Source organism: Martes martes (assembly GCF_963455335.1).
Source record: "Martes martes genome assembly, chromosome: 1".
Taxonomy (NCBI): Eukaryota; Metazoa; Chordata; class Mammalia; order Carnivora; family Mustelidae; genus Martes; species Martes martes.
This window is the reverse complement of record NC_137888.1, coordinates 58,503,995-58,561,482: the sequence shown is the minus strand read 5'-3', so window position 1 is coordinate 58,561,482 and position 57,488 is coordinate 58,503,995. Positions and strand designations below refer to the sequence as shown.

Below are 57,488 nucleotides of genomic sequence, written 5' to 3'. Positions count from 1 at the left end.
CATGCCATTTGTTTCCTTCAGTCCTCTTTTTTATCTTTAGCTTACTTCTTTGTGATGAGCACTCTTTAGAGAGCCAAAGTAGCATAGGGTAGGCAGAGGCTGGCATACTCCCAAATTTGGCAAGACCTGATCCCCAACAGCTGAAAGCCTTGACGTATGCAAAGAACAATCTGGTGGTTCTGGTTCTTAATCCAAGACACTAGCTTGTAGATTAGACTCAAGTTATATAATGACTCAAACATTCATTGTATTTATACTATTTTCTGTGTAGTCTGCTAGAAACCAGGAATATAAAACCAAAAAAAAATTTTTTTTTTTTCCCTGCACAGAAGCTCATAGACTGGTAGAGAACAGTCATATAGACCATTCTGAAATACTGTGCATGAATAACCAATACTGGGTCCTCATGTGGCGGGTAAGGGGTGCAGAGGGAACCAAGGAGAGATGAGTGGTGATAGTTCTTCAGTCTTTTGGAGCCTAGATTTATAAATTGTTCTTCCTCTCAAGCTCCACATGATGTGAGCAAGTGCCTTATATTGACTCCATGTCACCATGGTCAAGGGCTTTGGACACTCATAGTGCAAGCACTGCTTCTCCTGGGAACTTCTTCCCTCTTCTGCATTTTAGAAGTTGTCTAGATATCCATGGGAAGAGGGCAGCATTAATTCATTTGTAAACATCACACATTCCCTGAGATAACCAAAATGAATAAAAAGTAGTGAATTTATAGGAGAAAGCTTCATCAAAATTGAAACTAGAGAATGGCTTTACTCTTACAGCATGAACTTTGAGTTATGCATACCTATTTACTATACCCAACTTGGGGAAACATGGCAGGAGGAAAGATAAGGAATGCACTTGTAGTCCATTGCCCATGCAAGGGTCAGCTAGCTGTCTGAGAGGCCAAAGATAGGCGACATGGCTGTGTCCTCCTAATGTCCCCCTTCTGACTCACCTAGCTTCCTAATTGGTGGAAGGAGGTTTGGAGGTGAGGGTGTATAAATGGAGAACAGAGCTGGTTTACAGAGAGGCTTAGAAATGCTTCATCTTTATCTCTGGGGAGATAAGGATGTCTGGTTTTTGACCCGCGGCCAAGATTACAGGAGTGGGATTTATGATGTGCTGTTTAAAGTCTGGAACTACTCTGGTAATCCCTAGGGTCAGTTTCTTTAATGATGGTTTCCAACTGGCCTAAGGATTAAGTAAATCCAGCTGATTACATGGCCAGCGAGGCATAAAAATCCTGGAAAATCCTGCTTTGAGCTTCCCAAAGTCAAGATTCCTCACACAGATCTTGGCAGTTCAGGCAGGAGACAGTGGAGACAGAGTGGGCTGTATGAACAGATGAGAACCCTGCAGCCGTAGTCATGAGCTCTCTCTTAGACCACCAATGTCTACGCTCTCCTTTTCTCGCTGCACTGTATCCTTGGCCTTTAAATAAAAGTGAGTGTACTCTGTGGAGTCTGGTGAGTCCTTTCAAATACAGGAACTTGGGAAATCTTTGCAGGGTGGTGTGCGTATGTGTATACGTAAGTATGCGTGTGTCTATAGATATTTAAGTATGGGTTTGTATACATATATGTGTATATATAAAAATTTACAAAATATAGCATTTTATATAGCATATTAGATGTACATAGGGTATTAAATATAATATATAAAATATTGAGATATATATATGATATATAAGTATATGATATAAAAATTCTAGCAGTAAATTTCACACCTGTAGGGAAAATTTATGTGCTACTTTCAAGGCACTTTGCTTAACCTGACTTCTTAACCAGAGTAGGATGTACCACCTACGACAGAGGAATAAGCCAGAACTCAAATGACACCTCCTTCTCACAGACAGGAGACTGTTTGCCCCCATATTTGTGGAACTAGCCCTAAAAGCAGAAGTTTCAACCAATATAGAAGGAAAGTATCATCTACAAAATTCCTTCATTGTAATTTTCTATAGTCCCGGCTTCCTAGAATCCAGGTAAAGAGCAATCAGGTAAAGGAGATTCTACCTATGCCATTTTGTGGCAAATATTTGACTCAGAGTGTTAAACTTTGTTTAAAAATGAGTACACAGAAACCTTAAAGAAAGGACCCATACAACAGGCATTCAATCACCTAGGCTTAGAAAACAGCTCACCTATAAAAGGAAGAAAAAATACACAAACACACATCCACACACAATAAAATAGCAGGGAAACATTTAACTTCTTGCAACACTAAATGATAAAAAAGAGATTTCTGATAGTAAAAAAGGGTGACTCAAATATTTTCCAGACAAGATGCTATTTATGTTAAATGAGCATAGAAAGTAATAAAAAAAAAATGTAATGCCTGTTTGAGCAATGTGACTAGAAAAAGGGCTGTTAGTAAATAATTGTTAGATGCTAAAAGAAATAAACAACCCAAAACCTCAGGAAGTGTATCCGTCAAAAGGCCTTTCAGAAGAGAAAAATCTATTTCGTGGCAGCTTCCAGCTGAGAGATAACTTAGCATTAAAAAGTTATGAATGAGGAAATTATGTCATGAACAAATTAAGCTTAATTAGCTGTGATAATTAGGAATACTATTAATTGTTGGAAGAAAAGGTACAAAACAACAACAAAAAAATTGAATGAACTTCCAAATTTCACCATGCCTATGACCTTAATTTCAAAAGGAATCAATCACTATTTTATGCCCCACAAGAGAACACACTGTCAATGAAACATATTACTTTTCATGACTTAGAATTTTTATTTTACATTTCTTTAAAGAGCTCTTAAAGACGTATGTACCATTTTCTGGTTACATAGAAAGGGAAACTGTAACTTAAATGAATAAACTAAGCTATTTCTAAAACATCTTCCCATTTTGAGCCTAAAATCTTTTAAGTCACTTTCTGACGGAGAGCTACAGATGTTTGAGGTTTTCCAGAGTTCTCTGGGCCCTTGAAAGAACTGATGATGATGTAGGATCTCTTCAGTTTCTCTGTCTCCAGGGTTTTCAAAAACTTTCAAGCTATTGACACCCATTTTGTAAAATGTAATCCTGGCATGTTCCTGATCTTACCAGGAGATCTCATTGGAAGATTTTTCAGATAACAACCAGGACTCTTACCCTCTCCTCAAATGGTTTGGCTTTTTTTTTTTGGAGAGGGGGTTGCAGAGGGAGAGAGAGACTCTTAATGAGCTCCAAGCCCAGCACAGAGCCCTACACCAGGCTTGCTCTCACAACACTGAGATCATGACCTTAGTCAAAATCAAGTGTTGATACTAAACCGACTGAGCCACCCAGGCACCCCTCTCTTCAAGTGGTTTTAGAGTGGCTTGTTGACTGAAACTTTGTCCAGTTACACCAAATGCCTGCACATGCAAGCAAAGACAACTTCATCATTAGGCCACAAAACAGTAGCTATTTTAATCTGCCATTGCTTAAGGCATTCCAGTTATAGAGATGGTAATGTGAAAACATAGAGGAGTCTTAGAGTAGATAAAATACCATATAGCAGACCGGGATAAAATTCTCAAGTTTATTAGGAAAAACTGGGTGAAAGGAGTCAATGACTGTATTTTAATTTTTTAAATTGATAAATTTATAAATAAGGTTCTAAATTTGCTTTTTTAAATGTAAAAGTAATTACTGGTGATGAAACAGATTAGAAAGTTAAGTAGAATAAGTGTCAAATATCACAAGGAACTTTCAGACTGGTTCAAAATATCAAACCAATACCAATTTTCTCAAAAAAGTTGTTGCATATTAAAGGACCAGCCAAACGACAAATTATGCAATAAAAATATGCAAACAACAGAAAGAATAAGATCTCATTTTCTAATCAGGTGTATGAAAAGCAGAAATTAACAAAAGTATGAATAAAAGCCTCAATATCACAGCCCTTGACTCAAAACAGATTAGTTAGAAAATAATGATACCATCATATTTTAAGTCTTTGGGGATTGGCTTGACTCCAGGAAACATTTCTACTGGTTACAAAAATGTTCATTAACAAACAAGAAAGAAATGTATTTCAAGTACATAAGATGGAAAAACATAAGACAAATCTTAGAAAAATGGAACACAAAAGGCCAATATAATAAAAATCAGAAACTGCTTATTAACTTATTTAAACAAAACAATAGAGAAACCGTTCATACACAGCATTAAGAAAATAGAATTATAGCAACAGAAGAAATTAAAAGAACTTTGAGAATGATTCAAAAATTCCTGTGCAAATAAATTTGAATATCTGGATGATTTTTTAGCAAAATAGAAGTGACAGAGAGGACCCAGAGGAGGATGAGGAATAAGTAGAGAATGTTCTAGGGGGAAAAGGGGACTCAAAAAGTACCAAGCCTTGGTAATTTTATTGCAGAGTTCTTTCAGAACTTTAGGGAACACATAAAGCTGACGTTTTAAAAATCTTCCCCGGGCACCAAGGCCAATGGGAGTTGGCAGCTTGACCCACACCACATCCGTATGGGATCGTCAGGGACGTGGGATGATAAATCCCAGCAGGATTAAATGCATTACTAGCAATGTCAGCAAGTTTCAGTTATCTTGGCAGAGACAGGATGGTGCTTAAAGCACATAAAATAGCAAGTGAGGGCAAATGTTCTGCAGGTCTGTTAAGGGATTTATGGTGATTTTATTTGAGCAAAACAACACATGCTCACTATATTCATATTTGAATCAGAAGTTAATTGCTTTTATAGCTATATTTCTAGGTGGGAAAAATCAGGACTTACATGAAAGGGAAAGGAGCCGAGGAGGACCTGGGTTTTGTCATGTCAAGCCTGTTGGGCTGTTCGCAAAAGTGCAGGGATTCCCTGCAGCTCCACAGTCAAGTCCAGCTAGATTAGACTGCAATGGGACTAACAAGCAACAGAACTTCCACATGGGGATGAAGAGGCGAGCCTTAGAGCTGTAAACAAAGGAATCTGGCTGGGAGTCTCCTCTGCTTGTGGACCATGAAAACCTACGGCAGCAGGACACAGTTGGCCAAGGATTTGGGATCCTGGGTCTAGCCCATCTTTCCCTCGACAGGCAGCATCTACATCCTGCTACCCCTCAGGATTAGGCACACTGCGAGACCTAAGGTTGGTCCCGGGGCCAGTGACAGAGCTGGAACCAGGTCACTGGAGGGCACACTTGTGGTTCAACCAAAGGCTATTCAGAAATTATGAAGCTAGCAGATTCAGCACATCAGTTGTAGGTCATAACTGCTTAGAAGAGCATTGAAAAACAGGAAGGGACTTCAGAAATCATTTAGGTCAGCTTCGATACCAATGAAAGAACATCTTCTAAAACATCCTGATGGTACAATCTCTCCCTGAAAACTTCAGCGATTGAGAACTCATTACTACTCCCCACCACTCTTCAGGACCTTTTCTACTGTTGAAAAGGATCATTTGTTAGGAGCATCTTGCTTTTAAGGAAAGAATAACCGTCACCCTATTACTTTCACTGTAATTTGGTTCCTTAGAGTAGGAAAGGCTACTTTTTCCACGTGACAATTACTCTTCTCCCCAGGTTATACACTTGGCGCCAAGAGTACTTGGGACGATAAGCTATGGTTTCTGGACCTCTCACCTTCCAGTGATTCTCCTTTTAAACCATTAGTGCCCACAAAGTACTACAGTGCACCCACACTGGAACTTCACATCTTAGTTCCACCCTTCTTTAGCCTATTAATCGGTCAGTTAATGCAAGTAAAGCTGTAATTACAAATAAAGTTGTTGTAAGTAAGAAAATCAAGCTCTGTGAACTGGTGAAATCTCCTATTTAATGTAATGTATTTAACGTAGGCAATACCTTTGCCAATGATATTGTTGTAATTTTTTCTGTTCCACAAGATAGGTATATTTATGTATTTTCTAAAAGTGAGGTCTTTATTTTTTTTAAGATTTTATTTGTTTATTTGACAGAGAGAGAGAGATCACAAGTAGATGGAGAGGCAGGCGGTGGGGGGGGGGGGAAGCAGACTCCCCGCTGAGCAGAGAGCTCCTTGTGGGGCTCGATCCCAGGACCCTGAGACATGACCTGAGTCAAATGCAGAGGCTTAACCCACGGAGCCATCCAGATGCCCCAAAGTGAGGTCTTTCTATACCTGATTTCCTTACCTTTAAAATGAATAGCCATAATGACATAATCTCCCTCGTTCACAACATGGAGAGGTATACCTATGATAAGATGATTTCTCAGTTTTGCTATTCTCAGAAGTCAAGATCTATTGAAAAAAAAAGTTTTACAAGTTGTCTGGATTTCTTGCCTCACTCCATTTCTGAGATGAAAAGGAAAAGAACTCCATGTCCCACCTCACATGACAGTGAAAACTCAAGGTACAGGTTTAATAATTAATTTATTTATACATTTCCACCAATTCTTGCCTGCCATATTATTCCAGATATCACAGATGGATTATTCACAGTATTATCACATGTTCATTGCATGAAAATTAGGAGAAAGAAGAGATGTACAGACTGCATGAAAATGACACCCAAAGTTCACATCTACAGTGTAGTGCTCTGTAAACATGCAGGCCTATGAGCTAGGCTTGTCCTATCACCATCCAGCTGCATGACCTTGGGCAAGTCACTTCCGTTTCCTCACTTTTAAATTATCTATCACCTGACTTCTCTACCCCACATTTAATTAGCTGCATGCAAAAATACCTCAAAAAATATCATGCACTTGTACTGTCAATATTATTACTGTAGTGTGTAATAATGTACTTTATTTATTAAGATGTTTCCTTGTTTCAGAGTAATACCATTCACATTTCAGTGAAAGTCATTTGTTTGCAAAGTAACCCTTTTAAAAGGAACTCTCAGGCATCAGTCTTACTGATAGTCTGTTATGATTCTGAAGTCAATGTCTCAATTCCTATGTATAGGGTATGACAGTAATAAATATAACAAGTTATATAAGTTATAATTAATAACTAATACAATGAAATGGCTCACTGGTTCTCTAAAATCTAATAATCCAAGAGTAATGAGGCCAAACTAAGGAGGAAAAAAATCCACCGTGGCTTCTTTAAAATGATTTAAAATCCAAGTGAGAATTGTGATAATTGGGAACTTTTATGTAAACTGAAGCTTATTTGTGTAGAAAAACATCAAAAGATAATCACTAAATTCAAATTCCCTACAAATTTCTAAAAATAAAAATTCTAACATTTTGTTTCTGAAAAATTGCTTCTTTCGAAAAACATTTGGTACAAACTACAAACTCAAATCAGTGTTGGTCCAGATGGTAAAGTCCTTCCACCAAACTTTTTAGAAAGAGTCACATTGCTTTTTAACTGCAAAGTGAGTATTTCCAGGGCTTCAAAATTCAAGGGACAACCCAGGTGATATTTATAATAATACATACAGGAAGACTTTAGCATGCAGAATGGAATTACATAATTATTAATATATGGCAAACTGATCACTATTTGTGTATTTATACGGTATAGCCAACATGATTATTAAGTTTTTTGGAACCCTGCAAGACAAGGAAAACAACTTGGGAATGTGTCTTGTCGACTTACCAAGTTCCATTAATGCAGTCTCCATACTAATACTCCCATGTCAGTTCCTTAGAACATTTTAGCCTTTGGGTACTCTAAGCCTTGGATGGAACTGTTTAGGGAGTGGTTAGATATATGCAAAGAGTATTATGCTTTAGAAATGTTCTTGTTTATCAAAGTGAAAAGATAAATATGACACATGCTGAAAATGCAAAAATAAGGTTTTTGAGAGCTGCCAGTCATTTGGATACCAATTAGAAAGTATCTTCATCTGACTCAATATCACTTTTCGGTTTGGTAAGTCTTTCCAGTTCTTCTCCATCCTAAAAGGAAATACGAAATCAGTAATTTCTTAAAATACTAGAAATGTAGCATTTGTAATGATTACTAAGGAGTTTATTTCATTAAACTATGACTATAATCTAGTCAAATGAAATTAGATAAATACTTATGTTCTTAGAAAGCTAATTTTAGACACATAATGAGATCACAAAAAATCTACCAGCATCTCAGTACTTGAATTTCAAAACTAACAACCGGGACGCAGTATGGAGCACCCTCTGCTGGTCTTGAAGGGAAATAACTAGTGGTTGGAGAAATAAGTATGAACTAAGCCCTTACCTAAAATCGGTAATTTTTTTACCTAAAAAGTAAGGCAAGCAGTGTTATCAGACCATTGGAAAAGAATACAGGACTTTTGAAACTGTACTCTGGCTGAGGTCAGGGCATTTGGGACCCACCCTTCTAATTTTTTCATCTTAAGAGTCTGTTATGTCACTACTTCAGAGACATTATACTGATGAAAGCTCCACCACAAACTAATAGGCAAGAGATTATTTTCCCAGAGAGTAAAATGTTCATTTTGTGAAGTATTTAATATTTTGTGTGTTCATGAAAACTGTAAATTTAAAGCTAGTAGGAGTTTATTTCATCTTTTAAACATATACTTAACTCCTGACTTGAATCTCCAAAAGACCATTATTAATCTGCTAATACCATGACTGACAGATCTTCCTAGAGGAATTATAAGCAACTGGCAGAATACTAGAAGATATTTTTCTCTTACTTATGAAGATCCTTTTGAAAATCACCGTAACAAGATAAGGCCTGCCCTTCTGGCACATTGAGGTTCATGAGTAATGCAGGGAAAATCAAGGAGCCAGGACTTCTACTTAGATTTAACAAGATGTAACTCATGTCAAACACCAACTTTTCTTATGGACTAGGAGTCACACCTCATGGGTTTAGTATAGTTTTTTTTTATGTACTATCTATAATCCACTTAGTCTGAGTCTGTTTATTCATTTGCCAACCTAGAAAGACTGGAGAAGATAACCTGTGGCACATCTCCCAGCTCTGTGGCACTAGAACATTCTAAGATACAACTAACACATGAAGTCCTCAAGACTGTGATTTATGCTTTTTCTTGACCCCTACAGCATTCTCACGAGCCCTTGCACACTTAAGTCCAGTGAACGTTTATTGAATAATTTTTAAAAGTCACAGAAATCCAAAACATCCCCTTGAAAAATGAGCAGTGACCAATTTCTTTTCTTGTATAACCATGTGCTGAATTTGGGAAGAACAGGCAAAAGGCAGCATCCTGACAAACTTACCCCACTGGAGCGCTCCCAGAGACTGCCGCTTAGATCCCGGACTCTTTCTTGCCTAGATGTGTACTCCAGACCTGGAGGCTTGCTGGCTTTGTAAATAAATATGGAGAGAAGAACTGAGGGTGCTTCTAAGAAAAACTGCAGGGAGGGCCTGAAGTCAAAGACCAGGACAGACACTGTTGTGATGATGACAGTGGTGACCTGGGCCATCAAGACGTGGAACATGTTATCCAGGAACTTGAGAATAAAAGCCACCGAGAGACCCTGGAATGCAGTCACAAAAATAAGAGCAACTGAAAACACATTGTGGCCATAGAAGACCCCGCAGTTCTTAATCTGATCACGGTTACTGCTCTGAAGGCCCAGCGTCAGTCCGTTAAAAAGAATGCCAAAGAAATAGAGTTTGCTGTTCTGTATGAAGATGCTTTCAGACAGCTGGTTCCCTTCCTTCAGTATCTTTTCATTATAGATATTGGCCATTGAAGAAATAAAACACTGGACTATAATAAGCACATGGCCCAGGCCGAGATGGATGTGACTGAAAACCATGGCTGTGGTGTTCCACTTAGCTTCAGGGAAAGTCCAAGCCTTTGCTGTGCAGTTGCCTGTGCTGAGGCACTCGCTTCCGAAAAGGAGGCAGGCATTGGATGGGCTGAAGAAGGCATCGTGATGAAATCCATGTCCCGGCAGGTTACGCTGTGAAGTTTCAGTCCCAGCAGTGAGGGCCACAATAGACAAGAACAGAATCAGGAGGGAAGCCCATTGTATCCAGTTTAGATGCCTCCTGTTCAGAGGAAAAATGAGATTTTACTACTGCTCCCCCCCAACTCCTTTCCCATAGTGACTGTTCCTACTGAAAACGCAGACACTTAAGTACTGGGTAGAATAAACTGTGCCCAGTTTTTGCAATCATTCCCAATTCAAGTTCAAAGGAAACCTGTTGGTGTCTCTGCATCTTAAGTGTGGTATTTTTATTCACTTTGTAATAGATTGTCCCTTAATGCCAGTCATTTCTCATTGTTAAGTTTCCTTTTAACTTTATATTTAACTAAATCTTTTTACCTCCAGAACTGATCAGACCTTTGTAACAATGATTTTTTTACTTTGCTATGAAGTATGGCAGAGAGTCTCAACCTGATTTCCACACACCTCAATTTGGAGCGTTAGAAATCCGTGAATCCTTGCAGTAGGAATCTTCTATATAGGTGAATTCTCGGCCCTGCCCACACCAATCACACGAGACCCTTCAAAACTGTTAAATTTCAAAGGTGTTCATGACCCAAAAAAGATTTAAGGAGGGAGCCTGCTCCTAGATCTGTGGCCTAATCATAAAAAATTTTATAGTAAACTACTGTTTGGGACAGTAAGGAAAAAAAAATTTAGTAGTCTCAGTTTACAAAGTCTTAACAATGCTTTATTTCTTTACTTATTTTGCCTAACCACAAACTTGTATGAAAATAGAGCTACTCTATGACCCAGCAATTGCACTAGAGGGTATTTACCCCAAAGATACAAATGTAGTGATCTGAAGGGGCACATGTTCCCCAATGTTTATAACAGCAATGCCAAACTATGGAAAGAGCCCAGATGTCCATCAACAGATGAATGGATAAAGAAGATGTGGTGTTTATGTAGGTGTACACACACACACACACACACACACACACACACACACGCACGCACACAATGGAATACTATGCAGCCATCAAAACCCACAAAATCTTCCCATTTGCAATGATGTAGATGGAACTAGAGGGTATTATACTAAGTGAAGTAAGTCAATCAGAGAAAGACAGTATCACATGATCTCACTGACATGAGGAATTTGAGAAACAAGACAGAGGAATCATAGGGGAAGGGAAACAAAATGAAACAAGATGAAACCAGAGAAGGAGACAAACCATGAGACTCCTCAACTCAGGAAATAAACTGAGGTTGCTGGAGTGGAGGGGAGTCGGAGGATGGGATGGCTGGGTGATGGACATTGGGAAGAGTATGTGCTATGGTGAGCACTGTGAATTAAGACTGGAATCACGGGGCGCCTGGGTGGCCTAGTGGGTTAAGCTTCTGCCTTCGGCTCAGGTCATGATCTCAGGGTCCTGGGATCGAGCCCCACGTCGGGCTCTCTGCTCAACGGAGAGCTTGCTTCTTCCTCTCTCTCTCTGCCTGCCTCTCTGCCTACTTGTGATCTCTGTCAAATAAATAAATAAAATCTTTTAAAAAAAAAGACTGAAATCACAAACGTGTACCCCTGAAACAAATAATACATTACATGTTAATTAAAAAAAAAAGAGAGAACATTAAAAAGGAAAGAAGACATGCTTTATTGTCAATCTATTTTGTGGATTCTTTCAGTTCAACATTTAAATAAGCAGCTACTGTGTGCCAGGCTACTATGAGCCTGGGAGATACAACTTGATCTCCATTTCCAAGGAATTTACACTTTAATAAGGGAAGAGCCTTGAAACTAGACAATGCAAAACATAATGTGTGACAAGTGATACACAGAACTGGGGCACAATAAGGAAGGAAACCTTGAGTCTGTAAGTGGAGTCAGATATTGTTTCAAAGAAAAAATGACACTCGAGGTGAAAGATGAAAAATAAACTGACATTTGCCATGTCAAATGGCATTTGCAGATATATCCAGGGAGAGGGAGGAGACTATACAAAGGCAATAAGAATGTACAATGTTGGGGAGCCTGGGTGGCTCAGTGGGTTGGAGCCTCTGCCTTTGGCTCGGGTCGTGGTCCCGGGGTCCTGGGATCGAGTCCCGCATCGGGCTCTCTGCTCAGTGGCGAGCCTGCTTCCCTTCCTCTCTCTCTGCCTGCCTCTCTGCCTACTTGTGATCTCTGTCTGTCAAATTAAATAAAAAAGCTTTAAAAAAAAAAAAAAAAGAATGTACAATGTTGACTAAGGCGAGGGGCAGCTGATTCAGGTTGGGGTAGATACGGAGATCTGAAGGGGAACAAAATCTTCAAATTTAAAGATCAATTAGTTAGATGAAGAGGGAACACACATGCACACATGCACACACACAGACATATAAGCAAATGAAGAAGTGTAAAGCAACAGGTAAGAAATGGAATTTATAAGAACTTTGGAGCATTTACGGGACACCTACTATGGGTCAGTTTCTCTTGTAAGGAAGGAAACAGTGCTCTAAGAGGTTAACAGACTTCCCTAAGGTCATATATTTATGAAAGAGCAAGGAAGGTGGAGAGCCTGTGTGACTCAGTCAGTTAAATGGCTGCCTTAGGCTCAGGTTGTGATCTGGTCCTGGGGTCCTGGAATCTGGTCCTGCATCCGGCTCTCTATGCAGCAGGAGCCTGCTTCTCCCTCTCACTGTGTGCTCTCCCTTTCTCTCTCTCTCAAATAAATAAAATCTTGAAAGAAAGAAAGAAAGGGAGGGAGGGAGTGGAGGGGAAGGGAGGAGAAGAAGAAGGAAAGGAAAGAAGGGAGAGGAAGGGATCTGAGCCCCCGTTTGAATGTCTTCCTTTTGGACCTATGAGCCTCTTAAGTACAATGTTCAAGTATAATGAATTCCCAAGGTGCATATATAGGAAGAGGTGTCTGATTTCACCAATGCTTCCTTAGAGCTTCATGAATTGAAACTGACAGGTGCACAGACCAGCCTAGATAGCAGCACACATGTGCACACTATCATGTCTTCTCATGTATGTACTTTTAAATATCCAGATCTAGCACTCAGTTATGACTCTAGCATAGCCCTAAACCACAAAGTCAGAAACTGTGTACTAATCACATAAATTTCTAAAGGTGTAGATGGTACACAGTAAGTGGTAGAAAGTAAATTGATTGGACACAGAAAAGACAGATGAAAAGTATATGTCCAATTTATAAAAATCATTATGTAACCGATTATTAAACATCAAGGCAAATATATATTTTAATTCTATATAATATAATCTATAATTCCTTTACAAGTTTTCAATTCCAACAGCTATAGATTTTCCACTGACACTGAGAAAAAAAGAACCTAATTAAACAAACCCTTAAACAAGTTAATCGGTACCACTGCAAAATTGCTCATTCAAGGTAATGTTCTAGAAGGTAAATGTTATTAAGGGGTTAGGCTGGAAATGGTAGATTTTCAGCAAAGAAAATAAAGCTAAATAAATTATCCCATAAAGTCAGCTGAGGATAGGTGCTCTTATAAATGACTGTGCACGAGTTTGCTTCTCACAGTTTCATGAATACAACAGTAGAAACTCACCTAACTGATCTCTCCACTGCCCCAGTAAACAAATCATTCGGATTGCTGATCAGAGCTGAACGCTTACCGCTAGAAGGACACTCTACCTGAGGGCTTCTGCTTCCAAATGAACTCTTGCTCACAAAGAGTCTCTGTTCCTAACTGTGTTTTTGCCAGGTGACTTCATTATTGTAATTAGATATTTTATGATTACATAAATGACAAATTATGAGCAAAAGAAAAGGGTTGCTGTTTTTATGAAAAGTTGAAAGCTATGGAAGATTAATTAAAGGCAAATTACTCAAACTGGGTACAGAGGAGCTAATTATAAGATTAGGAAAGAAATAACAAAAATCTACAAAAATCTACTTTAAAGGTATTTTTAAGAACTCTAAGAAACTAAAATCAGAAAGCAAGCATGGGGGCACCTGGGTGGCTCAGTGGGTTAAGCTGCTGCCTTCGGCTCAGGTCATGATCTCAGGGTCCTGGGATCGAGTCCCGCGTCGGGCTCTCTGCTCAGCAGGGAGCCTGCCTCCCTCTCTCTCTCTCTGCCTGCCTCTCTGTCTACTTGTGATCTCTCTCTGTCAAATAAATAAATAAAATCTTAAAAAAAAAAAAAGAAAAGAAAAAAAAATGAGGCAGCAGCTACAGTCTATGCTAACTAACAATTTGAAAAAAAAAAAAAAAAAAAAGAAAGCAAGCATGATGCATAATGAATGTAGCTTCAAGAACAAAGCCAAAAAAAACCTCTCATCAGCAAATCCCACACATTTCAAAGGAAAGGCCTGAGCTCTTCAAAACACTGGTGAATGGACATTTACATGTCTTAAGCTGTTTAAAGTATGGGTTTTTTAAAATGATTCACCACTTTGAGTTTTCCTAATAACAATGAAGTCCAAATTGGGTCAGATAAGAGTGTTTCTACCATACTTTATGGTAGTAAAACAGAGCAGAACATGAAAATAAAATTAAGTGGAAAGACTCACAGGACTTTAAAAAAAATTGTACGTAAAACATTTCTTAGTTACACAGAAAGTGACCAGTGGCATATTTATAACAGGAAATTATAAAAAAGAAATTATCAAGTGAATGATTTTGAAGAAATGCTTGTACCAGTGAGGGGCACTTTTTTTCTTCTAAGACACCCTCATGTGTCAAAATGTTTTTCACTGATTGTTTTTTTCTCAACAGCTTCCTTTTGAAGATATCAGAGAAATTTATACACATTTTTTAGATAAAAGTGCTTGTTTGGTTATCTTTTGTCCCCAGATCTCTATGTTCAAGTTGAAACTACTATTTCCTAAAATCTAATTAAACAAGATAATACAAATTTGCCAAGCCTTAAGAGCAAACCAGTAAGGCTCTGAGGCATAATGTCTGCCACCAGTTTCCACTGTGGACCAGTGGCTACACTTCGAAAAACCAATCTACACATTCACATGGGGTTTCTCTAGAACATCCAGTAAGGTATTTGATTGGTGGTATTTTTCTTTCTACCACTTTCAAATACTTCCAACTAATTCTTGCATTAGTCACTGGACTTCTTTTTTTCCTACCTGTGTAGCTTTATACTCTTTATCTGTATGAGAAAGGTATTTGATGGCTCTGCTAGAGTCAAGTATAAGACAACAGTTTTAATATTCTAAATGTAGGGGGCTGGGGGGATGGCTTAACAGGGTAATGGACATTAAGAAGAGTACGGGATATAATGAGCACTGGGTGTTATATACAACTTGAACTCTACCTCCGAAACTAATAATGCACTATATGTTAATTAACTGAATTTAAATTTTAAAAATTCTAAATGTAAAATGAGCTATTTATGGCAAACACATTAAGAATATGTAGTAAGACTCAAGCTGCTACTCCTGGGTCAAAATTTTATTGCTAACGAATGGCAAAAGAACATTAAATGGTTCACAAAGAGTAGACTGGATACGGAAAACCAAATGACATATGCCACCAATGACAAAAAGATCAAAATAGAACAAAATTGACTTAAAATGTAATAAATAATACACAATTTTAAAAAAGAAAAATGTAATAAATAATACAGTACTTGGAAGACATTCTCATAAAGACAGTAGTGGATATATTCTTTTAGCAATATTAAGAGTAGCTTCAGTGCTGATTTGTGAATCAGTCAAATTAAAACCCCCTCCAGGAGCTAAGTTAGTGCCTGCAAAAATAATACAAACACAGTGATTTCATTGTCTGCTTAATTAACCTTGAAGGATTCAAAACAGAGGGATACTAACAACAAAGCAAATACATGTCTAAGAATATTACTGCTCTGAATATTAAGAGGTAAAATTAGTGAAAAAGTTTTTTGGAACTTTAGTTCATAACATTAGTTATTATTAAAACTAGCAACAGCATAATGTTATAATTAATAGTATTAAAAGCAGACATTTTATGTTTACAGTGTAATTGAGTTAGATTTGGTTACACTAAGAGTTAACTTTCTTAATACAAATAGTTAAGTGCTTAAAACTTTAAGAGGGCCATCTCTGCCCATGTGCTAGCTCTCTCTCCACCCCTGACAGGGGCAGTTCACCTTGGGTTGGTCTCTCTGCCTCTAACCCTGCCGTCCCCATGCTCCCTCCCCTCTGGTCAAAGCCACCTAAATGCTATAAAATGCCTTGTAGCTCTGTGCTGTGGGCTCAGACTCAGCTTGGGATGACTCTACTGATGAGGAGGGACAGTAACCCCTCCTGGGATTGTTGTGGGGGTAAGCCTAGATAGGGGAAAGGCCCTCAGCTTGGCCCTTGGACCAGCCCTCGGCCCTAAGGAGTCCTTACTGGGTTATCTTCTCACTGTCTAGCTAAAAGCCTACCCTGCCCTGTTGCCTACAAACCAGTCAGGCCAGCCCTGGATATGGCCTTTCTGAGTGGTCCCTCAGCTCGACCTCTGCACCACAGCTCATGCTTTGGAGTAAATTAAAAAAGATGAACAAACAAAAATTTAAAAAATACTATACACATTTAAGGGCACAACTAGAGCTATGGGCCAATTCCAAGCCTGGCAATATATATTTTATATATTTTTGTGTTGGCAAATTCAATTTTAACTTGATGTAATTTTGACACAATACCTATGTATTGTATTATGTAAGTATAATACCATGTGTACCCATAAATGTCATTTCACAGGAAAAAAAATTTTCACTTAAAAAAAAAATGTGTTTTTGAGACCCTTTGTGAGACTCCCTTACCAAATAATGAACCTTTATTATGTAGCAGAAACAATTTATTCCTCTGTGGACATGCACCTCCAATTTTACTCCAGAAATCAATATGAAGATATTACTGTTTATATATAATTTCTCAGAAGTCAACTTTTTATCCTAGAAGTCAACTTTTATAAAGTAACTTTTATGTTGATTTTAAAGACTTCAAAACATTTTTGGAATTAGCATTCTTTAACTTGCTAGTTAAATTATTGTCAAAATTCATAAACAAAATGAAGAACCTGATGCAAAAGCAAATTTCAGTGCACTCTAACTTTTAACCTGGACGAAATGTAATGTTCATGTTCTTTTTCCTTATCTCTTACATGAACTGTTAAATTGAATGTTTTCCTCAGGGTAATAGAAAGTCTTTCAAGAACTCCATATAATTAATGTACTGAACCCACCACGGATTCAACAAATATTTACTGAGTGCCTATGTACTAAGCCACTCACCCTGTTGTACACGTAAATTATGAAAGCACATACTATGACATGGCACATTGAGAAATAAGAAATTAAAAGGGGAAGTGAATGCAAAATAAAAAAGAAAATCACGACAAATATAACAAGAAGTTAATTTTATTTTTATCATCATCAAGTAACAAACTGGAGTTAATACCCAGATCCCATTATACCTTAGAACAGTCTGGCCTTTGCTCGGCAGCAGAGCCTGTTTACTTACAAATGTTTATTTTATTCAAAGGTCTTCCTGGAGAAAGGAAACACTGGTGACAGCATTTTTCAAAGTTTAAAAATCTATCATTAATTGTAATTTTGACTAGATTCCTCATGCAAATCCTCTGCCAATTAGAGCTTAAATCATGTACTTGTTTCAAGCAGTTTAATAAGGAATTTGCCACTCTTCATCCTCTTGAAACTACAAATAACAAATGCATTAACAATATTTAGGAACTTCTTGGTTCCCTAGTAAAGTACAGAGATTCTGGGGGGAAAAAAAAAACTCATGAATTCTTTAATTTGGCATTAAAAATTAAAATAAGCTGGTCAATTATCTTTTTTTTTTTTTTTTGAGATGCTAAGAAAAAACTTTTCATATATCTAGTTGCAAAGATTTAGATGGGCCAGCAGCACTGGAGCTGCTTTTTGGATGGCTAAACAATTTGTCCAAAACACAAAGCCAGTTAGGAATAAAATCCCGGCCCTGGGATTCAGAGGGCTCAGTGCTCTGGGTGTATCATCTGAAATAAGGCCATGCCATTTAAAGTATGATATATGCTTTCAGAGCAAGTTACTTACTTCAGCACTATCCTGAATAGAAGAGCTGTTGTTATAATGCTAAAATTTGAGAAGATAACAGCCATGGCCTAGAAAGAAGGAGAAGATAGAGTTACAATCCAAACAAAGTAGTGACCTCAGAAATCTCCCAGCTTGCTGGTTCACCTGACAAAAAAAGCTTTTTGGTTAAAAACCTGAGGGGTTATTAGGGCAGCTATTTCACTAGAGGATTAAATTCCATTTTTATTGGTTGTTAAATGTATGCAGATATGACCAAATTATTGCATAGGCTTTGAAAACATGCTTAAATTCAGCAAATGCCTCTGTAAACAATCTGTATATGCAGATCTGGAAATGCTTAGAAACTCTGAATGTTCAGGTCTAGAAATAACAGCTACCTTGCCTATGAAGCACAGTTTTTCAAGCTCTTCAAATTCTTTAGAGACTTTTTACACTATTTCCAAGGGTAGAGGTAAGGCATGTACTGTTAGGCCCCTTTATACAGTAAGAAAATTGAAGTATAGGTTTTTAAGCATCTTTACTATTCTAAGAATTCAGTCAGTTCTCCTGGCTGAACTGCAGTGACTCAGGACTAGTGATTCAATACCAAACTCATATTTGACAGTCCTTTCATTTATTCACATTGTTCTCAACACTTAGAAATGCGTTAGCCAGATTTCATAAAAGTCTCTTCTCATGAATTCAGTCATATTTCACAGACAAGAATATTAATCTGAACATGTATATATTTTGGTTCAGAAAGTATGAAATTTCATCATTGCTCCCCATGACTGGATCTGACAATATTAACGACTTTTAAAAACAAATCTTACTTGTTTACTTCACTCTGCTTTTTTCCTTGCTGTCAGTTTAGGATGACTGAACTCCAAGGAGTATTTTTCAGTAGTCTTATATAACCAGCTAACACAGCTAACATGTAGGTGAATTAAAGAAATAAGAATAAATCCAATAAAAACCAATAAAAAATTAATTAAAAAAATCTAATAAAATAAATGCAAAAATACAATATTGTTGTTTTTCTACTGAATTTTTTATGGGAAGCGCTGTTTTAAGGATTTCTCAGTGTCCTCTGGAGACGATGTTTATGAACCCCTGGTAGGAGAAGAGTAAGAGCTGCTGAGGAAAGTAAGTGGCTGGTAAGAGGGAATAGGCAGTGGCTCTGATTTATTACAGTTATGGTGCAGATCCCTAACCAAGCACCTGGCTGCCCTGATGAATTCTGAAACTGCTTTCCATGCAAGAGCACAGAATAAACAAAACACCAGAGCTCTTTGCCCCAAAACTTCCATGCATCTCTATTTAATTCTTTCCAACTAGACTTGGGGCACAGCAATATACAGAATATGCCATGTGACTGATTTTGTAGTATCTGTGGTTGTGCACAATCAGGAAGGAAGAGCAAAGCAATAAACTAGAAGAACAAGGAAGCTGCAATCTTGCTTTCATATTGAGGACAGAGAAAAGGGATATAAGTTTAAAGCTAAGCTCAATAAAATACAATACTATGTACTCATTGATGCAAATAATTATGTTGTTGGGTACGAGAATTCTTAGATCTGAAAAACAAACTGGAAGAATATAAGACAGAACACATTCTAGCATTCAAAACAGTTGCTAATGACACGGATGACGCAGCTGAAAGGAATTTCAGGGGATCACCTGGCCCAGGTTCCTGCCAACCTTAGAGTTGGTATGGTAACGTTACTCTATTTCACAGATGCGCAACTGACACAGTAGTTGGGGGTTGCCTAACTAAACAGCTTCTAAATTGTGCAAAAGAATCAAATTCTTGTTTTCTACTTAGTGCTCTACTGATCTCTCCTTGTCCCACTCTCAAACTGATTTGGCTATATTTAAGAGGCTTTACATAGAGAACGAGTGCCAATAAAAATCCTATTTATCATCAAAATGCCTGAATATTTTATTTAAGAAACTTAAAACACATTTTAGCAACAATGGCAATAGAAATCTTCATTTTATAAAATATTATGGGAAAATATACACATGCCCCAAACTTAGTTTGTAAAAGTAAAAGCAGAAGACCAAATTATAATCCCAATTACAAATGGATTTCTCAGTTGGCAAGGAGGATGCCAAGAGAGATGAGAAACATTCCTAGTATGATTAGTTGTAGATAGCATTTATAGCTGGGAGAATGTATTTTCTACCCTTAAAGAACTTGTTGGTTAAATGATAGGACTAATAGGAAAAAAAAAAAAAGATCATAAAAACAATGCATATAGTACAATAAAGCAGATATAGGAAAGAATAGGGCTCTGAGCACATGATTTTCTGAGTCAGTCATGGAAATCTGTTTGGAGAGAGTGAATGCTGAAGTTAACAGAGGTTGGTGACCACAGGATGGCTCAGCAAACAGGCAGACTAAGGTTACACACAGAGAGATGGCTACACATTCACTGGCCAGGGAGCAACTCCTGCTAGTCAGCACAGCTTTCTACAGCAATCTTTAAGAGTGAGAGAATGTGGCAGGCAGATTGGTAATTCCATATTCAGATGATTCAGGTCCAATCTCAGGAAAACCACTGGGGGCAAAGAGAAACTAACACTGACAATGAAAATGATAAAAAAAAAATATATTAGTTCTGGGATTCATTTCTCTGTATTTTTCCAACGCTATTTTCTATCATATTTACTTACAGGCTGAAGGTAGGAAATAACATAGAAGACGATCAAATTATCCAGGAAATAAAGAAAGGCAGGAATGGACCACTTCATGAAATTAGAGAATTCCTTCCAGGGAGCACATCTCAAGTTTCTACTTTGATGATCTTCAAAAGAAAGAAAGACAGTAATAAACAAAGGATCTTGATGAGAATGCCTATATTTTTAGACAAAGTAAGTTGTATTTGATTACTGATACAATTCTTTGAAAGAGGCTTTATGAACTTGCTTTCATCAGTGACTATTAGCCTTAAGAAATCAAAGGCAATATAGGATTTCAGAATTATCTCTCTTTCTTCAACCCACCAACCACCATCACTGACAATCAGCAACACCCTTAGGAATACCTAATTCCTGTTAACTTGAAACATCTCAGGATACTTAAGGTTTCTCTTGCTATTATGAGAGCCTAAAGTCGAGAGAGAGCAAGATGTGAGAATATAGAAAAAAAAAATCTGGCATTTATGCTGGGATTATTTTTCCCCCAGGGGGGATCAGAAAAAAAAGATACCAGGTGAAAATTTATAATAGAGGAGTAGAGAAAATTAAATTTTACTAATCCTCATATGAGTAATGATCCCATCGCCAGATCTCCAAAAACTTAGGAAGGCACCATAACAAAAGAATGTAAAATAACATGCAAAAATAGAAAACAATTTAAGTATAAGCCCTGTAAATAACGCATAAATTTCATGAGAATAAGAAATGTATTCCAACAACTAGAAACTTTGCACAAATTGAAACTTTTAAGAATAAAAAGAAATCTTCCTGGAAAAGATCTTTAATACTTTAAATTCTACGTTTACCTCACATGTCATGGCAGATCAAAGAACAGAGTCATAAGGCTCAAGAACTGGGGAACTAAGGTGGAGAATTAATACCTAATACATACAAAGAGCCACAGAGCCACAGAAGGCCAGCTGCTTCAGATGTGAGGAAGGAATGAGTATCTCTGCTCGATAATTCATGAAACTGGAAGTCAGAGAAGTTAAAATAATCTGACCCAGAATACAGTCTCTCTGACTCAATCCACTATACCACCTCCCCTGTAGAAAATGGGGACTGTTTTGGCAATATACTATGTACCAAATCAGACAGCAGTGATTTAGAAAACCCTGAATTTGAATAAAAACTGACTCACTGTGTGACCCAACGAAGGAACAAGTAACAAGGCAGAGTGATGGCCAAGACATGAGGCAAACATGGGCTGGAGTCCTGGCCCTGCCCCCTCCTACTCACCACACATAACGTTTTCTCCTTGAGCCTGTTTCTTCACTTGCAAAACATGGGTAATCATACTTAAGTTTGTATATTAGTGTCCTCATATACAAAATTAGTGGGCTAGACTAAATGACATCAAATGTTCCTTCTGGTTCTGAAGTGTTTTGACTCTGTGATTTTTAACACGTATAGAGTACCACTTCAAGACTCACCTTTCTTTACAACCCAGAATGACACAAGCACGCAGAAAACCAGCTTCACCAACTCTGAGCACACGTTCACGGTAGTTGGAAGATAATCATACTTGTTTTCTGAAATGTAACAGACATTTTTTTAACTACAAATTTTGTTCTACATAATGGTTATATACAGTTAATAATGTATAGCTATTTTTAAACTTAAAAGTTGGATTTTAATACTGGTTATATTAAACTTCATCCAGTTGGCTTTGTTCTCTCTTGGATTTTTCAATCCATTCATCTAATGTATTAGCTATCCCTACTGCACTCAGTGTTTTATTATTCTTGAGTCTGATAAACAGCCTTCTGATGTTTTCATCCAAGTTGCTGATAAATATGTGGAGGAGGTTAAGGCTGTCGGCAAAGGTGGCTTCGGGATACGGCATTAAAGATGGGCTTCTAAACTGACCACTAATTAGCATTCAGGGCTTGACTCATCGAAAGCTATAGATTGACCTGTGAATTAGGACCCAGCTCATGGTTCCTCTTGTGTAATTTGTCTGCCTTGCTAGAATCAAGGTACACTGTCTGTGATATTCCCTTACAGCATTCCCCTCTGTTTAGCATCATGGCACGTATAGAAAACAGTATTTGTTTGGCACTCTGGGATAAACAGTACATTGGGGTAAAAGAAGGAAGCTATTAGAGCCAAGAGGCAACTGCCCAGGGCTCTGGCTACCTCTAGGGCTGGAAGGAAATATCTGACATAATCCAAACCCACTGATGAATTGGGAAGATGTATCTTAACTTCTAAGTCAATTTAATTAGGTAATGAGGTTAGGTTAGTATGCCTTGGTCTTAGCTGTTACCTCTGTCTATTCTAAATGCTGACAAACAACTTGCTGTACAATTTTGCCAAGGACAAACATAAACCTTATTAGGTACTATTTTAAGGATTGAATTTTCTCCCCTTTTGAAACATTTGCTTGTTTCCCTTGGTCATTATATGAAAAACCAAAACTGGCCAAGTACAGAAGAAAAATGCCAGCTCAACATTCTTTCTATCCAAAACATCTTTTTGCTTTTTTCTGTGGTTTCCCTTGACCTTCTCAACCTAACCATAGTCAATTCTTTATTCATCTCGGATCCTGCTGCACTACCTATAAACCTTCATAACAGTACTTGTTTCATGGTATTAGTTACTTCTGTGTATGTCTTACCTTAGAATGTAAACTTCTTATTGGAAAGGGCCCACATTAGTCATCTTCATGTAACTGGCAGGTAACAGTATTCTGCACTTAATAAATGTTCACCTGAATTTAGTACTTGCCTGTTAAACTTTCTTAATCCTTCAAAGCCTAATTAAAACTTCGCCTCCCTTTTCTGAGCGTAAAGTTTGAAATCACACTCTACTATCTGCTAGCGATACTTTGCACTGATCACTATGATACACACAAGCAAACATGCACACACAAGAACTGGGGAGAGGCCTTTAGATTACAACACTCAAATTCTTGCCACTGCTCTAGAACTCACTTTGGCTTTTATTTATTTTTAAATTATATTTCTGTCATGGTAAATCCACAACTGTGACTCAGCATCACATTTGGCCTCCTTGCACTTGCCTTCTGCCCTCACTCATACACCTTATTTACACTACATCCAACCTTACTGGACTCCTTTTAGTACAAAGAAAGGGGCCATGATCCCAGTATGACCTGTTCTCTCCTTTAAAACTTTCCTTTCTCTTCAGGAACTTTGCTCCAATAAGTATTTTCCTATGTCTTCTATTAACTGGCCTCCTCCCTTTGGCCTGTAAGTATGCTCAAACTGTCCCATCCAAAAAAAAAACAAAATGTAAGATCCTACCCCTGCACCATACTTTCTCCTCTTTCCCTAAAATAGCATCAATATTCATTATCTCCATTTTAGCCACTTTCCATTCAGGTCTTATTCCCAAGCAATCTGGTTTCTGATCCTATCACATTATTCAAACTACCTAGTCTCTCAGATTATCAAACATCTTCTAACTGCTAATTCCAAAGGGCATGCTTTAATCCCTATCTTATTATAGTGATACCATTTCCTTCATCTCCAAATCATTTCCTTCCCTTCTGTAAGTCATGTGCATTCAATTTCCTTATTTCTCTAATGATTCTTTCTTAACAACTGAGCGTCAACATGGCTCTTAAATGTTGGCATTCCTTGTAATTCTAGCCTTAGCTCTGATTTTCTCCTTCTGCATGCTCACCCTGAAAAGCCCTCTGCTCCTATGGTTTTGAATGTCAATTTAATATTAATGTCTCCAAATCTGTATTCTGGAACATTTAATGCTCACTAAACATATCCACATAAATAACTACCTCCTATTTATAAATTTAATTGGTATTTCCTTCACATATGTGATGTGCTATGTCCTTGTTCACTGCAGAATATTGCAATATTCTGCAGTGAACAAGGACATAGCTCCTGGCCTCATGGAACTGAAACTAAAACTCCATAATCTTTCTGAATTCTGTCCAGTCTGCTTCTTCCTACTAATAGCTTCCATCTGAGCTGAGAACACCATCAACCTATTTAGCACCCCAAACCAGAAACATCTGGGCTATACAGTATTTCATGTTCTTTAGTCTCCACATTCAGTATTCTCTGAGCCCTGTCTTTTCTATGTTTAGAATATTTTATGAATCTCTCCTCTCTTTATTATTACCTCCAAAATCTTGGTTAGACTTCATCTGTGGTTTGAATTTGCAATAACCCCAACTGGCTACTCTGCTTCCAGTCTCTTCCCAAGTCCATTCTCTATCCAGCTACCATAACAGTCTCTCTCCTTTTGTTTATAATCCCTCAGGCATTCCCTATCCTCCAGACTCTAGGACCTAGAGAATAAAGTCAAAGTCCCAGCTCCTTAGCATGGCATATGAAGTCCTTAAGTATCAGATCATAACATTCCCCTCTGGTTAAGTACCCCTTGCCCCCTCCTCCAAGTCTTTAAACTTTTTGCTCAGTAATTCTGAAGTACGTGTTCTCACAATTCATCCTGCTTTTTTTTTTTTTAATGTGTCTATTCATTTTTATGGATTGGTGCTTCTGTTTTAAACACCCATGTCCACCAGTCCTCTTATGGATTAAGTTTACCTTATCAGGGAGTGTTCCCTGATCCCTCTGCACTCTGTATGATCCTCTCCCAGAGAGAATATATCACTTCCTAATCTAAACTATCCCTGCATCTTTGGTATAGAACTGCACGTATCCTACCGTACTTTCATGATCTTGCACATGGAAAGCTCTCCTAATAAACCCAGTTTTTGAGAATGTCTATGTTTTACACACTTTGAACACTGCTACTTAATACTTGGCCTAAGTGCCCAAGAGATAAATGTTAACCAAAGCAAAGATTTATATACACACTGGACTCCACAAGCAAACCATTAAGGGTCGTGATGTCATGACTTTATGCGTCCTCAATAACTAGTGAAAGGTTGTCAATATAGCTTTGTAGAATTAAATTGTGTATATAAATACAAATTACTAGGGGCGCCTGGGTGGCTCAGTGGGTTAAGCCTCTGCCTTGGGCTCAGGTCATGATCTCAGGGTCCTTGGATCGAGTCCTGCATCGGGCTCTCTGCTCGGCAGGGAACCTGCTTCCCTCCTCTCTCTGCCTGCCTCTCTGTCTACTTGTGATCCCTCTCTCTCTGTCAAATAAATAAATAAAATCTTTAAATAAATAAATAAATACAAATTACTACATTAAAACAAACAGAAGGGGCACCTGGGCAGTTCAGTTGGTTAAGTGTCTGACTCTTCATTTCAGCTCAGCTCATGATCTCAGGGTCTTGAGATCAAGCCCTGCATTGGGCTCTGCACCACACATGGAGACCACTTAAGAGTCTCTTTCCCCCTCTCTCTGCCTCCTCCCCCACACTGTGCACATACAAGCTCTCTCTCAAAAAAAAAAACACCAAACAAACAAAAAACCCTGCAAAAAAACAAAACAAAACAAAAAAACCCAGAAGACTTCTTGAGCTAAAAATTTCAAAGCTAATAATCTCTACTACCACACTGGTATAGTAATTAAGACAGTACCTCACAAATGCGAAGTGACCAAATATATGCTCCTATTTCGAACTAAGTTATAATTACACATACCACTACAGACTCAGATAACTGTTGATTAAAGCAACAGTCAGATGTTATGATCTGTTCTCTAAAGGGTTCAACACTATACTTGATTAATCCAAATTTCACCCAACATCAAACATTTTTCTTGCTAAGGAATGAAAGGTTACAGAATCAAATTTAAACATACTTTATTGTTTACATGAAGCAGAGTACTTGAAAGTATATGATCTCTATTTTACACACAAGGAGACCAAAAACAGGAGATGTAATGTGTAATTAGCTACAAGTGCTCCATATATTCTTAACTTACCTTCATTGGCTGAATATTTTACCAGCAGGATTCGACTTGAGCTTAAAGCAATGAATATGGTGCCTAGCAGGAATGTATACATGGTTGACAAGGAGCAGAACATGGGATGACCACAGCACTTGCTTTCCATTCCACTGTTTTTTAATTGTCTTAAAGAAAAGAACATATTCGTGAGCAACGCTGCACGCAGATAAAGCATAGCAGAAATACCACTGATTAGTGAATAACAGAAAGTAGGTAAATGTCTGGCTACAGTTATATCAAAACCAAGAAAATTGAGAAGAGAAACTATGGGGAAAAAAATGAAAGAGTCAGAATTTGATAGGACAGGAAATTCTAGAAGACAGAAAAGGCAGGGGTGCCTGGGTGCAGTCCTTAAGCATCTGCCTTCGGCTCAGGTCATGATCCCAGGGTCCTGGAATCCAGTTCTGCATCAGGCTCCCCGCTGTGCGGGAAGCCTGCTTCTCCCTCTCCCACTCCCACTCCTCACTGTCTTTCTCCCCCCCCCCCCGCCATTAATAAGTAAAATCTCTAAAAAAAAAAAAAAAGAAAGAAAGAAAAGGTAGTGCCGGATTATAAATGCCAGATTATAAATTACTATAAATGCTGCCAAAAGCAACTGACATTTTGGGACTGGAGAATTTTGCAAAAAGCAATTTAACTTCCATTCCTATTAGCAACTTTGCTCTAGAAGAAGATAATTTCAGATTTCTATTGTTCTCCTCAGTAAGCAGCTCTTCTCTAGAAAGTGGGAAAAGGGCTTGCTGGGAAATATTTCGTTACAATAATGAGCCAAATGGAAATATTCGAAACAGTGCTGTGAATTTGTACTTGGACCAGTGCTAAAAAGGTAAAAGAACTTAGAAATCAATGCCTGTAAGGTCGTCTTTGGGTTTGTCGAGGAAACTGAACTCTAGGCTCGGTAACTTCTTCAAAGCCTCCTACCGCAGGGATGGTGCACAGGGCCTGGGACGTTGGGGACAAGCAGGCTTGAGACATCAACACGAACAGCCCACCTGCGCGCAAGCGTAGAGGTCAAAGAGGTACCTCCCCTACACGAGGAAAGCAGGTTTCCCTCTACAGTCAGGGAATAGGGGTGGCGGGGTGGGGTGGGGTTGGGGGGGAGAAGCCTCCTTGTAACACATGCGCAGTAGGAATCTCGAGCGGCGCGCGCCCTCCCCTCAAACGCACGCGCACTTGTTTGCCAGCTAGGCGAGGTTACCTCTGTCGGTTCGAAGGGCTTTTAGTGGGGGAGCGCACATCCTAGAGCTGAGGCAGTAAATGTGTAGCTCCGCAGAAGCAGCAGCTTTTAGGGTCCATAGTTGGGGAAGCTATAGGAAGGAAAGAGAGGAGAAAAAGCCTCTGCCCCCGAGCCTCCTATTCCGGAACAAAAAGCCCAATAACGTCCCGACTGGGAAAGAGCGGACCTGATACCCATTGCGCAGGCGCGGTCAGTGTTACGCTTCCGGAAGGAGGGAAGAAGCGGCCTAAGCCCGCCCCAGCGCGCCCTTTCTCGCGTCACGTGTCGGGAGAGTCCTGAGTCACGTGAGGCCCAGGTGGCGGCGGTGCTACGGCGAGAGAGAGAAGGGGAAGCCGGAAGGGGCGCGAGTGAAGCCTGGGGGAGAAGACAGCTCCCGAGAAGGAGAAGGGTGCGCGTGCGCCCGCCTCTCCCCCTAACTCTCGCCTGGTCCCTGCTGTCCTTTCTTGCGGCCAGGTGACACCTAGGCCCGGTCCGCCGCCCACTGCCTGGGTGGCGAGCAGCGCGCGCCCTGCCCTCGCGATTGGCGCCGGCCGCCCCTCCCCCTCGTCCAGTCCGTCCCGTCGCGTCCCGTCTTGTCCCGTCCCTTCGGGTGCCGCCGGCCGGGTGCCGATGCGGGTCGGCTGCAGCGGGGCTTTTTTCTGACTCCTGGTCCCTTCCCCGGCCGCCCTTCCCGCCCCGTCGCGGGGCCGGCCGCTTCTCCGGCCCCAGGATGCAGAATGTGATTAACACGGTGAAGGGAAAAGCACTGGAAGTGGCTGAGTACCTGACCCCGGTCCTCAAGGTAAGCCAGGCCGGGCTTGCCAGGGGCTGTCAGGTACACGCTCAACTCCGCAGGGATTGAGGACCCGGCACCGGAAGGGACACCGTGTTTTCCGGCGGGGAAAAGTGTAGGAAGGTAGTAAGGGAGGGACACAGAAAAGGGTGCAGCCCCACTGAGGTCTTACCCAGCTGTTCTCTAGGTTTTCGGGCTCCTCAGGTAAACTTGGAGCGACGTTGTGTGCGCATTGCTGTCGCCACCCGTCAGAACCCGGCGCATCTGGGTACGTCAAGTTGGAAGGTGGTCGGCCGCTAAGTGGATTTCAGAACGTTAAATCTTAACATTGGAAAGCCTTTTAAACTTTTTAAACAAGGGTTTTGCTTACCTTTTTAAAAACGAAATCAGAATTTGGTACTAAAATGACATGTCACTGTTTGCTCTCAAATTTCATAGAAAGTCTCATAATATAATAATTGTAATATTATAATAATTAGGAGCTTGAAAAAGTAAGTTGTGACTGAGGTCCCCTCTTAGATTTCAGAGGAACAAGGTGAATGGCAACATTATCTCTGTCAGCTAACCCAGCTAACAGGCAAAGCTTCCCTTTCCGAGTTTTTAAAATAGCCGAAAAACTATTTGTAAATCCTGGACTTGATTGATAATAAGCAGTATTATCCTAGATATATTTACTCGGTTTTTTTGGTTTCTTTTGTCAATCATACAGCGTTTTTAAAGTAAAAGTTGTAATAGATTAGCTGTTTTAACAGTGACTTTAATTTTCAGAGATAAACTTCTAGAAGTACATTCAAGTTTTTAGTCATTGTAACTTTTTCCTTTCTGATAAGTGAGCAATGAGAATACATGAATAAGGAGTTCTTGCTTAAGTGCTTTTATTTGTTTTTTCAGCTTTCAATGAAAATTTTACAGATCTTAACTGTGGGGATGAAATATCCTTGGATGTGGTTGGTCCTATTTATAAAAAGTTATTTTAGTATGCTAAGAAGAATAGTGGATAGTTTTACTTTGCTCCCTTTCCATGACAAAGGGAAATAATTAGTCGTGTATTTTTTTATATTTATTTCTAAGACTGATTTTAAAATGATACCTTGTTGGGCCAAGTTTAAAACAAAAAAAGGGAAAGTTTATAAATGAAAATTCCAGTTCTTGCTATGCTTATATATTTTTTTACTGTGAAATTCGTTGTGTTTAATATTAGTCAACTTTGAAATTGAAAATAATTTTGATGTTTGAATCAAATGATTCTTTTGCATGTCACTTTTCAGAAACATGTCTTCCTAGATATTCAGCATTCAAATAATACACGATTGTTAAACTCTTTAGTTTCAGAGAGAAGAGTAAAAAAAAAATTCCCAAATTAAATATTACGCTAATGTTTTAGGTGCGCATGGGTGGCTCAATCGGTTAAGTGTCTGCCTTCCCCTCAGGTCATGATCCCAGGGTCCTGGGATGGAGCCCCAAGTCTGTCTGTCTGCTCAGCAGGGAGTCTGCTTCTTCCTCTCCCTCTGCCTGCAGCTCCCCCTGCTTTTGCGCGTGCGCCCATGCTCTGTGTGTGTGTGTGTGTGTGTGTCTCACTCTCTGTCAAATAAATAAATGAATAAAATCTTTAAAAACAAACAAACTTGTTTTACTAGCCAGTTGTATTTTATTGAACTTATAACAGGATTATGTTTTGAGTAATCATTTTACTTACTCTCCAAACTGAAAAGTGTTAGCTTGTCAGTATATACTTATCAGTATGTATTTTCAGTAATAAGGAAAGCAGAATTATTGACCATTTCCTTTCCCGTCCCTGTTTAGAGAGAGAATCCTTGTATTTTCCTACTAGACATAAGAAGCAAGGAGGAAAAACTAAATCCTTTGGAAAGAAACAATGACTTAGCAAGTAGAAATTTAAGAAAAGTCATGGCACAGTAAAAACCAAAGTCCTTACATGATATTCAAGCCTCTACTTAATTGGTAGAGGTCCTTATCTCAACTGCTACTTCATTCCTTGCTCACTTTTGCTTGAGCCAGTCTGACCTCTTTTTTACTCCATTAAATACTCTCTTGCCTCAGGTTTTTGTATTCGCTGCACTATCTGCCTAAAATGCTCTTTTACAGCCTTCTGGCTTGTTCATTTTAAGGTCACTGCTCAGTAGTCACCTATCAGTGAAACCTTTGTTTTCTCAACCAACCTATTTATTTATTTGTTTTAGTTTTTGTTTTTGTTTTGTTTTTTTTTTAGTTTTAGAGAGGTGGGAGGAGGGAGGGAGAAAGAAACTCAAGCAGATTCCACACCCAACATGAAGCCCAATGCAGGGCTTGATTTCATGATCCTGAGATCAGACCTGAGCTGAAACCAAGAGTTAGATGCTTAACCGACTGAGCCACCCAGGCACCCCTATTTTTTTTTTAAAGATTATTTATTTTAGAGAGAGAGTGCCTGTATGTGTGAAGAAGGGGAGCAGAAGGAGAGGAATACAGAGAATCCTTAAGCAGACTCCCCCCTGAGCATGGAGCCTGCCATGCCTTGGGGCTCCATCCCAGGACCCTGAGATCATGACCTGAGCAGAAAGCAAGAGCTGACCACCTAACCAACTGAGCTACCCAGGCGCCCCACCGTCCTAATTTAAATAGCCATCTCTCTCCTCCACCCCTGGCTAGTTTCCTTGCTGCCTCATTTTTTTCCTTGCAGTTTTCATTTGGATTTCCTCACTCCACTAGAGTTTAAACTCCTTATGAGGACAAGGAAGAGTTTGGTCTATTTTATCCACTCCTATATCCCCATTACTTCAAATAGTCCCTGGCATATAATGGTTATTTGGTAAATACTTGTTGAATGAATAATCATCAATGAATCCTTCCATTTTTGTAGCCTGTACTACAAAATCTTACATTTAATTTAAAAATTAGAAACATCTGGTAAATAGCATCTTTGCTTTAGACGAGAAAATATTGTATCAATATCCTGGAGATAATAATGGGAAAGGATTAAATGATTTATGACTCTTAGATTTGGTTTCCAATGTTACTCAATTGAAATGAGATGTTGAAGATGTTGGCTGAATAGTAAGATGTCCCTAAACATTTTTAAAACATTTTTACTGTTCTGTAAAATAAAGGTATTTGGTCATTTCACAAAATCATTGTATGGCTTAATGTTTTTCCAAAGAGCTTTGCTCTGTTAAAGCGATGATCAAATTGTAATTATTTTAATGTCAGTTTCTTTCATTAGACTTGTATATTCTTTGGGATTAAGGTACCAGTGATAGATTCTTTTTTTGTATGTGCTCTTTTGCCTGGAAGGGTGCCAGGCAAATACTTGCCCACAAACATTTTTAATTTGAAAGTGAAAGAGTATAATACATTGTTCTTTTTGTTTTCTTTAGGAATCAAAGTTTAAGGAAACAGGTGTTATCACCCCAGAAGAGGTGAGTGTTAAAGATATTCTGAAGCTATTATATTTTATAATAATATTTTTCTGGGAGGTTTTTCTTATTTATAAGAAAACATCTTAAACTTTAATCTTGATTCTTTTGGCTATATTAGAAATTTAAAAGGGATTTCTACTTCCCATAAGAGGATGTAACTTCCCTCTCAGTTTGCCACTTCTCATATTTCTTTGTAGTTCCTCTTTATTTAGAAATGGAGGTGGGAGAGGGAATGGAAAAGATTCTGATGGTCATTTACCCTTCACTCATATTTGTGTTATATTGAGGCTATACAATGGGCTCTGTGGTGTTTGCTGTTGTCTTGCCTCTGTTTACATCAAACATGAGTTTTTGTGGTTTTCATTCGTAAACTTTGTCTCATTGCTTGGGTATTAAATTTTCTTTCAGTATTTAGCTAAAATATTTTATTGCTACATACTTAATGCTGATTTTTTTTTCTCACAATTCTTTTACTGTTTCTGCTAACCAAGTAATGTTGAATCTGCTTAGTGCTGAAACTGATGTCTATTTTATAGGCGAGTTGTGTTTTATTGAACTTTTAACATAGAACTTTGTTTTGAGGAATCATTTTACTTGTTCACCAAATCTATATAATAAAAGCTTTTTTTTTCCTTTAGGTAGTTCATTCTGTTATCCTTTGAGAAATAAATACTGTTCTAAACATCTTCTTACATTCTAGTTTCCTCTATAGTTATGGTTGCATCAGACTTATTTTTTAGTCTTAATAAATAGCAAAGAATTTATTTAAGTATCACCTTTAACTTATACCACTCATTGGCAATAGAACTTTACTTACTGTTTTGAAAGAAACATTTTGAATTGGGGCACATTTTATGATCTGGCTGTTGCTGTAAATTCTAAGACCTCAAGCCTAAAAATTAATGGATCCTTCAGTTTTCAACTGTGATGGAATCTCTTGAGTCCCAAATCTTTGTGAATTCTGAGAATGGTGTGCTGAATTAATCTGTTATCTAAAAATATCTTTATTTTTAGTGAAGACACATGGTGGTATAGAAAGAACATCGGAGATCTGCCTTCTAGACCTATTTCTCTTAATTTCTTCTTTTCTGATTTGTGCAAAGCTAAGCTGTGACACAGGCCTCATGTTTCCTTGTCTGTAAAATGAGGGGTTTTGTCTAGACATTGTCTAAAGGACCTATTCTGTCTTAGGCACAAAGAGTTTAATACCTGGAATGCCACATAAAACTAAGTTTTTTGTTTTTTTTTTTCCTTTAAAGATTTTATTTATTTATTTGACAGAGAGAGATTACAAGTAGGCAGAGAGGCAGGCAGAAAGAGAGGAGGAAGCAGGTTCCCCAGCGAGCAGAGAGCCCGATGCGGGGCTCGATCCCAGAACCCTGGGATCATGACCTGAGCTGAAGGCAGAGGCTTTAACCCACTGAGCCACCCAGGCGCCCCTAAAACCAAGTTTTGATATTGTTAACTTTTCTTGCCAAACAGAGGTGTAATTTAGATTTGGTTCTTAAAACTATCTGTAATCAGGAGCAGGGATGGAAGTATGCTTTTCTTCTTGCACTCTTTGGCTTTATCTATGGGAGGATGACTAATTGGTAAATAGATGGTTGACGTTAGAGATGCAAGTCTGTGGTCATTGGATAGATTTATGCTGTTTTAAAACAGCTACTAACCATAGAATGAATAACACTTTTAAGTAGTTTATGAATTTCCTTCTTTTTTTAAAAAATGCAAGGCAAAACTAGGTCAGTTGGGTACCCACCCCATATGCTGGATTAAGATAGAGTACAGTTACTGGATTGAGTTAGAATGAGTCCAGAGGACAGAAAACAAGAGATAATTTGCTTTTGATAATAGATAGAGTTGATCTATTTATTTGTTTTCTCTTACTGTTTCTGGGCTTCTGACCATTATCTTCCAGCTCTCTCTGTTTTCTTTGGAAGTACTGTGTTTAAAAGAGGTGTAGGCATTATCGAATACAGAATTGCCTGACTAAAATTACTTTAATATACATACATAGGACTTAGGTAGAGTATTAGTAGTAGAATAGCTTGAAGGGTAAAGTTGCTGCCCAAAATGTTAATAACTGGTTTTATCTTGGAGTTACTCAGTATTGTATGATATTTAATCACCAAGAGAAAGCTGCTGCAAGTGATACTGAGAATTGAGAAATTTGAGTCTGCCTCATGTTTTGTTTCATTTGAGCATATGAAGCCTGCAATAATGACCATTGCTAATGAGGGCAGATGTACACATGTACTAATTATCTGCGCAATTCTTTGTTCTTTAGAGTTTTTCTTACCTTCTGGTGTTTTGTTATTTTTAAGGAATTTTAATTTATTTTTTAAATAATCTCTACACCCAGTGTGGGGCTGAAACTCACAACCCCAAGATATGAGTTAGATGCTCTGCCATCTAAGCTAGCCAGGTGCCCCTATTATTTTTTTAATAGTTGCTCCTGGAGGTATCAGGGAATAAAATATTAGAGTGTTGTGACAAGGCAGTATCATTAAAGAATTTTTAAATTTTTAACTCTTTGTTTTGTTTACATTTTGTTGAATTAAATTCTACTTTCTTGGTAACCACGGAGTTGAAGGTAGCATCTGGTTACAGTGACCTAAAATGCTTAAAACTTGGGGAGGGAGTATTGTTTTCACTTGGGTTTTTGTCTTTACCTAACTAGTTTAAATAATAATAAGATTCTTTGAAATAAAAGAACAGAAACATTTGAAAAGTTGCTGTTGAGAATATGCTGCTAAATCTTGTTAATGTATCTTCTTGAAAGAAATTACTCTTAGAAAACTTACTTTATAAAATTTTACTCTCATATGAAAGTAGAGTATTATATATAGACATTCTTTTCTGAGACAACATTGGAAGATTAAAGATACTGTATTTTTTTTTTTGCTGTGTAATTAACCATGAACAATACATGAATTTAAGTTAGAGCTATTATGAAATAGAAGTAATTGGGAAAGTATGTGTGGGTATTGCCTGAATTGGGACACTGCAGTTACACTTAAGAGACTTTCTTTCATTTTCCGCTCTCAAGAATAAGCAGGATTTCTGTCTTACAGAAATATCAGGTCATGCTCATGTATAATGGAAATTCTCAGAAGGTTAAACTCTTTCTTCCTGAGTCTGTTTTTGATTCCTGAAGAAAAACAAAAACTTGTGCAGTGTTCAACCTGCCCAGAAAGTCTATAAGGTGTAAGAGGATTCAGTTTGCTTCTAACTTTTCCCATTGTTTGGCATTACATTTGTCACTCTTGTTAATGTGAAAAAGCTTACAAAATGGGCTGTTACCTGAACTTAAAAAAAAAAGAGAAATGTGCACTATGATGTCATAAACTTCTTACATCATAGGCCTGTATCATTTTCTCAAAGATCTCCATTGAGTTTTCAGCCCCTAGCAGGAATCTGTCTTCATCTTATTTATCCATAAAATGGTTTTTTTGAAATTTTAAGTCTGGCAGTGTTACTTTTATTCATTTCATGATGTTGTATCCTTTTGGCATTATTTAATCCAATTTAAAAATTGAATTTAGGGGCGCCTGGGTGGCTCAGTCCTTAAGGGTGTGCCTTTGGCTCAGGTCATGGTCTCAGGGTCCTGGGATCGAGTCCTACATCGGGCTCTCTGCTCAGCAGGGAGCCTGCCTCTCCCTCTGCCCTTCCCCCTGCTTGTGTTCATTCTCTCTCTCTCTCAAATAAATTAATTAAATCTTTTAAAAATAAATAAATAAATAAATAAAAATTGAATTTAAAATCAATAGCACTCAATGTTTTTTTTCTTCCAAAATTGAAATTTTGTAGATGTAAAAAATTTTGCAGTTTTAATAATAATCAAGAGCCATCAAAGTGGTAGAACAGGTTTGGTGCTGTTTGCATTTATATGATTATTGGGTATCAAGCTTACATGCGACAATCACTTCAGTATTTTATCATCTTATATTCAGTGATGTTCAGTTTTTCTTTTTCCTTTTTCTTTTATATTCCTTTTAAATCCTGAACAGTTTGTGGCAGCTGGAGATCACTTAGTCCACCACTGTCCAACATGGCAATGGTAAGTAATCTTGAGTCAGGAATATAAATTAGTAAAATGTATGACTTTATAATTGCAGCAGTTTGCAAAATGGATTAGGGCATGAACTTTAGAATGACCAATTTAACTCTGTTCTAGTAGATTTTTCTGTTAAGCAGTGTGACTGTGATACTTAAAATAAAATAAAGGCATACTTAAAATAAAATAAAGGCATACTTAAAATAAAATAAAGGCTGACTGAAAAATTGGCTGTTACACCTATTTTGGTTTGCTCTGTTAGAATAAAAGATAGACATTTTTAAGATAAATGCCTTTACTTCCTTTATTAGTATTCCCTTTCTCTATAGTGTCTAGGTCTGATTTTGTGGTGGATCTTTAAAAAATAATGTTCAAGACCAGCTCATTTTTTTTCAAACTAAAATGTCTACTGAATATTTTTATAACATTAATAAATCCAGATATTTTGCAAAGCCTTAGGCTTTTTAATCATAAGACTTTCTATAAGGTTCAAAGTATGCTCCCATTTTAGGAATTGGCTGAAAAGGAAGGTTCATGATACTCATTAAAGTTTGTGACTGGAAATCTGCTTGGTAATAGAATTTTTACATTTTTTGTTTTTTCATTAACTTTTTTAATTGTAAAAGTAACGTAAAAAAGTAATTTAAGCAACTTACCAGATCTTATGACATATTTTAAGTATTCTGAATAATAAGAGGATGTTTTAAAACAAATGCTATTTCATTACGTTCAAGAACTTAGGGTAAAACCACATGACTATGGCTGAGAAAGTGATCCTAGTACTGGCAGAGCTATTTTAATTAGGCTAGATTGTTTTGGAATTATCATCTTGTTTGGATATAAATAGTTCAACTTGTTATATTCTTTTTTCTTTTCATTATAATTCCCTTAATGACACTTTTTCAGTTGTGGTTGAAAGGTATAGTTTTAATTTGGGAACAGAGGTTCTAAACTTAATGAAGTTAGAACTGATAATGCTTTCCTTCATATTCAAAGAGCTTAAATAGTTAAAACTATTTTAAGCCAAAGTTGGAGCTCTCTTTTATCTGTGGCCTATTCTGTTCTCAATTTTTGTATTTGACTCATAACCCAAAATAGTTTTATTGCTTTTTATCAATTGTTCTTATCTTTCAGAACAGTTTCTTAATGTACCAAGAAAGACCAAAATGTCAGTTTCATTTATTTTTATGCCCTTGTCTTCCTTATGTGCATTTCTATTTCATATTTACAATCGAGTTAATATCATAGCAGCTCTCTGATGATTTAGTAAGGGTGATTGATTTTTTTGAATTATAAATTACCTATTAAAATTATATTTGGCTTCATTCTAGTCTATAATTTTTTATGTATTTCAAGTCAAATAGGTATATAAAATTAAAATTAATACCCATTTTATAAAAGGAACTAATTTGGGATTTTCTTCAATATAATAAACATTTTCTTCAGATTTCTTTGTGATAGTCCTTATTTGTCTGATTAGTTCAGACGTACAATTTATAGTATTGTTACAGAAATATGTTATATGGACAGGATAGTTTCACTTTATGAATTGTGATAGTTGAGATAATATTTAGAATTCACCTATACCCTACTCCGGTGTCCACACTTCTGACTAAAATGTAGGGGCCAAAGGAACATTTCATTTTAAACCTGTGCTAGTAACAGGTTATTTCCATATAGTTTCATGTCTACAAGTGTCATCATGACTGTAGTGTATGTTCTTCACTCAGAACCTCAGGCATTGCCATGTCATTATTGATTTTGACACTTGAGAATGGTCTAAAGAAGTCTAGAAGGCTACTAAGATAGTAGGTCATTTTCTGGCTTTATCTTGTGCTCATATCTATGGTTTCAACTTTAGACTGAAGCTTTGATAAAGCAGATTTTTGTTCAGATGTTTGTGACAGATAACACATGCCCCTCCGTCTCTGGCCAGTTCCACTAGGTACCTACAGAAGAATCTTTGAACAAATTATTGGTAAGATAATCTAGAGTAGTTATGAAAAATCAGAAATGGTCTAGCTGCTTCTGACACACAGAGACTGCAGTGTAAGAGCAGGAGCCATGGATTCACTTGCTCTTCTATATTCTGGTTTTCTGACCTTGAGCAGTCTGACTTTTTTAAGCTAAAATGGGGACGTTAATATTACCTCTTAGGGTTCTGAGGAGTAAATAAGAATAATGCATGTTAGAGTTCTACGTCGTAGACTTAGCAAACACTCAGTGAAAGGTTTTTTTTTTTTTTTTCTGTTTTCAGTCATATTTTTAATATTATCATGTTGTGATTCAAAGCATCTTTTTTCTCTTTGTTCCAGTTTTAATCGAGTGGCAGGAACAGGGATTTTGCCAGCCACCTACTTTGTTATGTAATGTCCTACAGATATTTTTCTGCCTCCTCTTGATCTGAAGATGAGCAGTACTTGAGAATTAAAAGTCTGAGATTATACTCCCTAGGGAACAATGTTTTCTTTTTGTTTAGAGGCAAACATAATAGTTGCTTAATAGTTCTATATTATTCTGTCTTTTTTGTTTGATATTTAATCTAAATTCTCTTAGGTCTCTCTGAGTCTCTTAGCACATTTCACTTATAATGCTATGCTCTTCCATACCCTAACATACATCACTTAACGGCATCCTTCTGAAACTAGTCCTAAAACAATTTTCTCAGGAGTGTGGATTGTGTAGTTTTGATATTTACATATGATATCTTCTGTTCTGTCTTTGCTTTTTAAAATAGTTCTTGTATTTTGGTGCTTTATGCTCTTTTTAAAGGGCTACTGGGGAAGAATTGAAAGTGAAGGCATACCTACCAACAGGCAAACAATTTTTGGTCACCAAAAATGGTAAGAATTATATTGCATATATTAGTAAATTTTACACAGAGTTATATTTTTAAAAAATAACAGAAAAAAGTTAGCTTTTTTTTTTTTTTCAAAGATTTATTTGAGAGAGACAGAGAGAGAGAGAGAACAAAAGAAACGAGAGAATCTCCAGCGGGCTCCTGCCGAGTGGGGAGCCTCATGTGGGGCCCAATCCCAGGACCCTGAGATCATGACCTGAGCTAAAACCAAGGGTTGATGCTTAACCAACTGAGCCACTCAGGCACCCAAAACCTTAGTATTTACTGATCTTAATTTATGATTGAAGCCGTAGAAAAATTTGGAAATTTGATGAAACTCTGGGTTCTATTGCTAGAGTATTTTTTTCTTTATTTCATTTTTACCTCCTTCCTTTTTGTTGCTACTTTTTGCCAAAAAAGGTCTAGTTTTAAGATGTGGAAGGAAAGGACCCCAGCAAATTTGGAATTTGGAATTGCAGTTGCCTTTTTTTTAAAGTTGACTTTATAATTACAAACTTTTTAGCTATTTGATTTTGATCTTCTTTAGACATAAACATTTGTCATGAAAAATGAAACTGATACTATCTTTGACATCTAAAAGTTCCAGGCTAGAGATTTATTATCCATTGTGTCTTTGAAAGATTGTCTTTAGGAACAAAAAATGTTTTTTAAACTACTAGTTTCTCATTTATGAAGTTAATTTGAAAACAGCTTGAAAAGGTTGGTATAGTCCCTATCAGATCACATAAAGTGCATTGATTTTTTTCTAATCTATTACAGAAAGGGAAAATATGCATAACACATCAGTTTTCTTTCCTACAGCATATGTCTTATTAGAATTGATCGTTTATATCCTTCTTGTTTTTTAAAAAAATCAAGAGGTTAATAGTCATTTCTGGGCTCTACCTCATCGTGGTTTTACATTATAATTGTTCAGTTTTAGACTTAAGTGAATAAACCTGTTAATTGACACATATACCATATGAAAAACTTGGCTCCAGTATCGTATAAGATGGTAAAATGTAGCAGTTTAGTGAATTTTTACATTGGCTTATCCATTATAAGTGCCTGAAACTTAAATGAATTATGAAATACTTATTAAAACTTAATATAACATTGCAAACTGGAGGTCACCTCTACCACACCTGAGAATGACAGGTGGTCCCTTCCTGTTTTGAGAGTGAAGCTATTAGAATAAGGTTTTACTATTCATTAGCCTGAAGTTGAACAGTATCATCTCTGGCTCTAGCCTGCTGTTCTTCAGAGACCATCAGGGTAAAGAATACATAGAAAATTTCCTTTCTACTTGTGTTCTGACAAAGCTATTTAGGGAAAGATAAACCTGATCATTAATACGTCTGTGGGCTAAATACAACTTTTTAATCACTTTTATTAGAAGTGAAATATAATATTTCCTTAAAATGGAATAAATTATCTTTTTTCTAATAGATTTATATGAAGCAAATTAGGTGCTAGTAACTGTACTTGTCATTTTTTTTTTGTAGTGCCATGCTACAAGCGGTGTAAACAGATGGAATATTCAGATGAATTGGAAGCTATCATTGAAGAAGATGATGGTGATGGGGGATGGGTAGATACTTATCATAACACAGGTAAGAGGAGAATAGAATACCTATATTAGTTTAAGTTGTTTTAAACATTTTCTATCTTTTATTACAGTGTTGATTGAAAAACAACAAAAACAAAGGATACATAAGGCACAGTTGTCCCGATAGACTTTTTTTTTTCCTGAAAAGAAGCAGGAAGACAAATTGGAAAAAAAGAAAAAATGCCCTTGGAGTATACCAAATTTCTCTAGTACTGCTACTTTAGTAGCAATTTGAAAATACCTGTATCATTTTCTTTATTTCTAAAATAAGAAGGATAGAATTGCTGAGTATGCATACAGCTTGCTTTAGAATTCCTTATTTACATGTCATTCCATTGCTGGATGATGAGCTTTAGGACAGGAACTATATGTGTTTATTTTACTCAGAGACCTGACATTTTAGAGTAGTTAATAATTATTTGTTGAATGACTGTAAGAGGATTGTAAGGACCACACTCCTTAGGTAGAGAGTCACTGTCGTATCCTCAATATCTATCACAGTAATCTGGTACAGAAGTTGTTCAGTAAATTTGTGTTAAAAGAATTGACTAAATTCAAGCCTTTTGTAAGTGTATGTTTGCAGAAGCTGTTTGTAAGTCTGAAGATGAATTTTTATTTCAAGTCCTAAAAACCTAGTTTGCCACTATGTTTATATAACTATGTAAATGTACATTAGCATATGCTGCTATGGCTATACTAACTTAGCCATACTAACTTAGCTATACTAACTTAGCTATAGCAGCATATATTAATCTGCATTTACATAGTTACATAAATATATTATATAAAGTACTATGAGTTAATGTTAGTTCATAGTTAAGTATAAGTTAATAGTTAATTTGCATAGTTATATAAATGCCATTATGACCTAATTTTAATGAGGAAAACGTGTCCTGAGTTTAAATTGAGTATACTAAAAAATAAGTTTTCTCCCTCGAAGTCCTAGAAAGTATACCAGAAGTAGTACTAGAACAAGGTTTCTCAGCCTTAGCCCTACTAACATTTTGCGCCACGTGATTCTTTGATGTAGCATTTTCTGTACATTGCAGAGTGTTTAGCAGCATCTCTGGGCTCTGCCCACCAGGTACCACTAGTATTCACCCAGTTGTGATAACTCAGAATCCCTCAGACAGTGCCAGATATTCCATGAAGGGCAAAATTGCTGCCATCAGTTGAGACCCACTGCAGTAGTCAGAGGACTAAGTAATCTGCTCAGGATAAACTTCCTTCTGAAGTTAGTTTTCCCTCTACTTTTAAAAAAGGACACTATCATGTGTTTGTGATGATATAGGCATAGATTCAGGACTTGGCCTTCTTGATTTGAAATTTGTTTGTTTCTTGATGGTTGAGTGTTAATGTCAAGGCCTTGAGAAAATAGTAGATTGAACAATTTTTTTAAATGATTTCAAAAAATCATCCTATTGCCCCCACTGAGAGACTGGTAGATGGACTTTTTATCTTTTGACCTTTTCGAAATTGTTCAGCTGCTGTGCTTTAGTTTTCCTGTGGTGGAAGATGTGGGCAGTGGACTAACTAACTAGAGCCCTTAGTTATAGCACTGTGTTTCTAGTGTCAAGTAAATGACTTACTCTGATGTCTGGTTGTATTCTGTTTCTTAATCACTAGCTCAAAATCTAGGTGCGTATTTACAAAGGCATTCATTACAGAAATAAGTAGGCGTCAGTATGATTGGATTGATGAAAATCTATTACAGAAATTCAAGAATTGAAAAATGTCTGCCCTGCTGGAGAGCTATCCTTAGAATTTTAGTTTAAATTATATTGTGATTTGATTAAAACACTGCTTCCAATTAACTTAGGAGGTCATGTGCCTGGTTCCTTATTCACCTCAGTTCTCTTTGCTTCATCCTTGCTTTTCATAGGTTTCTTTTATTTCTCTTAGCCCTTGTATTGGTCATGGTTCTCCAGAGACACAGAAAAATTGGATGTGTATATAGATACAGGTATATAGGTATAGGTAGATTTATTTTGAGGAATTGGTTTACACGATTGTGGGAGTTAGCAAGAATGCAATTCACAGGATGAACTGACCAACAGGCCGAAGATCCAGGTGAGGATTGATTGTTTCAACTCAAGTCTGAAGACAGTCTGAAAGCAGAATTCTTTCTTTTTCCTGAGTACCTAAATGTTTCCTTAAAAGGCCTTCAGCTGATTGGATGAGGCCCACCCATGTTATAGAGCATAATCTACTTTATTCAAAGTCTCTGAATTTAAATGTTAAAATCTAAAAAACACCCTGACAGCTACATCCTGACTGGCATTTAACCAAGCATCGGGACACGATAACCTAGCCAAGGTGACATAAAATTAATCATCACAGTACTTAGAATGTTACTCTCATTAGAGTCATTTGAGCTTTTTTTTCCTTTGCCACTATGTCCTCCTACTCTTAGAAGAGTCTGGTTTAGTCAGATACTATTACATTATTATATTTGGATGGATTAAAGAGGCTTATTTTGTTTTTATCTATGTATTGGATTCAGTGAATCATTTGTAATACCAATTCATTGTGCTAAGATTTGGGTTTTATTGTTATGAAATAATCAGATCTATTATGTAGTAATTTATAGAAAAACTATGAGATAAAAGCTTTATGTTAGAACTGTGGATTTTGACATTTTCTATTAGTGAAAGTGAGTTATTCTTTAGGTTGGAGATTTTGAACAGATATATAAAGGTTTTAGAAGATTAACAAAGGGGCAAAGCTTATTTTGTATGTAGGGTTGTTTTTTTTTTCATTAATGTACTTCATCCTGTTGAATTTTCGAATTAAAAACAGTGACATGTATTTTGAGTTAGAAATATTATTTAGCTGAGTTGTGGTGCCCCCATCTGCTTAGTGCCACCTTCATTGACACAAGTAGGTTCAAGGTAGTTGCTTAATGAGGAGCAGTGAACAGAACATTGAACTAAAAGTTAGCACATGTGGATTTGAATCCTGATTTCTTCACTAACCATGAGACTCAAGTAAGTTATTTCATCTCTGGAGACTTCGTTTCTTCAAAGGGAGAAATGATTGACTAATTACCTCAAAGGATAGTGTTTGTAAGGCTGAAATAAGCTATGGAAACAGTAAAATAGAAAACCCCATATAAATGTGATATGGTATTGCTACTTCTGGATGTCCTAGATTTCTGAAACAAATAACATTAGTATCTCCTTGAGAAAATTTTGATGTGTTTTTGAATAAAAATAAAAGAGTCCTATAGTCTAATGTGTTCACTTTGAGAATGAATATGTATTGGATAGAGACTCATACTGGGAAAGTAAATGAGGAATAGTAAATGAGTGATAGAGTAGAATATAATTCATAGTAAAATATCACATTGCTGTTTTTTTATTTCAATTTAAAAAGTGCTTTTGGTTTTACTCCTTTTAGAGTTCCTTTATAAAATGCTACTAACATTGCCTCCTTCTTTCAGAGCAGTTGTGAGAATTTAGGTAATTTTAAGCATTTATATATTGCTTGAATCTGGTAAATGAAAGATGTTTACAATTTTATTTCAGTTTTTTTGAATTTTAAACAGGTATTGCAGGAATAACTGAAGCAGTTAAGGAGATTACATTGGAAAGCAAGGTACTGGTTAATTAGTTACATTTGTAAATTCAGTGACATAATTATTTGTGTGTGTATGTATGTGTATGTGTATGTATGTATATATATATATATATATATATATATTCTTATTCAAACTGATTATTTTCAAGCTTTTTAAAATTCCAGGTGTTTTTTTCTTCTCTCACTTTCCTATATCAAAGCTACTGTTTCCCAGCCTTATTTTTTTAGTCTCTTGTATGGTTAAAAAATTTTTTTTGAGATTGTAACTGGTAAAAACTACTAATTTTCACCAATTGGGAAGGCTCCTAGGCTAGTTTAAAAAAATAGCTTTTTATTTTTAAGTACAAGTACCAAATGTTCTGTAAATGGAGGCTTTTGAGGTTTATATACTACGGTTTCTTAACTTACTGCTATTTTGAATGGATGTTTTTGTTTTTGAAAATTTTTAAGGTAAAACTTTAACATCATCCAAAAAATAGTGTATTTTGACTGAGTGAAAGCTAAATCAGTTAGGTTTTATTGTATGGTTTATTATGGGGAGGGGAGTAAAATCTGTAACTGGGTGAAATTTTTCTGCTTGAAAATTTTCTATTCATACTAGAAAATGATTGCAGTTGTTTTCTTATATTTATATTTGTTTGAAGTGATTTGAAAAGAATACAAAATGCCTTTACCCTTATCTTTTCTTAATTATTTTGTTAACAGATCTCTTTGAGGATAGAATATTTGGACAGAGTAATTGACTTTCTTTTGTCCTTATGAAACATTTACTACAAGAGTTAGTAGTTTAAGATACTAGTCTTTTGTGTGTTTTTGTCATTTGGAACTTCTGGGATTCATAACTGGGTCTTAACAGGAAGTGTTAGAAACTAATCAAGTGTTTTTCGTTTTTTTTCAATGTACAATTTTATGCTTGCTAGGGATTAAGTTTTAGTTAATTGGCCTGAAAATTCCTCCTTCTGAAATTCTAGTTTTTGGAGAATTTGAACAACTAAAGAGAAATCACCAAAATGGCTTTTGCTCCTTCAGAAAATCTTGTTTGCTCCAGCCGTTAATTGTATATACTTCAGACTTTGGGAATGATAAATGGCAGAGTCGTGTGGATAGCATTTGTTGATAGGTTTATGGTAATTCAAGAACTTCTTAAAAATGCAATAATGGTTAATATGGTACTTGGTATCCCACTTAACATCCTTATATCATACTAAAGGGTGGCTGCTTAGAATAATGTACAACTTGAATGACTTTCCTGTCATTTCCTATTTAATCTAAAATTTACATTATTTTTTATAATTTCTTAAAATACTTGTTCAGACCCAAGTATTAATCTTTCTTATTGGTTTCTACTGTATTCTTCTGTTTCAAGTATGATCACCATAACATCAACATGATTAAAATTTCCCTTAATGATTAGTTTGTTAGATACTGGCTTATCTAATAATTACCCAGATACTATCGTCTATGGTTTCACATTTCGGGTGTGGTAATGATAACATACTACTTAAGTTTCTAGTGGTAAATGGAGTCTTCTCTAAGTAAAATTGTAAATTAGGTGCAACTAATGTGCAGTTTTTTTTTACTTTACTACTACTTTTTTTTACTTTACTACTTTACTACTACTTTACTACATTGACTTCAGATTTTTAGAATAATTGATTTTGTGAAATGATAATTATGTATTAGGCTTATCTTTGGTATTATTCTTTATTATAGTGCAAATATGGTTTAAAAAATGAACTGAAATCTTACATGTTATAATAACTGTAAAGTCTGATAATTTTACTTAATTCAGCCTAAAATATTGTTCACAAATTAGAATATGTTTCACTTATAATAGTTTAACTATTTACTAATAATTTGTAGGTTTAACTTACAAATGTATTGTGATTTACAAATATGTATTTTTTTTCTCCTTTAAATTATGTATGTAAATTATAACTCTGAACCAGTTTCCTAATATTAATGAATTGGTTAAACAAAAGTACTATTTTTTGGAAGCGCAAAAATTGTTAAATTGTTAGCTTAGGTGATTCTTGGTGCTTCTATGATATTTTTTATATTTTTCAGTGACAGCACTTAGCACATCACTTTTCATATTTGGTTTATGGGTTTGTCATCTCCACTGGAATAGGAGTTTCTTGATGATAAGAACTGTCTTTACCACTCTTATTTTCTCAGTGGTTTGCACGGTGGTGACACATGAATGTTGGGTGTTTGAACTAATGGACATACTTAAGTGACTTTAAATATAATTTATTTCAAAGGACAGTATAAAAGTTCAGGATTGCGCAGCAATATGTGAGGAGGAGGAAGAAGAAGATGAAGGAGAAGCTGCAGATATGGAAGGTATTTATGTTCTAGATTTTCTTTAATCACACTAGAATGTTGATTTTGGAATATTTATAATTGAAGTGGACAAGAATTGTACTCCATCGAGTTCTAGATTTTAACATTAAACAGCCTAGAGAGAATTTTGTTTAGTTTAAATTTAGTTAGTGCGGAGCAGTCTTGGACTGTTGTACTTTACCTAGGACATAGCCTTGAAAGCATTCTTTACAGTGGGATACATCTTAGGCATAAATCTTTAATGCAGTTAAAAGTTTGAAGATGCAGATTCTTAAGCTAATTCTTAAAAACTATTTCAGAGCAGCACAAAGTTTGCTCATGTGTTGTGTATTTTCTTTTCTTTTTTCTTTTCTTTTTTTTTTTTAACCAAATACATAGAATTTATGGTGAGATAGAAATGTTCTCTAGCATGCAGAAGTGGAAGATGGTGCCAAGTATAGTTGAAGCACCAAAATAGCAAGTAGTGTTTGTGGATGAGGAGGTGACACATAGCCAGATTGCCAGAGTAGCCTTGATTCAAAGTACCTTTTCTTCTGTTTGTTTTTTTGTTAGAGAGGGAGAGAGAATACAAGCAAGGGGGAGAGGCTGAGGGAAAGAGAGAAGCAGTCTCCCAGCTGAGCAGGGAGCCTGACTGGGACTCTGGGCTCAATCAGATCCTAGAAGCCCGGGATCATGACCAGAGCCAAAGGCAGACACTTAACCAACTGAGCCACCTAGATGCACCTTAAAGTACTTTTAAGTTTTGTTTCTTAAATTACTTTTAAGTTCTCATGAAACCTAGGTGTAGATCTGTTCCTGAATTCTAGTAAGAGTTTTGTCCTTATTTTTATGGTAAATTGCCCATCCTTTGAAGAAATAAAATGAATTACTTGTAACCCAAATTGCTCACAGCAACCTCACATACCATCTCTATGATCAACGTCATATCTAAGCTTCCAGTCCAGATCTCCTGAACTTCAGATGTACATGTTTTTATTTTCACTTGCACCTGAATGTCTTATAATTGTCAGTACCACCTTCTTATACAAATAGTTTCTGGATTCCATCAGTCTGAATTGTGTACAGTTAACCGAGCTGGGGTGAAGGGTAGACAGAATACTATGAGTAAAGCATTCTTTTTAGAGTACAAGCTGTGGGACTGCCTTAAATACCTGACAGCCTTTTAGTGTGTTTTGTTACATTTCTCTTGGACAGAGCTAAAGAAAAAAATTGCTTTATATGGGATTTTGTTTTAAAAAACAGTGTTGATGGTATAGCAGGTAATAAAACAATAATTACTATAACGGGCAATTTTCATTCCCTATCCAATAAACACTGGGCAGGATAGTTATCTATATATCAGGTACTGTTCTTGGTGCTAGAAATAAAACAGTAGATGTACTCTTATGGAGATTATATTCTAGTTATGGGAGACATAGAAAAAATAATGGATAAGCAATACAGATGCTATATTAGATGGTTATAAGTGTTAGGGAGAAAATAAAGGAGGGGAATGGGACAGAAGGTCTTGGGAAAGGATGAGTGTTACTTTAAATAGGTGGGTCAAGAAAAACCTAATTGAGAACATGAGTTTTAAGTAAAGCCTGTCAAGAAGTGAGTGCACAAGCTATTTGGACATCTAAGGAATTATGCAAAGGCCCTGAGGTAGGAGCTTGTGTGGTGTATACAAAATTCCATGAGCAGGAGCATCTGGCTGTTTCAGTCTGTAGAGTGTGTGACTCTTGATCTCACGGTCATGATTTCAGGCCCCACATTGGGTATAGAACTTACTTTAAAAAAATAAATATGCTGTGTTCAGAGTGGAGCAAGGGCAGAAGCAGAGAAGTAAGGCATGGAGTCAGCAAGATAACCTTGGGCCCTGGCTTTAAAGCAGTGAGATGGAAGCCATTAGAGGGTTTTTCTAAGTAGAAAAGGAACTTAGAATGCCATACAACATTTTAAGAGAATCACTGTGAATGCTGTATTGAGAACAGGTTGAAGAGGTTTAGGGGCAGTAGTTAGGCTGTTTTGATAATCTAGGCAAGAAATGATAACTTAGGCTCAAGTGGTAATATTGAAAGTGATGAGAAACAAAATTCTGGACATATTTTGAGGGTAGGGCCAAAAGGATTTGCTGCTGAGGGGAAATAGCATGAGAGAGACAGTAGTCAAGTCTGACTCTAAGGATATTTGACAGTGTCTGGAAAGGTGTCTTAACTGAGATAAGGAAAATTATAGGGCTAGAATAGAGTTTAGGAGTTCAGTTTTGGGTGTGTGCCGTTTGCAACATAGGTTAGTCATTCCAGTAGAGCTGTAAGTAAATAAATATCCAAGTGTGTAGCCAATGATAAATTTGGGAATTATTAACATTTAAAGCCATTGAGACTAGATGAAATCATCAAAGGATTAAGTGGATAGAGAAAAGACAAGGTCCAGAAACTGAGCCCTTGGCTACTGTAGAGTTTTAAAAAGTTGAGCTGAGGAAGAACCAAGCATAGCAGATAGTAAAGGAGAAGCCTGTGAGATGAGAGACAAGGCCAGAAAATATATTATTTTAACAGCCAAGGAAAGTGTCAAGAAGGTGGGACTAAATCATCCAGATGGCCCTGTGAGACATCAGTTAAGACGAAAACTGAGAATTTACCCCTGGATTCAGCAACATGGAAGCCTATGATGATTTTAATCAGCACATTTTATGCAATTATGTAAATAGCCTTGTGTATGCGATGGAGTCACTGAGTGTCTGCAGTATCAGGATGCTGTTCGGTATTGCTAATAGGCTGTAGCTTGGAGCAGGCGTTGGCAAGCCAACTTTCTCTGGCTGTGTCAGTTAAAGAATCTGCTGCTTTGGAAGTGTAAAATCAGGTCCCTCATACCTTTTCGATACCTTCAGTTAAAAACGAAAGCAAAGGCCCAGGTTTTGAATGATACTCTGAAGTAATATATAGCTTGGTTTAGGAAATTTTCTTGAACTTGATTAATCTTTTGTTGCTTTTTAAACAGAATATGAAGAAAGTGGATTGTTGGAAACAGATGAGGTTTGTAAATTGAGTTTTTAGTTAACATTTAGTGAATAAGCTTGGGGATTAGTATTCCTAATAGTATCTTGATCTTTCTAATAAACCTTTATTAATATGTTTGTATTGGTTATAGTATATAATGTTTTAGCTTTGGTTTTATGTTCTGTTTGTTTTTGAAAAAAATATATAGGGTGGGAAAAATATTTCCTTAATTGTCACATTCGTACTGATTTTAATGGGTTTAAATTTCTTCCTGTATTGCCAGGCTACCCTAGACACAAGGAAAATAGTAGAAGCTTGTAAAACTAAAACTGATGCTGGAGGTGAAGATGCTATTTTGCAAACAAGAACTTATGACCTTTATATCACTTATGATAAATATTACCAGACACCACGATTATGGTTGTTCGGCTATGATGAGGTAAAAACAGAAAATATATTTTAATGTAAATGTTTTAAATTGTTGGATTTAATTTCTTTATCATTAGGTCTGTGGGTGTATATTGTTGCCTTTTAAATTTTAGAAGTCGTTTGTTTTACAGTTTCATGATTAATATTGAATTTGATTCTTACTTTGAAGAAACTGCATTATTCTGTGTGACAATAATACTACTAAGAATCAAACAGAAATAATCTGTTACGTATTTATCGCTTGGTCCCTGAGGGTTACTCCTTCAAAATATAAGGGAAATTGAACTTAATTTATTATATTAAATTTGTTGGGTATTAAATTTGATGGATATATAAAGCATTTACAGAATGATCATATTGGCATGTGTTTTTTTCTTTAAGACAGAAAACCTTTTTTTAAATTAATTTATTGGGCGCCTGGGTGGCTCAGTGGGTTAAAGCCGCTCCCTTCGGCTCAGGTCATGATCCCAGCGTCCTGGGATCGAGCCCCACATCGAGCTCTCTGCTCAGCGGGGAGCCTGCTCCCTCCTCTCTCTCTGCCTACTTGTGATCTCTGTCTGTCAAATAAATAAATAAAATCTTTTTTAAAAAATTAATTAATTTATTTATTTATTAATTGAATTAAAGGATAACTGAAATAAAATTAACTTGCTTTAACCGTCATTCTTATGACTACGAATGAGAAGCAAAAAAAGTAAAGCGAAATACACCCAAAAGATGAAATAGAAAGTTATAAAATGTTTGACAGCCATGAACTTGCTTTTTTGTGGGATCTTTATTGCAGTAGGTGGTGGCTGAAGTCACATAGCGTTGATGTACAGACTCTTCCACTCTTCTCCCTTCACTGGTATAAATGTATTATAAACTCTCCCCCCAAAAGTCTGGTAATTCTAAATAGTCTGGAATTCTGTATTACAGGTGATATGGGAGGTGGAGATAAATATATTTTAAACATGGAAGTCTAGGTCTAAAATTTTTTAAACTGATTTCAAAACATTTTTTAATTGTTTCAGCAAAGGCAGCCTTTAACAGTTGAACACATGTATGAAGACATCAGTCAAGATCATGTGAAGAAAACAGTGACCATTGAAAATCACCCTCATCTCCCACCACCTCCTATGTGTTCAGTTCACCCATGCAGGTATGTATGTGTGTATGTGTGTTGTGTGTACTTCATGGATTTATTACCTGGGAATCCAAAGTGCCCTAACAGAAGAAATGTAATAAGCAAGTATAGTTCTCTTTTGTCTTTCTTAGAAATGTTCTTACGCTAAAATATATAAGAAAAAGGAAAAAGTCACCAATTTAAGTTTAATTCATTAAGAATTTTTTTTGCTCTCTCTGTGTTTAATTATAGTATAGATCTTTATGATTTTACTACTATTTTTAGCTCCAAGAATAATTTAGAAGATGCTTTTTAGATTAAAAAAATACCCATCATTTAGACTTGGTTTGCCCTATTGTGATGTAGCCGCCTATGAATGTGGAGTATAAAGTTATCTTTGTGCTTTTCTCCATGACCTATTTATCTCTTTTTATTGGTTAGTGAAGGGAGATGTATGCAGAGTTCTCTTTTCCTTTACTCTTCAGTTGAGAGATATTCAGCCCTACTAAGTCAAGTGCATTTTATAATTTGGAATTTTCTTTTTATCATTGTGTTTTTTCAGGGCCAAATGAGTAAACGGAGTCTGTATCCATGATTTTGTTTAGTTATTCCTGATGGGTAGCTTTCACAAAACATTGAGAAATTCTGGTAACAATATTTTTGAGATGAAAAATTTGGTATTCCATTGACTAATTTGATGCAACATTCTAGTTTTTAAAAATTCTTTAATATATTCTCATTTTTTGAAGCCTCTTGATTCTCAAATTTTATCATATAGAAAGCCTTGTTCATTTTTCTAGCTTTTTTATGTCAAGAGTTCTTAATACTGCTAACTGAAAAGTAATTCAAGAGTCATTAGTTTTAGTTTTATATTATCTACAAGGTTTTCATTTTACTCTACCCACTCCTTTAATGGTTTGAGGTTTTAGGACAGTGCTTATCAGAATGAGGCATGTCTCTCTCAGGTGTAAATTTTAGTCCAGAAAAGAAAGAAGAGGTTTAACTGGTAATTAATGTTTAACATGTTAATAAATGACTGTGTTATGCAATGTAATGTCATAGGGCAAAAAAGCTGGGGGTCTATAAGGTGAGATTTCAAGTACATTTTAGGCCTTGCCATCAGATTATGTTTTTGGATTCTTGGAGCTGATACATTTACTCTTATCTTCTAAGTTGCCTGCCTCTGTCATGAAGTTTATACTCATAAAAGTTGAAGCAGCATTATTTAAGCCAGAATATATCTAAAAGATCATTCTTTTGGGCACTGCCTTTTTCTCAGTTCATATACTTAGGCACTTACTTTGATACCATTTTTCTGTAGCAAAGGAAAGACACTGGTTGACTATGAAGAGATTTGTGGATTGGGCAAAAACTTCAGATAAACATATTTCTTTATATAAAGCCAAAAAATTATTTCTAAATAGAATCAGATGGTGCCTGGGTGGCTCAGTCGGTTAAGCGTCTACCTTCGGCACCGGTGTACCTTCCGCTCAGGTCATGATCTCGGGGTCCTGGGATCAAACCCTGTGTTAGGCTCCCTGCTCATTGGGAAACTGCTTTTCATCTCCTTCACCGCCCCACCCCATGCTCTTTGTCTCAAATTTAAAAAAAAAAAAAAAAGAAAATCAGATAAATTTTATAATATGCATTAGGACAAAGACAAAATATATAAACTTCTTAACTCTAACCAAGTTAAATTTTTTTAAAACCCAATTTTGGCTTATTCTCTGCTAAATATTTGAATAGTCAAAATGACAGCATTTTAAGTATGTCCTTGTTTTATTGATTAGCTGTCACCATGTAGCTTTTTAAAATTTTCCTGGTCTGATTCTTGTTTGTTTCTTAGAGCAGACAGTCCTTTCTCTGCAATTATACCCTGGCATGATTTCCCTTTCTCTGGCTTTCTGCTGTGCTGCCCCCTCCCCCCACTCCTCCCACCCCTGTTACAGGAAAACTAGTGCTGTCGTGTTTTGACTATGATTAGCCTTTAAAAATTTAGCCTGTGTTCCAATAAAACATTATATATGACTCTCAACAACCTGACTTGTTGGGAGGAAAATATTTTATAATATAACTATTATGTTAAAATTAAATCACTGACACTAATAAGGTAGATTTCTTCACAAACAAAAACTTGCTTTTCCTATTTTGATCTAATTGATCTATGCTAATAATATTTATTTGTTCTTTTGCTTTTAGGCATGCTGAGGTGATGAAGAAAATCATTGAGACTGTTGCAGAAGGAGGAGGAGAACTTGGTGTTCATATGTATCCTTACCTATATTTGGTTCCTAGGATTTTTTTTTCCTCTTTGGGAAATACTGGTACAGTGTTAGTACCATAGTACCTATAACTTGTTTTAGCCCCTCATAATGGAAGTCTTAGTACAAGTCTTTATTTGGGAAATGTTACATTGTGATAGTTCTGCTTTGTTCAGTTGGTTAGCACATGTCCCTGTGTGCACCAGTCAGCTCTGCCTTGTTAAAGAGCCTCGGGTCAGTATGTGCTTTTCTAGGCAGCAGCTTGCCAGTTCTTCTGTTTGTCCAAGAGGCAATGGCTGAGAGCATTTGAATTTAAAACCATTGCTCTTGATGGAAAAGAAACTCAGTGGGCATAATTTATTGATGAAAGAAGAGTAACCTGCTGATTTAGAAGATAACACATGAGTATCTTTTCCCTAAGTATATTTCCAATTTAACTGTTAACAAAAAATGTGCTTCCCTCAGGTAAAAGTAAACTTAGGTTGTGTCATTCTAAGGTCTCTGAAGCAAAGAATTCAGTTTAACAGGTTAATTAAAAAGTAAAGCACACAAAGTGTATTTCAGATATTCTTAAAATACAGTTTTCTCCAGATAAAAGCACCCTTCTCACATCTATGATTTTCCTACTTAGTTCTCTGTGGTTGACAAGAGGAAACTAAGTAAACTGTTGGATACTGAAGTACATATACCTATAGCATGGATTCATCAAAAGCAGCCAAAATAGGTGATTTAGATGCCAAATAATTTGAATTAATTTGGTGCTAGATTGATGTTACATTTGATTGTTCATGCCACTCAGTGTTAGATGTAGACTGTGAGGGGTCATCCCTGTCTTGGAATTACAGATAAACTAAAGAATTGCTAATAAAGGGTGTTCCTCAGAGGACACATTTGACATTGAAAGAAACCAAGAACTTTTGGTCCAAACCAGATTTATTCCTGAAACTGTGTGATGCATAACTTGAGCATTCATTTCTGTATTGGAGGCTAGGTAGCAACTTGGAAGATACTATAGCTACAATGGACTCTCTGTAATAAAATCCTGAATTTTTTTCCGTGTTCCACAGTACTTGGAAATATTAAGAGCTTAATGTTTATTGGAGGAATTGATGAGTCATTATTAAACACAGAGTCTTCCAAGTTTATATACATAAACTAACTTAGAATCAGTCCTTACAGATGGTTTCCGCTTTATTTTTTTTCTCTTTTGCTTCAGTGCTTTTATATTCTTTACCCTGCCTTATTTTCTTTCTTTTTTTTAAATTTTTTTAAAATTTTATTTTATTTTTTCAGTGTTCCAAGATTCATTGTTTAGAACGTGGTGCTAATAATGCGAAGGTTGCCTTGTTTCTAACATAACCTAGCAGACTAACATTAAAGGAACCATTTCCCACTCATTTAAATATGAACACCCTTGTCCTTATTTTTATATCAAAATAATTGGGCTCCTGTGAACTCATTAGGAAGTTTCACATTCAAATATTAAATGGGAATGGGTCAAGCAGTCTTAAAGTTATAGAGAACCTCATGTTGAATAGACACAAACTTGCATGAGTGAATTTTTTTAATATACTTGATTTAAGATTTTGTCTTACATATTTTTTCTGAGAAATCATTACTTAATAAGGATAGCTACAATGTTAGTTTAAATCATAGTACCATTTACCAATCTGTTTTCCTTAGCTAAAGACCTTTAGGTATCTTCTAATTTTCTTGAAGTTTGTACAAGCTGTCATTCCAACAATAGAATATGACTACACAAGACACTTCACAATGTAACGGAGAGAGCATAGAATCTATCCTAATTATTGTTTCTGATTTTTAAACAATTAACCCATAGATGTGACCATTGACCATATTCACCAATATGTACAATTTCTCTAATAAAGGGACTTATATGTTTATGCATTAAATAAAAAAAAGTTCCACTACCAGACTTATTTGTTTAATAAAAATGAGTGTAAAGAGACTGTTTTTCTTTCTTCTTATCAAAAGGTGGTAACAGTATTTTCTTTAAATAAGAATTCTGGAAATGAAGAAGCATCTCTTACAGGATAAGAGTATTTCTGGTTCGCATTTATGAGGAGGGCATTAAATGTGTTGTGATAGTGCGAACTAGGACTGAAAAATAATGCACACTATGGGCACCTGGGTGGCTCAGTGGGTTAAAGCCTCTGCCTTCAGCTCAGATCGTGATCTCAGGGTCCTGGGATCGAGCCCCGCATCGGGCTCTCTGCTCGACAGGGAGACTGTTTCCCTTCCTCTCTCTCTGCCTGCTCTGTCTGCTTGTGATCTCTGTCTCTGTCAAATAAATAAATAAAATCTTTAAAAAAAAAATACTGCACACTAGACATACCTTCCCTTTCTCTTCCTCTTTGTTCTTTTTATTTTCCGTCTCCTCCCTTCTTCCCCAAGTCTCCTACCTGCTAATGGCTAATACTTATGAAGCACTTACTGTGTGGCAGGAAATATGCTAATACTTACCTTGTTTCCTGATTGTTTTAGTAAGTTGATACCACCAAAATTACTTATATTAAAGATTCAGGAATATTTTTCCTATTGTGATTGCATGGTAGAATATTAGCCTTTAAATGGATCTCTTTGTTGTATCACATCAATGTGTAGATCTGGGTGTAGGAGTTCAGAAAGGCCAAATGCGTTCTATTGTGGGACAGCCAAGGAGTAGGGCCAGAATGCCCATTAGGACATTCTCTTTATTCATTGCCTCTTGTCCCTGTTCTTTCCAATCTGCACATAATGGAGTGGCTAACCTTGCCTTTAAGGAACCTTAGTTTTTTGTTTTGATTTTTTTCCTCTTCTCGTCGTTCAAGAATACTCTCCTTACTTTCAGTGCCCCTTTACTTTTCTCCTTTTTCCAATTGTCACTCATTTCTTGTATTTCAAGGATGTCTCCATAGTAGAGATAATGACTTGGTAGTGTTAAGGTGCTGTCTGATATGGTGTAATATGGAGATAGAAACATGGGCATCATCCTCTAATATACTTCAGGTATCCTGCTTGCTTATAAAGCCAGCAAGCTCTTTTCCTTTCTTAATTTAGTCTTCCAAACTGATTTTACTGATATATTCTATTTTTTAATACCTTCAGTCTAAATAATATCCATTATTAGATATTATCACATTGTCCACATTTTTTCCCAGTCAAATCTAACTTATCAAAAGTACAGATAACCTCAAATCTTTTTAAGTTATCAGTCATATTTATCTCAGTCATTACTGGGTAGTATAAAAATTTTGGTGGTCAGGGGCGCCTGGGTGGCTCAATGGGTTAAAGCCTCTGCCTTCAGCTCAGGTCATGATCCCAGGGTCCTGGGATCAAGCCCCATGTCAGGCTCTCTGCTCAGCGGGGAGCCTGCTTCCCTTTCTCTCTCTTTGCCTGCCTCTCTGCCTACTTGTGATCTCTGTCTGTCAAATAAATAAATAAAGTCTTAAAAAAAAAAATTTGGTGGTCAAACCTTTTTAGTTTCATATGTTTATTCCAATTGAAATCTTTGTAGGGATCTTTAATATGTACAACAAAAATGGATTTGTTAAGGATATAAATGTATTTTTATAAGTTCATAGGAGTTTTATGACAACAGTGGGTAGTTTTGATGAAATTGAAATTAGATTATGGATGACAATCTTAAAAGCTTTTGCAACCAGTTTACTTTTTATATTAACTTCATGGTATTCTTTAATGTTTGATTTGTATAAATAGTAGCAAATGGTAATAGTCTTTTTCCTCTTTGTAACTTTTTCTTTTGAAATAATTGTGTATTTACAGAAGTATCACAAGTCCTGTATACCCTTCCTTCAGCTTCCTCTAATGTTAGTATTTTACATAACCATGATATGTTTATCAAAACTAAGAAATTGGGGTGCCTGGGTGGCTCAGTGTGTTAAGCCTCTGCCTTCGGCTCAGGTCATGATCCCAGGGTCCTGGGATCAAGCCCCTGAATGGGCTCTCTGCTCAGCAGGGAGCCTGCTTTCGCCTCTCTCTCTGTCTGCCTCTCTGCCTGCTTGTGATCTCTCTCTATCAAATAAATAAATAAATTTTTTTTTAAAAAACTAAGAAATTAACATTGATACCATACTATTAACTAAACTGCATATTTTTTTCACATTCCCTCAGTTTTCCCACTTAATGTGTTTTTTTCTCTTCTGGACAGTTTCTGTCTTTGTCTTTTATGACCTTGATACTTTTGAAGAGTAATGGTCAGAAATTTTGTACAGTGTCCCTCAATTTGGATTTACCTGCTGTTTTCTCATGACTGGACTGAGGTTAAAAATTTTGAGGAAAGGGATGCCTGGGTGGCTCAGTCGGGTAAGCATCTGCCTTCAGCTCAGGTCACGATCCCAGCGTCCTAGTATCAAGTCCCACATCAGGCTTCTTGCTTAGGGGAGCTTGCTTTTCCCTCTGCCTGCTAGTCCCCCTGCTTGTGCACATATTCTCTCTTCCTGTCTGACAAATAAAATCTTCAAAAAAAAATTGGGGAAGAATACCA

At 36.6% G+C, this 57,488-nt stretch overlaps 2 protein-coding genes across 5 annotated transcripts; one reads left to right on the top strand and one right to left on the bottom strand.

Annotated features, from left to right (window-relative positions):
• Window positions 1-6,323: 6,323 nt before the first annotated feature.
• SLC35A5 (solute carrier family 35 member A5) lies at window positions 6,324-27,769 on the bottom strand. Of its 2 annotated transcripts, XM_080815082.1 has the most exons (7): window positions 27,549-27,769; window positions 26,327-26,475; window positions 21,928-22,026; window positions 20,471-20,601; window positions 17,813-17,880; window positions 9,112-9,892; window positions 6,324-7,818 (listed from the first exon to the last, which is right to left on the bottom strand). In XM_080815082.1, the coding sequence occupies exons 2-7, from the start codon at window positions 26,454-26,456 to the stop codon at window positions 7,750-7,752; spliced, it is 1,278 nt and encodes a 425-aa protein (XP_080671208.1). In that variant the 5' UTR covers window positions 26,457-26,475; window positions 27,549-27,769; the 3' UTR covers window positions 6,324-7,749. The 2 variants fall into 2 exon arrangements, with proteins under 2 accessions (XP_080671208.1, XP_080671207.1); XM_080815081.1 differs by lacking the exon at window positions 6,324-7,818 and having other exon boundaries at window positions 8,980-9,892.
• Window positions 27,698-54,946, top strand: ATG3 (autophagy related 3). Of its 3 annotated transcripts, none has more exons than XM_080815101.1 (12): window positions 27,698-28,368; window positions 31,734-31,775; window positions 35,786-35,835; window positions 38,605-38,675; window positions 40,177-40,284; window positions 43,828-43,877; window positions 46,124-46,205; window positions 49,188-49,222; window positions 49,470-49,625; window positions 50,629-50,756; window positions 52,920-52,988; window positions 54,679-54,946. In XM_080815101.1, exons 1-12 carry the CDS (start codon window positions 28,297-28,299, stop codon window positions 54,758-54,760), a joined length of 945 nt encoding a protein of 314 aa, XP_080671227.1. In that variant the 5' UTR covers window positions 27,698-28,296; the 3' UTR covers window positions 54,761-54,946. The 3 variants fall into 3 exon arrangements, with proteins under 3 accessions (XP_080671227.1, XP_080671229.1, XP_080671228.1); XM_080815103.1 differs by having other exon boundaries at window positions 27,871-27,975; XM_080815102.1 differs by lacking the exon at window positions 27,698-28,368 and adding an exon at window positions 28,453-28,627.
• Window positions 54,947-57,488: the final 2,542 nt, after the last annotated feature.

What these genes read in the sequence shown, in the direction of transcription:
- SLC35A5 (XM_080815081.1), bottom strand. Translation starts at nt 26,456, where the DNA reads ATGGAAAGCAAGTGCTGTGGTCATCCCATGTTCTGCTCCTTGTCAACC. An exon ending in AAAATATTCAGCCAATGAAG is followed by an intron (nt 22,027 to 26,326) that starts GTAAGTTAAGAA and finishes GTTACATTTCAG; the next exon opens with AAAACAAGTATGATTATCTT. An exon ending in TTATTTCCTACCTTCAGCCT is followed by an intron (nt 17,881 to 20,470) that starts GTAAGTAAATAT and finishes CCTTCTTTCTAG; the next exon opens with GCCATGGCTGTTATCTTCTC.
- ATG3 (XM_080815101.1), top strand. Translation starts at nt 28,297, where the DNA reads ATGCAGAATGTGATTAACACGGTGAAGGGAAAAGCACTGGAAGTGGCT. An exon ending in ACCTGACCCCGGTCCTCAAG is followed by an intron (nt 28,369 to 31,733) that starts GTAAGCCAGGCC and finishes TGTTTTCTTTAG; the next exon opens with GAATCAAAGTTTAAGGAAAC. An exon ending in GGTTGTTCGGCTATGATGAG is followed by an intron (nt 49,626 to 50,628) that starts GTAAAAACAGAA and finishes TAATTGTTTCAG; the next exon opens with CAAAGGCAGCCTTTAACAGT.